The 69752-nt window shown below is 41.1% G+C and overlaps 1 protein-coding gene across 1 annotated transcript; it reads left to right on the top strand.

The window, feature by feature from the left end:
- Positions 1-30213: 30213 nt before the first annotated feature.
- On the top strand, positions 30214-59745 carry LOC149457433 (myeloperoxidase-like). Its single transcript, XM_089683797.1, has 13 exons — positions 30214-30307; positions 34204-34297; positions 38191-38366; positions 39672-39792; positions 41649-41778; positions 45170-45376; positions 48130-48445; positions 51894-52054; positions 54487-54739; positions 55650-55820; positions 57023-57260; positions 58277-58485; positions 59437-59745. The coding sequence occupies exons 1-13, from the start codon at positions 30241-30243 to the stop codon at positions 59448-59450; spliced, it is 2157 nt and encodes a 718-aa protein (XP_089539923.1). The 5' UTR covers positions 30214-30240; the 3' UTR covers positions 59451-59745.
- Positions 59746-69752: the final 10007 nt, after the last annotated feature.

The following is a 69752-nucleotide window of genomic DNA, read 5'->3' as shown; positions in this document are numbered from 1 at the left end:
TTCCACCCAACTCAATTGTGTATTTTTTTAGATGCAAATTTATTACAAACAGGAAAGTAATCAAAGCTAGAAGACCTAACTGGACCTTTCATCTGTACAACAGTACAGACAAGGAAGTGCAGAAGTTCAAAATCCCAAATAACTGTGCAAAAAGCAAAGCAGTATTTTGATGGAATGTTGAGTAAAAAAGAGGCATGACACCTCCAGCGGGTCACTTTGTGTTTGGCATTTTATAAGCTTCTCTAAGGCCTAAGCTATATTAGTAGCAATAGCTAACTGACAAAGTAAATGGCTCCCTATGGTGTAAACTATAAAAGTAACATGTAATAGTGATTAATCATGTATAATAGCACATGGCTGAAATTATGTGTGACTGCAACTATGATTCTGCATCTTAAAGCCCCATGTACAAGGGACACTTCTGAACGATGGAAACTGACTGCTGGAAAATGTAGGTTAAAAAACGTCTGTTTAGCCCAGTTTGCATAATCCGTTTATGCGCATTTATGTGCGTTTTGCGTTTAGAAGCATTTTTTAAAGATAAGCACAGGAGAACCTCCCAAATGCCGAGAATGCACTGAAAAGTGGTAAATGATTAACTATTTCAGACTGTTTCAGAGAAATACAGAGAGTAGAAGCAGAGACAGCAGTATGTGTTGAGATAATTAGGTGTGAGTTGCTCATTAACATTTCTTTTGTTTCCAAGGGTGGGAAGTTGTCTGGTGGAGTGAATCTTTAAGGTCACCTGGCAGGGGTTCTTCATGAGGAATTTGAGGTGTGAATGGGCATTAATATATCTTTTGTTTCCATGGGTGGGAGAACTCTGAGGTGTGAATTGGTCATTCCAATGTCTGACAAGCTTGGTAGGAACATCCTGTGTTCAGTGTTTTGTCCATCTGAGTACCTTGAAAATGCATTGCATGCATTTTTCATGATGAAAAAAGGATCTGAAAAGTATTTGGAACTAGAAGAGTTAAAAAAAATTTTCTAACGCAAACGCTTATAAACGCGATTTGCCACATTTACAAGCATTTTGGGTTTGAAACGCTGATAAAATCGACTGCTGAATGCAAATTTTCTGTGTTCAAAAAAACGACTGTAAACTCAAATGCCTGTAAATGACTGTAAACGAAGATGTGTACATTGACACAGGAAAACATTAGGGAGACTTCAGGGGCTGCTGAAAAAAACGCTGAACATCTCCTAAACGTGAGTTTATCAGCTGCAGTGTACATGAGCCCTAATTGTGTAGTTTACACCATAAATAACAATTATTTGTATCTGTTAGCAAGCAATTGCTACTCTTTAGCTGCAGGCAACTTACATTGCATAGCTAAAGTTGACTATACTCTAGCTGATTTTTAAACCAAAATTCATGCACAAAAATTTCAGTACATTTGACAGCTTGACAAATGTTATTTGAAAGTAGTTCAAAATTTGGTTTGCTTTTACCATTAGATTTTAGAATAAATGCACTTTACTGAAAGAAATTAATTCGTATGAGAAACATTTTTCCATCTTGCTCCTTCGAATTTTCTTTTCAATGCTGAAAACAAACATTAATTTGACCCATCAACGATTAGAAAATGAAACAAGTGTTATTAAAATGAAGCATTTTGAATAAAACTCTGCTAGTGTATAGCCAGCTTTACCTTTAGCTCTTTTGTTTATAGACCTTTAAGACTAACCTCTTTCAGCATAGCAGCCTTAGAAACAAATGTCTGCGTCAGTAATTGTTCAAGAAGGGAAACTGGGCCATGGATTCTTGAGTGTTTTTGATTGTTGAACAACAATTAGTATATTCCGAGACTTTTCAATGCTTTCCCAAGACTTCTGGTTGTGCTCCTCAGCCCTTAGCCTTGGTAAATAATAATGGTGACATCACCAACTCTGAGCCATTAAGTAATATTAAACAAGATAAAAACATTAGCCAAAGCCAACACTACCAGTTGGCACATTAATATGTATTTTAATGACAGATCTCACACCTGAATACTGTCTATGGACTAGAACAATTTTTACATTTCTGCTATGGGCCTATAGATTCGACAGTAACTGTTATAGACAAAAAACATGCCAAATCTAAACTAATGCACCATTTTTGTAATTTGTTTGTTGTGAGTTTAATAAACAATGTATAACACAGAAAAAAAATTACAAACACAAATTAAATTAATGACAACATAATGGATAGAAAAATAGGAATTACAAAAAGCAACAAAGTAATAGTTAATGTGAAAAGTGTAAGAGGGAGTTAATTAGAGCTGATTAGAGGAAACTAGTTAAAAAGGGGTTAAATAGGAACGCATTTTGTTTTAAAGACCCACAAATTTAAGAATTCGGAACCTCAGAACTGTAATCTGGAGATTGGAAGTCTAAACAGAACACTGCGCCTAAAACCAGAAGACCTGAACAGTGCACTGCAGAAATAACTTCAGGGTTGAACCTCAAATGATGTAAGTAAACAATATTTCCTTTTTAATAGAAAAAACGTTCTGTGCTGCTATAGGTATACATAGGACTATTGAAAAAGCTGCAAACACTTAGACCTAGACACCACCAGCACAAGGAAACAAAACAAATAAAATGGTGTTGCGCTAATATCAGTAGTACTAAGGACACAAAAACTCAAAGATTGGGGAGAAAAAATAACCCCAAAACAGAGGTTATAAGTATAAAGGCCTGAATGCAGACCTAAATAGGTGCAATATGAACTGTGACAAAGACAATGTGAGTAATAATCAGCAAGTGAACATAAATAATACATAAAAATGTAAAGGCCCGAACCCAGACCAAACTAAGTGCAATATAGATTGTGATGAAATACAACGTGAACAATTGTCACCAAGTGAACATAAATAATGTATTCAACATAATGGAACTAACATGTCCTAAATAAAAGTGCTACAAAACACCATGCAAAGAAAACTGTGCCAAAATCAAATGGCAAAAAATATGTGCAAAACTAATCATACAAGGTGCATGAAACTATAAATGCGTGAAACTATAAATGATTCATAAGTAATAAATAAAAATGTAAAGGCCTGAAACCAGACCAGACTAAGTGCAATATGGATTGTGATGAAAACAACGTGCACAATAATCAACAAGTGAACATAAATTATGTATTCAACATAATAGGACTAACACATCCTAAATAAAAATGGCACAAAAAGCGTTGTGCAACGAAAACTGTGCCAATCAAAAAGCAAAGAAATATATGTGTAAAACTAATCATACAAGGTGCATGAAACTAAAAATGCACCTTATAATCAGGATTGATGCCAGTGAAAAATGCACAGTGGAAATAAACGTGCGTCAACAAGCACAAAAAAATAATTAAAGCAACATGACATATAACAAATAAAGAGTGACCATCAAAATAAACATAAGTGATCATCAAATCGGCATAAAGTCCATGTAAGTAGACCGCCAACTCCAAACAAACAAAGCAGCTGGGTGAAATGAATGATAGATCTGTCACTGGCTAAAATGCCTCCTCACCTCCATGCCAAGACCCCAAGGGCTACACAGCTTTCAGGCCTCACACTCCAAGGGCCCTTAATAGATATCCAAGATGATAGATTCACACCGATCACAGGAATATGGCCTTCCTCACCGTATAACCGTAATGATTTCAGTAGTGTTGAAACTGGTAATCCTTTTCACAGGAACATCAGCCGGCTCAGACGCACCCCAAAGGAAAAAGAGAGAGCACTCCCATAGTGTAGTAATTTTAAAGCAAAAACTGTAATGGAGAAATGCCAAACAAACACTTACATCACATCAGTTGAAATCAGGCCTCAAACACATGTATTGATATGGGTTAATATATCCAGGGTGTACCAAAATGGCGGAGACCATCACCACACTCCGCTAACAGACCCACGCGTTATGTCACTGTCCCGTGACTTCATCAGGGTCATCAGTCACGGGACAGTGACGTAACGCATGGGTCTTGAAGAAGGCCATCTTGCTATGTCTGTTTTGCATGTGGAGGAGGAATGGAGTAGGCAGGGCCGGGACTGCAGCTGTGGAAGTCAGTAGAGCAGAGGCAGCGGCTGAAATGAACACAGCACCCAGGGCTGCGCTGTGCTGCCTGTCACACTGTGCAGAGCCAGAAAGCTGCAGCATGCAATGTCCGTGATAATTCTACATTTTCAGGACTTTGCCCAGAGCAATGACAGTCTGTGACAGCTGTCACAAATCTGTGAGTGTCCCAGGCATTTTGGGACTGTTGGCAACTATGAGGTCCATACTTAGTCTACTATCTTTTGTATCAAAAAGAATTATAATTCTTAGTTTAAAGCTTCATTTCCTGAGTATTTTTGAAGTTCCTCTTAGGAATGAAAACAGTCGTGTCTTCCCTAGTGTGGACTGGTTGTGAAAAATGATGTCCCACAGATGTGCAGAAATCATCTTCCCTCTGATCTTTAATGGCGTGTCTCTGTAAATTCATTCTTTTTTGTCATTCCTGTCCTGTTTTGCCAACATAAGATCCTTGGTTGAATATTTTGCATTGTATGAGGTACACAACATTATTGGAGGTACAGCTGTATGATCCTGTAATGCTGAAAGGCCCTTTTGCATGTGTGACACTTTTTAGTGGAATGCTTTGGCTGCACAGTTTGCAGCATTTTTTGTTGCAGGGCTTGGTTCCTTTACTTGCAATAGGGATGCACGGATACCATTTTCTTTATTGGTGAGTAGGAGTATCGATACTTTCGGTCAAGTACTCGCCGACACTGGATACCGATACTCTGCGGTGCGATTTGCATTAATGGATGCAAACTGCACTGAAAAGAATAGCATGCGATTTGAACTGGAATGCGATTCCTGTCCAAGTCACATGCAGCTTCCCCACTGCTCCTCTGTGAGCCCAGGCTTATCATAGCCCAAGTTCACACACAGGAGCAGTGTGGGATACATCCCTGCAGGCATCCCATGCTGAGTCTCAGTGGTAAGAGAGCAATCTCCGCCACTTTCTTTCCTCTCCTTGCAGCGATGACAGATAGGGCAAGAGGTCTTTTGTTGATCAGCAGCACCCTCGCATGGACATCCCATGCATCCATCCCATGCTGAGTCTCGCTGGCAAGAGAATCCCCACTGCTTTCTTTCCTCTCCTTGCGGAGATGACAGGTCAGGCTAGAGGGCTGTCCATGTCACGGTGCTGACCAATCAGATGCCGTCTAGCCTGATCTGTCATCGCTGCAAGGAGAGGAGAGAAAGCCACTTTGCAGGTTTGGAGATTTGAAATTCCCGAGGCTTTCTCTCCTCTCCTTGCAACAATGACAGTTTGGGGTAGACGGCATCTGATTGGTAAGCACTGTCCATGTCATGGTGCTGACCAAATCAACAGCCCTCTAGCCTGACCTGTCATCTCTGCAAGGAAAGGAAAGAAAGAGGTGGGGATTCTCTTACCAGCGAGACACAGCATGGGATGCCTGCAGCAAGGTTTCCTGCATCGCTCCTGTGTGAACTCAGGCTATGATAAGATGTAGGGAAACCGAGATTTGGACAGGAATCGCATTCCTGTTCAAAGCACATGCTAATCTTTGCAATGTAATTTGCATCTATTAACCTCCCTAATGGTATTCCCGAGTGTAGCTTGGGGTAAAATGTCTGTACCAAAAGCGGTAACCCCGAGCTACACTCGGGCTTACCATGCGGCGCTGCATAGGGAGTCCCTGCAGCACTTACCTTGTCCTTGGCCCCCCGATGTGTCCCCTGCAGCGTCCCCGGCCATCTCCTCCGGCTGATGCCGGAATCCGCCTCCTGTGTTCCGGTCCCTGTGACGACGGGACGTACGGGCGCCGCCGTCGCCGGCGGGAAATTTGAAAATTTAAAAAAAATGTCATTTTTATCAAAACCATTTTACATAGTAAAACATTGCTGTTTCAACCCATTTCACATACATTTTGTCCCTAGTGCTCTGTCCTGTCCCCTGTCTGCATTTTGATTGTTCTTTCTGCCTGGAAACTTAGAAAAGTCCATGGCGTCCAAAAAGTGTCCCTTTAGGTCAAAAGCGGGTTTAGATCAGCTAGAGAACAGTGATAGTAAATCAGAACCACTTGCAGAATTGAGTGATAATGATTCGTGGAGAAATTCGTCATCAGACACTGAAAACAATTTTGCGACTTTGCTCAGCGATGTGCGAACTTGGCGCTATATTTCAAATTTCAGTGATTTTGGTTTGATTATATTATTGAATTAAATGTATGATTTCGACTCTTGTTCAGACAGATTTCAGTGAGTTATTCCTAAAAATTACAGCCTACAGTAAAAAAACGACATATTTCTATGCAAAATAATGGTACCGCTTTCAGCACCAAAAATATGAAATAATCATATCGCTAGGGAGGTTAATGCAAATCACACTGCAAAGTATCGGTTAAGGTATCAGGAATATTTTCACAAGTAATGGTACTCATGAAAATACTCGGTATGAGCACAGATGCCCGTAATGGCGTATACCTAATTTGCAACTTTGCAATCAGGACTGAGTTTCCTTATCATTAATTTATGTCTGAGGTTGGGAGGTTGCCTGAAAGCCAGCATGGGGGATTGTTGGAATATTTCCTTCAGTGTTTCATCCTCTGTTATGATGGATTGCCGCTCTTTGGTTATCTTTCTTATCCATTTTAGTACTGTAATATATGTGGTTACTAGAGGTACACGTTTATTTTATTTTTTTTCTCTCTGTATTGTAGGAGATTTTCATTTTGGGTTTTCTAGGCTGTGTTGATGTCTTATAAAATCTAAGAATTCATTACCAGCTGCTCCTACTTTGACTACCACCATTTAAAACAATAATACTAACACAAGAGAAGTCTAAAACCAAAAGAACTGGATGCTTCTAAAAGGGATAGGAATGGCCAAGATGGAAACAAACTTTCTGTCAGGTTTTGATAGAACGATCAGTGCTACCAGATATAGCCGGCAACATTGATCATTGCATTTTGCTGATGGGAAGGCTCGCTGCTGGCAGAATACAATACCACAGCAGGAGTATTCCCCCATCCAAATCGGGTGTGTGGATGAGGGAATTGGTTAATCCTTTTGTTTTGTTCAATGGTTGAACACAAAAGAATTATGTATAACCTCTAATAGTCCTGCAGTTAAGCATGGAGGCTCAGTACATACAGGCATGATTTTAGAGTTTTGGATTGGTATATAAAAGAAAATATTTTATAGTTATCCCAAAGCCTCATGATTTAAATGACATATTGTTAAGAGCAGGTAATTTGTGGATGAAATAAAAAAAAGAAGAAGCACATGACCTGATTGGATTTTAGTAATGCTTCTTCCTTAATGTGGTTCTAAAGTCTACATTTTTTTTTACCTTAATGCATCTTGTGGATTAAGGTAAAAAAATGCCTCACTACTTGTCTTATCCACCCCCATCCCTAATTACGTACCTGACTTCTGTCTTGGCTGCAGCCCTGCTCTCCTTTTGTCCTGGTCACACAGGAGACACTAAAAACAGCGGGGCCATAAACCCCTACTGCTGTCAGTCAAACTCCTGTGAGTAGGGAGAGGGGGCATGGCTTACCAGGGCTGTGTGTGTCTATGGACACACACTGCCCAGTTTGGTTGAGCGTGTGCATGGGTGCCTCCTTAGCAAGTCGGAAACTAAGGAGGCAGCAGACTTCACCAGCGGGGGACTACAAAAGAGGATGTAAGGGATCTTTCTGTGCAATACTGTTGCACATAGCTGGTACAGCAAGCATCGCATTATTTTTTTTTTAATAAAAGAAAAATAGCCTTTATCACTTTAGAATGTCAGCACTGCTGTATGGATGCTGAAAAAGGCTGAGACCTGGCCATCTTCAGGTACAACGTACTTGCACTGCTTGCATTTTTTTTATATCTGCCTAGATTTAACCTGTCAATATTACCAACATAAATGTAAATATTCAGATAGACAGTAGGAAGTAGCAAATATTTGTTATGTTATGTATTGTTTCATAACTTTCATATTGTTTTATAAGTCGTCTTAATCTTTCAATAGCCATATTGATTTGTCTATGCAAATTCAATGGTATTGTGGAAGAGGAGGAAATTGTTAATAAAATTTTAGATACAGTATATTGCTGCCTCTGGAAAGTCTGTCAATACAGCATATATACAGTATGTATTACTGCAAAACAATGTTAAATTAGGGGCTAATTGCAATAAATGACTAGAATTGTTGGCCTTCAAACACTCCAATACATTAATCAGCTCTCCTCACATCTTTTAAAATATCAGTGGACTTTCAGGTAACAGAAAAAGGATGAGTTTACTATCAGCACATATTAATTTTTAGGAAAAAGCTATAAAATGCTAAAGGCTGGGAGGCCACTTTTTGGTCTGGGAAAACATAAATACCAAAAGGTAACTGGAAGTCAGTAAAAGGTGGGAAGCGTGTTCAGTCCTCTTGCATGTGGAGCCAACTGTTAACTGCAAGCTGGGAGTTAACTGTTAAGTGCCCCTTTAGACTTATTAACAAACCTGAGTCATAGTGAACTGATGGGATTTTCTATAAGTTTTGACCATGCTGAAATCTTCCCACAGAGAGGGGAAAATCTCACCTGTGGCAGTTGCCACTGGATTAGAAGTCTCTATTGAAAGATTTCCCTTCAAAGGTAAAAACAGCTAAAATAATCTAACAGAGGTTCTAATACGTCTCCATTCTCCCCAAAGCTAAGGAATATGTTTAGCAGATTTCAATTTAAAAAATGTTTTGTAGGCTATGATCACATAAGCTAATGCATGCATATTATTACTGGTCTGTTTCAACATTTACGTCCTGGGAACATAAAATTCACTTTAATTCTAAAAATGTTTGATTAGTACGTTTTTATCTGCCATTTGTGCATATGATAATCTGCTATGTTACTAGATAGGTATAAACAGATTGGGAATAACATCTGCAGATTTCAGTTTGTTGTTCAACTGAGTTGTACAGTTTACAGGTTACGTTAAAGGTGGAAAAAGTTCTGAAATGATTTATCTTTGTCTCATTTTTTTACATCATAAAATCCTGACAATTTAACAGAGGGGTGTAGACTTTTTATATCCACTGTATCTAAACACTGTGTGTGTGTATATATACAGTATATATATATATATATATATATATACACACACTGCTCAAAAAAATTAAAGGGACACTTTGAAAACATCAGATCTCAATGGGGAAAAACATAATGCTGGATATCTATACTGATATGGACTGGGTAATGTGTTAGGATGCCCCATCATTTGATGGAAATTAAAATGATCAACCTACAGAGGACTGAATTCAAAGACACCCCAACAATCAAAGTGAAATTTCATTGCAGCAACTCAAAATGGTACTCAGTAGTTTGTATGGCCAGCACGTACTTGTATGCATGTCTGACAACTATGGGGCATGCACCTAATGAGACGACGGATGGTGTCCTGGGGTATTTCTTCCCAGATCTGGACCGGGGCTTCACTGAGTCCTGGACAGTCTGAGGTGCAACCTGGCGGCGTTGGATGGACCAAAACATGATATCCCAGAGGTGTTCTATTGGATTTGGGTCAGGCCAGCGTGGGGGCCATTCAGTGGTATCAATTCCTTCATCCTCCAGGAACTGCCTGCATACTCTCGCCACGAGAGGCCGTGCATTGTCTTGTACCCGGAGGAACCCAGGACCCACTGCACCAACGTAGTGTCTGACAATGGGTCCAAGGATTTCATCCTCATACCTACTGGCAGTCAGGTTGCCGTTATCTAGCCTGTAGAGGTCTGTGCGTCCCTCCATGGATATGCTTCCCCAAACCTCCCCAAACCATCACTGATCACCACCAAAACGATCATGCTGAATGATGTTACAGGCATCATAACATTCTCCATGGCTTCTCCAGGCCCTTTCACGTCTGTCACATGTGCTCAGGGTGAACCTGCTCTCATCTGTGAAAAGCACAGGGCACCGGTGGCGGACCTGCCAATTCAATGGAAAATGCCAATTGAGCTCTATGGTGCTAGGCAGTGACCACAGGGCCCATTAGAGGACGTTGCGCCCTCAGGCCACCCTCATGAAGTCTGTTTCTGATTGTTTGGTCAGAGACATTCACACCATTGACCAGCTGGAGGTAATTTTGTAGGGCTCTGGCAGTGCTCATCATGTTCCTCCTTGCACAAAGGAGCAGATACCGACCCTGCTGATGGGTTAAGGACCTTCTACAGCCCTGTCCAGCTCTCCTAGAGTAAGTGCCTGTCTCCTGGAATCTCCTCCATGCTCTTGAGACTGTGCTGGGAGACACAGCAAACCTTCTGCCAATGACACCACAATGCACTGTACACTAATGCACTGGACACCGCAATGCACTGTACTCTGTAATGCACTTGACACCAAAATGCACTGTACACTAATACACTGGACACCGCAATACACTGTATTTGGTGCCTGGTGTGCTCTCCTCTTCTGTTGCTCCTCTGGCTGCAGCAAGTGGAATCAGGGGCTTCCAGGCTGCCGCTTGCTGTGTCCTTGCGGCCGAGGACCCAGCGAGCAGCCTAGCTATTTCCCTGCAGGCGCTGGGTTTTTTTTCCTTTTTTTTTTTTCCGGATGGCCCGGCGAGCCTGATAAACTTCTTTGGAGGGCCTTATCCGACCCGTGGGCCATAGTTTGAGGACCCCTGGTATAGAGTATATAGTGGGAGTTGGAAAATATCTTTATTATCTTTAAAACAAACATGCAGCTTGCTTCCAGAACCTACCATTGGGAACTTGTTCTAAATGTTATTGCAAGGAGGCTGGATGCACTTTTAATTTAAATTGTATAATTATTATCTCTTCTGCAGCCTTTGAGGTACCATCCAGCTCCCACCTGGGGAGAGGGACGTCCGAATGGAGATGATGTGATTTGAAATGTCATATTATTTGCAGTTCTGACTTCTGTAAGTGAAGATATATGGTCAGGAACACCACAAAGGCTTCTTGTCAGCAGATGAACTGATTGGCTCCTTGCACTGCTTCTTCCTCTCACACTCCAGCCCTACTGTACAGGGACTGCAAAGGCTGATACCAGGTCACATTTAGGTAAGCAAACTGCTTACATTTAGAATATACATTTAGGGCTCATGCACATGGACCATTTTAGGCACAAATATGTTGTAGCATAATTATCCTGGAGTTCCCACCCACATGCGTGTGCGTAAATTCTGATGCATGACAGCTTTGGTGTTTACCCTCATGCAGCCGCATACAGTTATACACTTCTGATGCATGGGATTTTTGCACTAGAGCATATATGTGTCTCTAACTATCCGCGTACTTAAGCCCTTATGATGTATTAATTATTACAGAGATGCATTAATTTGTGTCCTCCATACCTGCTTAGGATTCAGCTTTGACTTGATTGTATAAATGTATTTATTCATATAGTCAGTATAAAGTAGCAAGTATTTGATATGTTATGTGTAGTCCAGTCTCAGTTCCAAGAAAAGAGACTTTGGGGTTTATTTACTAAAGCTGGAGAGTGCAAATCAGGATCACTTCTGCATAGAAACCAATCAGCTTCTAACCTCAGCTTGTCCAATTAAGCTTTGGCAGCAAAACTTGGAAGCTTATTGGTTTCTGCAGATTGCAGAAGTGAGCCTAATTTTGCACTCTCCAACTTTAGTAAATCAACCCCTTGTGTCTATGTTGCCCAAGAGAGTCTTACATAAACACGGCTATTGTAGAGACTTGTAAAGAGCACAGAGCAGCTGGTGTTCAGCCACCCTCCATCCACTAGGGGGGAACTGAGGACACGCTACAATCTTTGAGAGGAAACGTGGAGGATTGTGAGGAATGTAGTTCACAAAAAGATTCAGCCATTATTAAAGGTTTGTTCTAAACAACAATTTCCAGAGAGACACTAAGGAGGAGGGGTTGAGGATTTTTTTTTCCCAGGCTGAAGGGCTCTCTTTGTGTAGGGAGTTGGAAATGATACAGACCTGCTGCATCTGGGGAGAAGAGAGAGGCAATTTCTAGCTGAGGTGTGGAGAGCAGTAGAGGCAGTAGAGGCAGATGCTATTCTGGAGTAGTGAAGTGAGAGCTGGACATTGGTGAGCCTGATGTTCAGTTAACGATCCAGAAGCCAAATCCCTGACACAGAGAGATCCTTTGCTTAATGGGTTAGGAGAATTCCTACTAACACAGAGCTAGTGAGCAGCTGGCCAATCCTATACTACAACTTTACAGTAGAGGGACAGAGTTGCCTGTTAGAAACATTATGTGATTGCATGCCTCAACTTTTAAAGAGACAATACACCGAGTGCTCCTACATAAAGTTTTGGACCCTAACAAGATGGCCAGCAGATGGACAGGTGTAATTTAGAATCATTGATGCAAAACAGGTTCAGAGTGACAAAGAGCATGCAAGAGTGCTGCCAGCAGTAGAGCCTGGCTGCTGTGATTTAAAAAACCCTGAAAAGTGGCACTGAAGCAGCCAAAACCACTGCTGCTCCTCCTTTAAGGCATCAGAAGGCATGTTGGTCATTAGAGATGATCATACCACCATCAAGAAATGAAACAAATAGGTTATCCTCAAAGTGCTCCTATAGTGGTACCTTTCTTTCATAACTCCAATACTGTGGTCCTTGTACATGTATTTCAACATAATAGACACCATTTGCCAAAAATTGGCTGCAGCAGAGGTCCTTGAGTCCTCTGTGTAGCTGAGGACAATATTGTCCTCTACAATCTCACCCCCTATGTTAGTCCTACACCTCTAGTTTGGACCTTGAAGCTTGTCTCATTTCCTTTTCCTCCTCTTTACCACCAACACCCGAACCCTTCTCCTCATATTTCCCCTCAGCCTCCTCCTGCCATTGCCTCACAGAGATGGAGGCAATAGGTAAACGATCTTACTGACTGAGACAGCAGCAAGTCCTCATTTTCTTCCTGATGCTGTGTTTCCATTGCCAGGTCTACCAGACTACAGTGTGTGTGCACCAGGAAGAGACAGCACAGAAAGTCCTCATTTGGTCATCTCTTCCAAAGGAGCCACAATGCTGCATACATCCACAACAATGAGCCATTGACATGGTGAGAAGCAGCCCAGCTCCTCAAGCCTGTCCTCATACCATAATCACACAATTGATGGCATGCTGCTGCTGTTGCAGTCTCTGCAGTTGGCAAATGTTGAGTTCTCACACATGTACATGTTACAGATGAAGTTGTTGACAGATGATACAGGGGCTGCATTTCTGACAGTAAGTAAGGCTTAAGTATGAACACTTAAAGTGACCACACACCCTTCTGGACCCTCTGGAAGCCAGGGTACTTCATGATGAATCCCTGCACTGAACACATGTGCCAGGCAAGGTATATGTGTATTTTTTTCCAGGCAAAGGCCAGTCACCAGCTTAGTGCCATTGTCAAACACACTCTAAACCAGGCTGAAGATTGAGTGGGGTTAGCTACCTCTTAACCTGGGACCAGAGGGCTTCCAGGAGCTCTGGCCCAGTGTGTCCCCTCCCAAGCATACAAACTGCAACACAACAAGAAAGTGTTTAGCCTGAGACATTGCGTGTGCTCTGGGCGCTCAGGGGAAAACTGCTGGTTCTGAGGACTCAGTGGATGGGGCTAGTGAGCAGTAGGGAGTACAGGTGATTCTGTTGTCACTATCAGACAAGACATATGACAGCCCCTGCAGCTCCAGCAGTGTGCCCCAATGTCAACATGGCGATGCCAAAGACTGGTGATGAACCAGCCCAAGTGAGGAAAGTGCTAGATCCCTAAACTGTTAAGTGTCTGTTTATTAAAAGTCAATAGCTACAGTATTTGTAGCAGCTATTTATTTTAAATGAGTTCATTGTTAGGGTTTACATATACTTTAGGAAACTTTATTAAAACTGTTTGCAGTAATTTCTATTTACAAAAAGCAGAAAGGAGGAAGTGTGGAAAGATAAATTGCGTCTTGTTTGCCCACATTTATTATAGTTTGAGGTTTTAGTTAAGTTTACATAGCTTATCATAGATATAAACTTGGGAATTTTTCAGTATTGTGCTTGAGGTAAACAATAGCACTGATAAAGTTACATTAATATTTACTTACATTATCAATCAGGTTGCAGGGCACAAGCCAGACCTTGAATAACTGCTAAATATAGCAGATGCTACAGTAAATACATAACATAAATTGTTACTCTAATGTTGACCAGACTGAGACTGCCAGTGTATAAATTCTCAGCTTAATATAAAATGCTATAAGACATACCACTAATCTACAGGGGGCTCTGATGCATACAACTGATGTAAGGGGGGTCCTGTGATGGGGACACCTGAAGTAAGGGGGCACTGTTATGTAAACACCTAATTCAAGTTGGCATTGTTATGGGGGTATCTGATGTAAGGGGCACTATAATCAGGTCACTTGATGTAAGGGGGCACTGCGGTGGGGACACTTGATGTTAGGGGCCATTGTGATGGGGATACCTGATGTAAGGGGGCACTGCAGTGGGGACAACCTGAGGCTAGGTCACAGTGATGGGGGTACGTTTATGGGGCACTGTGGTAGAGATATCTGATGTAAGGGGGCATTGTGATGAAGACACCTGATGATAGAGGGAACTGTGATGGACACACATGATATAAGGATAAGGGGCATTGTGTGCCTATTTTCATACAAGGACTAGATACGGTATATAATAGGATCTGAATTATAGCACAAAGACATGATTCTGTTCTCTCCTGGAAGAAACTTTCACTGACTGGACCTCCTTGAATTTTAATTCAATACCCCTGGCCTAAATGATGCCTGATGCCCTCCAGCCAGGAAATGAGGCAGTCCATTTCTGACTCTCCAGATTTTAATGTTCAGTTTTAAAACAACAACTCATCATCTTGTGTAGAACTGTACCTTCCATATTTGGGAAACATTCCAGAATCTTAAAGTAAACACTTTTCCTGACTAGAGCTAATTACTGCTAACTACAGTATGTCTCTGTGTATTCATGTAAACAGTTTATCTGGAATTTTATTTCTGTTGTAGTGCCACCTAAGCTTTTTACATGAAAATCATACATTATCATCTAGCACTGCAACCATCAACATCTCATAATTGATCACTTCATGTGACTTAACTGGCATTGTGGATCCAGTCACACCTTGACCATGTGGATCTCTACATTGCTCCCTTGATATCTCCTTTTAAGAATGTTCCCTAGATTATCACACTAATAGCATTCATTTCTGCTAAAAGAAAGAAAAGAAAAATAAAGCCTGTAATTACATTATGTGTGTAGCGCTTATCTCTGCAGGAGCCACTGGATATGATGAGTTCTGCCATGACTCTTTAAGCTGTTCGGTCCCCAATGACACACCTTTATAACTTAATCGTTGGTATGCTATCACTATGTAATAATGCACAGATAATAGGCCACAGGCAACTGGATGGTAGAATGAAATTATCTATTATGGCAATGCAGTTAAACAGTGCATGAATCAACAAACAGGAAATTCCATGGGTTTAAAGATGCTGTATTAGAGGATGTAAAGGCTGATCCATAAGGTGGTGGTCAGCTTAACTGTAAAGGTATAGACATTAACTATCCCAAAGAAATAAATGTCCTCCTGTGCACACTCTAGTGATACCCTAGTGTGAAATAGTAAGCTAGTTAACGTTGGGGCCCTTCTGCAATGTGGTGAACATGGAACTGTTCCTTTAAGCATGTGTAATGATGGGCTGATGGGCTGCTAAGTGAACAGCAGTCTCTATTGCTTTAACTGAGGATGGAAAGAGTTTGTGGTCAGTTTGTTCTGCTCACTAGTATTAGTGTGCAACAGGTCATGTCCTAAAGGTCTCAGTCCACCCAATCAGGTCCTCACTGGCAGTAGGCACACACAGCAATGGGTCTCCCCAGCTATTGTCCCATGACACAGTGACTCTCAGTGGCTCAGTCTCTCAGCTTCCTGGATGCTCACATCACAGAAGTTGATGTGCACACTCTGGTACATGTGCTGCTCTGTCTCCTCTGTAATGGTCTCTCTAGTTGGCACTTGCAGGTCTAACGGCAGGTCTGCGTGCTCTGCTCACCTCTGGCAAAAGACATTGTTCAGTCTCAGAATGCCTGGGAAAAGTCCTGTCTTCTCCTCCCGTGTGCAGGGAATCCTGGACATTGAAGCTCTCAGCATGGTACTCTGCAGCACTCCTTTGAGAACTACATTTCACAGTGTCCCATAGGGGATGGGCTGCTGCACTAAGGACTCTCCTTGCCTACGTGCATGGCGGTCTGGATAGTGAAGCCCACAGCCATATCCATTTGCATTGTATGGTGCTCCTTGGGGACTACATGTCTCATGATCCTCCTCCCTGCAGCAGTATCAAGTCTCAGTCTCAGTGCAGCAGCAGGCAAGTGGAGGGTACAAGGAACACAGCCTGCTGCATAACATAGAGAAGTCCCAGCTCTGTCTGCTCACAGTGGGGGGCTTAAGATAAGATAGAGCTGCATACAACTGGAAGATCACCTGGCTACATTTTTTTAAGAATAAAAAAACTTCAAGCAATTTTATAGAAAACATCAATAATTCTATTTTATATTCTTTTATTATCAAGTAAACCTTTTAACTGCTTGCATGGGTCATTGTAAATGTTTATTGACGTCACCAAAGTGTTTTCCCCATCTACTTCCTGCTGTCTCACTTAGTAATGATGTGTCGGCTACATAAATATGTTGTGAAAGCATTTTAAAAATGAGGTGAACATAAAGGTGACATTCTTAAGGTACTGAGAATATAGGTTACATACAGCGTCAAAGCGGCTAATTGACAGTTTCCTTATGAGATGTTTTCTATGTTTAAGATGGTACAAAGACAGTTTTCAAACAACTTGCACTTTAAATTGACATATCTTCCTGGTTAAAGTATATGTAAATTCACTGAAATCAAATCATATTATCTTATTCAAATAAGCTTTCTAAAGCAGTCTTTAAATTAAAAAAAAAAAAAAAAAAGATTTATGTACTTTCCATAATTCTGGGGTAAGAGACCATACAGCCTCCCTGCTGATCGTCCTTCCTCTCAAGTGCTGGGGGCATGTCTACATTGCCTGAGGGTGAGAAGCTTAAAGTGGAACTTTATTCAGGTATAGCCAGTGCTGGGAAAAGGGCATCTAGCACCCAGGGAGTATAAGCCAATTTCTGCCCCTCCTCAAGATGTATGAGCATTATACGCCAACAAAAACACCCCCCCCCCCCCAAAAAAAAAAAAGATAAAACACTATTATTATTATTATTATACAGGATTTATATAGCGCCAACAGTTTGCGCAGCACTTTACAAAATGATGGTAGACACAACAGTTACAATACAATTTGGTACAAGAGGAAACAGAGGGCCCTACTCGTTAGAGCTTACAATCTAGGAGGAAGGGTTGAGTGATACAAAAGGTAATAGCTGTGGGGGGATGAGCTGATGGAGGAAATAAATGGTGGTTTACTAGGTAGAAGAAGGATAGGCTTCTTTAAAGAGAGAGGTTTTCAGGGATCGTCTAAAGATAGATAGATTAGGAGACAGCCAGACAGATTGGGGTAGGGAGTTCCATAGGGTGGGAGAAGCTAGGGAGAAGTCCCGGAGGCAAGCATGGGAGGAGGTGACACAGGAATTAGAGAGCAGAAGGTCGTGGGAGGATCTAAGAGAGAGGTTTTGTTGATATTTTGAGACCAGGTTGGTGATGTAGGGTATAGTTGTGGATGGCTTTGTCAGTTGTTGTTAGTATTTTGAATTTTATTTGTTGGGTGAGTGGAAGCCAGTGGAGGGATAGGCAGAGAGGGGTAGCAGACACTGAACGGTTGGTAAGGTGGATAAGCCTGGCAATAGTATTCATGATGGACTGAAGGGGGGATAGCCTATGTAAAAGTAAGCCAATGAGGAGGGAGTTGCAGTAGTCGAGGCGAGAGATAACCAGGGAGTGAATTAGGAGCTTTGTGGCATCATTGGTTAAAAAGGGGCATGTTCTGGAGATGTTGCGGAGGTTGAGGCGGCATGATTTGGACAGGAATTGGATGTGGGCATGAAAGGATAGTTCAGAATCCAGGGTTACCGCTAGCACCCTGGCATGCAGGGATGGGTTCATAGTGGTGCTATTGATCCTGACCGAGAAATCAGGGGAAGTGGCACGTGGGGGAGGAAACATTATGAGCTCAGTTTTGGATAGACTGAGTTTTAGGAAGTGGTGTGACATCCAGTCTGATATGTCTGTTAGTAAATCAGTGATACGTGAGGAAACTGATCGGGTGAGTTGAGGAGTAGAGAGATAGATTTGTGTGACTGTCATCAGCATAGAAATAGTATTGGAAACCATGGGAAGCTATCAGCTGACCCAAGGAAGAAGTGTAGATCGAGAATAGGAGAGGTCCAAGGACAGAACCTTGGGGGACCCCGACAGTAAGAGGAGTAGGAGAGGAGGAAGTAGAGTTGTAAGTGACACTGAAGGTGCAGTGATATAGGTAAGATTCGAACCAACGGAGAATACAGTCATGGAGACCAAGTAAATAGGTTTTTTGAGAAGGAGGGGGTGGTCAACAGTGTCAAAGACAGCGGAGAGGTCCAAGAACAAAAGTATGGAATAATGACTATTGGTTTTAGCAGTTAGTAAGTCATTTGTGAGTTTTAGGAGAGTGGTTTCTGTGGAATGTTGTGGGCAAAATGCAGATTGAAGGGGATCAAGAAGGCTATTCACAATAAGGTGGCAGCTCAGCTGGTTGTAGACTAGACGTTCAAAGAGTTTGGAGGCAAAGTGAGTAAGGAGATGGGTCTTAGGTTGCTAAGATTAATGGGGTCCAGTGAGTATGGGGGTGACTAGTGCATGTTTTAGAGAGTTGGGGAAGATGCCAGTAGAAAGGGAGAGATTGAAGATATGAGTTAAAGAATGAAGTCTAGAGCCAGAGGGTAACCGTAGTATTTGTGAGGGAACAGGGTCCAGGAGGCAGGTGGTTAAGTGGGCTTTAGAAAAATGTTTACCAACCTCCTCTATAGTAAACAAAGGTTAAGCAAGGGAAGTATAGATTGTGCAGGTGGACAAGGAGTGTATGGTGAGGGAGATATCTGTACAGGGGAGATCTCGTCACAAATTGTATCAATCTTATACACTAATCTGCACGTTAACTCCATAAGCATATATTCCATTTGCAATCCAAAATTCTCCCCAAACAAAAATCCCCCCTCCTCTCAGTACAGATCCCCCTTGCTGAAATCCCCCTTCCTGCACAAATCTTTGATTCCCAGAGTTTTTTTATATGCCCCTATCACCTCTTTGCTGGAGATGGGGGCAGGTAAAGAGACTCTGCACAGTCCCAATCTGCCAGTCCAGATGCTGGTGCTCTGCAATGGAGCTGGTGGGGAGAGAGAGAAAAGCTTGGACCTCCTCCCATCTCTCTTCTGCTCCTCTGATTCCATTTGTCACTTCCTGCGCTAAGCTGACAGGAGTAGCGATGCTGCTGTCACTACTCCTGTCAGCTTGTAGCTGCAGGAACTCTCCATGCAAACCCCCACACACTGTACATGATACCACAGCTCCTGCAGCAGCCACCCTTTCTGTTCACTCCTTGTACCAGCCCTTGGTATAGCTATGTAAAACATTAAAAATAAGTGCCTATACTGTTTAAAATCCAGTAATACAATGTCTCACCCTGCCCTGCACTTGCTCAATTGCTCTCTATTCTCGACACTATGCCTAAAATCAGAGCCACAAGAGGCAATCAGCTGACATCTTCACAATATACTGTTACTGAAGGGGAAAGAAAGCAACATAACACAAATTGAACTGAGGGAGCGCAAATTAGGGAGGGAGAAGAGAAAAGCATGAGGGGTGACAGGACAAACTCTGCTGCCAGTGTGACACAAAAACGTTAACCTTACAAGGATAGTGCTTTTTCTTATCTCTCAGATATTCTCTCCTTTCTCGCTCATGTGCATCCTGTGTATTTCAGCAGTGTAAAACATCTGCCAGCCTTCCTTTCTAACTTCACCAAGACATACAATCAAAGCTGGAAATGTACAATTATGAATTGAAGAAAGTGAAATATTGTTTTTGAGACCAAGGAGATGGGGAGAGATTCCAATAAGGAAGTGACTTCCCTGGCTTCAACAAATTTGCAGCCAATAGCAAACAGAAAGAGGAGCAATGTTGGAGGTAATTTTCAGGAGGGGGGGGGGGGTAAATGCTCTGGAGGGCAAGTGGTTAAAGAACATTAATTGTTATCAAACTGTTATAGGTATAATTCTGCTTTACCCACTTGCCTGCTGCATACTTTTACTCCCTTCCTGCTGAGGCTAATTTTCAGCTTTCAACACTGTCGCACTTTGAATGACAATTGCGCATTCAACACTGTTCACAGAAATAGAGCATTATTTTGGTGGTATTTAATCACCACTGGGTTTTTTATTTTTTGCTGTATAAATGAAAAAAGAGAAAAATTTTTTAAAAAAGGTTTTCTTTGTTTTTATTATAACATTTGGGCAACACAGTGGCTAAATGGTTAGCACTTCCGCCTGGCAGTACTAGGGTCGCTGGTTCAAATCCCAACCACGGCACCACCTGCCTGGAGTTTGCATGTTCTCCTTGTGTCTGCGTGGGTTTCCTCCGGGTACTCTGGTTTCCTCCCACACTCCAAAGACATGCTGGTAGGTGAATTGGCTCCTGTCTAAATTGGCCCTAGTATGTGTATGTATGACTGAGTTAGGGACCTTAGATTGTACACCCCTTGAGGGTTAGGGACTGATGTGAATGTACAATATATACGTAAAGCGCTGCGTAAATTGACGGTATAAGTACCTGAAATAAATACATTTTGCAACAGGTTATTTTTCTCCTTCACTAATGTGCTCCGATGAGGCAGCACTGATGGGCACTGATGGGCACTACTGGGCTGCACTGATGAGGCAGGATTGGTGGGCATTGATGAGGAGGCACTGATGATGCTGCACTGATATGCGGCATTGATGGGCAGCATTGATGGGCACTAATAAGTAGAACTGAAGGGCACAGACTGGTGGCACTGACTGGCAGCATTAACTGGTGGCACTGACGGGAAAAGATTGGCAGCACTGTTGGGTACAGATGGGCAGCACTGTTGGGCACTGCTGGGCAGCACTGCTGGGCAGCAGTGTTGGGCACTGATAGGAAGCATTGTTGAGCACTTTTGGGGCTGCACTGACAGGGCACTGATTATCAGTGCATATGTCTCCTTTGACAGCTGCCAGTTATCGGCAGTACTTTCCTCATGCTGTGAAGAAAGTACTGCCGATAACCAGTAAGTGTATTTACATGGTGGTCAGTTGTGATTGGACACAGCTGATCATGTGGTAAAAGGCCACTGTGATTGGCCTTTTACCATGTTATGTAATCAGCTGTGTCCAAAAGACACAGCGATCAGATCACAACCAGTGCTGGGTTCGTGCCGCTGGGGGTACGCGGGGGGCACATTCTGGGAGGACATCATATAATGCCCTCCCAGAACTGGACAACAGCGCTGTAGCCATCATTCAGTTATAGCACAGTAAGGAAGTGGTTAACAACGTCAGCAGGGAAATGTGTTTAATGTCAAAGTATAATGTGGCCAGATCCTTTTTTCTCAGAGAATAGGTGCTGGAACTCCCCCCTTATGAGTCACTTCTTGTCTCTGCCTCTACCTACCTCTGAGCACCGTCCCTGGGTTCCACCCCCTACGCACCTCCCAGCACCGTCTAATTTGTTAATAATAACAAGAAAAGCAGTAAAATAGATCCCCACAGCCAACAGCAATATACCCCCCCCAACAACAATATATTCCTCCAGCAACAATAGACTTCTCCCAGCAACAATGGACCCCTGCAACAAAATATTACCAAGCAACAATCGACCCCCGGCAGCAACAACAGATCTCCTAGCAGCCAGCATCAACGTACTCTCCAGCAGCCAGAAACAATAGACCCCTCCCTCAACAGTATATCCCTTCCAGCAGCAATTGACCCTCCAGGCAACATAAGCCCCCACAGCATCAATAGATACCCACAAGCAACAATAGACCTCTCCAGCAACAATAGACCACCACAGAAAAATAAATTCCCTCCAGCAACAATGGATCCCCCAGCAGCCAGCATCAATGGACCCTCCAGCACACCCCAGCACCCCTTGCTCTTACATACATTCAGTGCTGAATGCGGTCCCCCACATTCCCCACTGAAAAAAAGCCCAGGATGTTCTTAGCAGAGCAGGCTGGGCAGAGGGTGTGGCGGTAACGTTTACTTTTTCTAACCACAGTCTCACACAGGGCATTGGCACAGTGTTCTGTACCTCTGATCAGCAGGCCAAGGTGAACAAACTGATCACATCATCACAGATCTGCTTTAGTACTTTTCATGGCCAGAATGCTACAGGAAGGGATGGGATCGGGCAGGATCACTAGGTATTTGCTAGTAAATAAAAGACTAGTGGGTAAAGAAGGAACATTTACCATTTACTTTAAACGGAATACGTTAGTTAATGATCAATTTTAAAGATTATATACACTTTAAGCTGTACATTGCAAAGTTCTCTAATAAACTATTAGATTTTTTGTTATGATATAGAGAAAAAACACCTACAAGCATTAGGTGATGATGGGCTGACCTGGTTAAATCAACATGCAGTGATAACTGGGATGTTTTTAGGGACCTCAAATGATGCCCTGGCTTAAAAAACTGCTGGCACTGGGTTGGATATTTTACTTTGATATGCTACTATTCTTAAGATAATATCTGATTTGTGACCCAGGTTCTTTTCCTTTTGTTTAGTGGGTGCTAGGCAAACAGCAACGTTCACTCCTTTCGGCTCAGTAAACAGTCTAAGGGTTGCCTTTTTAAAGTTTATTGCACATTAACTTGGATGGAACTTAGAGAAGCTGTGGGATACTCCAGAACACTGAACAAAAATGTAAGGATACTCTTCTCTTTGCAGTTACTTCTCACAACAGTCCCTTCAGCAGAAAGACATAAAGTGGACAGCATTGGTTAACCATAAAGGCCAGGCAAGCCTTAGCATTAGTGCACCAGGGGTTGACAGCAGCAACAGTTACTAGGATCCCTCTCTCAGGTCTGTACACACAGTGTCCCCAGGTACTTGGATGTCTCCCTCCAGACTCAGGCAGACAGTCTCCTCAAAGAAACCCCTCTTTTTAGATCCCAAAGAGTTTGTAGCAGAATAGGCCCCTACTATGTACAACTGGAACCTCGACAAAAGTAGCAGAATTTTCAGCTGGACTGTCTGGGAGGGCAGTAGACCCTCTGGCTGGGAACCTCTCCTTCTGGGGAAGAAGAACCTGACAGCTCCAGCCTTCAAACTATTTATGTTCACTCTTAGCCACCATCTGGGTACCTTTCCTAAGGGATTGACTGGGCCCACATAAATATTCAGACTGTAGATTTGACTTTCTCAGCCCACTACCTTCCAGAACCATCCAGAAGGCAGGGGGAAGCAGCCAAACCCACAGCCCATAAAACTCAAAGCAGACCAGAGCAATTACAAGCAGCACCAATGATTACAGGAGAGCTAAAGAACTAAATTTACCCAACCTAGTACCTATATAGCAGGCTGCTACACAATATACACCTATATTTTTATTTAGAAAAAAACTGAACTCTGTGACTACATTTCATACATATCAGCCTTTTATTTACTCCACTGTTTTATAAAAATTCTACTCGTTTTATTGTAGACTGCGAAATGTGCAAAAATATACGGTACTTTAAATTTTAGTTTTTTTTCTACTTTTACTTAATGTATTATTTTTTAAGTGACGTAATTGTATTACAGAGATTGCACAGGCCAGATCCCACCAGCCTAAAGAATATGACTGGTTACTGATTGCCATTGGAGACTTGTGCTGTCATTGAGGATTTGAGCCCCTCTTAAGAGGACAATATCTATTAGCACAAGGATCAAGGAAAGGCATAGGCATATAAAACATTAATAAGAAAGTTAAATTTAAGGCTGCATTAAGAAAAACAAACAAAAAAAGTACATCTTTTTCCCACCTCAATCCATTTTTTTTAGATATTTAAATATTACCCTTAGTCAATTACTATTGTATAAAACAAGGATTCTAAATGGGGGTATGGTAACCAAATGATATGGTGTGGATTGGATCTCTGAATTGAAAAAAAATTGAAACTGGATTCTGTACCTGGTTCAGGTCCCTATGCCATAGTATCCAGGACAATTTTGATTTCACTATTACCCCTAAAAAGCATCCATATTTTGGCATTTATTTAACCAGTTCTTATGACACTCTCTTTCAGGCTAATTCACTAGCTTTGATGCACCACTTGCGGGCTTTATTATTTTTTGGTTTGGAAGGATTACCACAGTTAAAATGACTATCCTGCCCAAGCTGTTGTACTACCTTAGAGTACTTCCAGTGCAGGTTCCTTCACATGTTTTCCATTCTTTCAAGACAAAAATTCTCGCCTTTATCTGGGGCAATACCAGGCTGAAGGTTGCCAAACATATTCTATTTAGACCAAAGCTACAAGAAGGTCTTGATGTCCATTCATATAGCTAGCTATTATCAAGCTGTATAAATATCTCAATTGGTTCTCCTTTGCACTCAAGTAAATATTTGATAATGGGTAAGCCTGGAAGTCTATGTAATATCTCTTTCCACATAAGCTCTTATTTGGCTCCTCCCCACCTGGTTGTAAGAATCCTCTTAGCCCCATTACCTCCTCCCTTAAGGTGTGGGATTCTGTCAAATATTCAGAAAAACATGTGTTCCCTCATCTCCCTCTATCCTTAATCCTAGGTAATGCACATTTTTTTCCTAGTTGGGACTCCCCCAGCAGTGTCTCTTGGTGGAAGTATTCTAATTTACTCTGAATATATGATTTCTTGCATCCCTCTGGATTTATGTGTTTTGATACTCTTAGAGAATCACGTCCTATACTACCTAGAGAAATCTTTTTGATATATATAAAAATTAAGCATTATGCATCTTCCCTTCTTGTGTGACACCCCAATGCAGCTTGTGGCTTATAAGCACATCTACAATATCAATCCCCACACCTTGGGCATTATTTTTACTATCTACTCATCAATATTGATGTCATGTTGTCAGGGGCGGATTGACCATTTGGAAAATCGGGAACTGCCCGAGGGCCCGGGTCAATAGGGGGTGCCATGAGATGCCCCTGGTACCTTTTTCATAGGCTCTTTTGAGTTTGGGCAAGGACACAGGGGCCCTGTGATCCCCTATTGCCCAGGGGCCCCATGAGTTGTCAGTCCACCCCTGCATGTTGTCCTTTGCCACCTAGATACACTACCAGCTGGGCATCAGACCACGAGATCACTATTTCCCTTGATGACTGGCAAGATATATGGTCTAATACAACAAACAGTTCAATTAATGTCCTAGATACTGAAATGAATTATAAAGTGTTAATGCGATAATATTTGGTACCCCCTTTCTAGTGTAATTAAGGGATATCCCAATGTCTGCTTTACGAGCTGTACTGTTGCTGGTACTTTTATACATATCTGGTGGGATTGTCCGAAAAATAGTTGCTTTTGGTTCTGTACCTATCAACTAACATACGTCATCTTAGATGGACGCCCTAAGGAAAAATCCAGTAGAGGCCCTTTTTTCGGTAGAAAGCCAGTTGATTGTTCCAATTCAGAATTCTGACTACTCTCTCTTTTTTTTTTTTTGCTGCAAAACAGACTATTCCTAGTGTGCAGAAAAAGCCGAATATCCCTTTTAGGGAGCTTAAATATCATAATAATTTGTACATGACATATACGAGAAGATGACAGCCGCATTAGACAATAAGATGTCCAAATTCCTAAAAACATGGGAGCCCTGGATTACACATTATATGAATTTGACCACGTTTCACTAGCTGTTTAGGTTACTGCTGATGTTCCTTCTGAAATCCGATTTCTTTGCCCTACCTTAGCTTTGGAAACCTATCTTTAAGAAAGAGAGGGGGAAAATGTGTGTGTGTGTATGTGGCGGTAGACTGATGCTAGGTTAGGTAGGGCAAAGAATTTGGACCTCAAAAGACCCATCAGCAAGAATCTAAACAGCTAGTCTCCTTGTCTCTCATGCCTTTCTTCAGATTATTTTTATGTTCACTCTGCTTCTTGGTTCATCTACCATAGAGGTTATGCTGTCTTCCTAATGTGAATACTTTACCCTTGCCCCTGAGATACAATATCTCTGGGCAGGTTACTCATAATTCTCATTTTAGATTTTATTATGGGCCTATATCTTGCTTCATTTGATAATTGGATAGTTTTACACACTTGGTTTACACTACACTGTTTTGGCTGTATTCCCTTATGTGTACACATTTTTAAACCTGCATTTTGTGAAATTTCAATAAAAATTATTGCAAAGACAAAAAATATAAGGAAGAAGTGAACAGTCTTTTTACACTTCAACTAACTGGCTTGGTCAAAAGGACCCATACCATCTATTTTTAAATTAAGAAATAAACCAAAAAGTGTATTTATTTTATTGAAAGAAGTCTGAAAATGTTGCAGTGAGTATGTGCACACACTTTAAAAACTTTTTCTAGGACACTTCATCAACAGGTCACACATCAGCATTTAATTTTAAAAAATATGCGTTATAGTGTTTTTATCTCACTGTAAAATGTCCCCAAAATATTATGGTGAGTAGGGGCACAGTCTTAAAATACTGAAAAAAGCCTCCAAACCTAACTGAAGAAAAAATATAGAAAAATGTGAAATTATAATAAAGCACCCCCCAAATAAATAAATAAAATAAAACAAAAGGCCAAACAGTAACAGAAGATATTGCTGACATTCAGAAAAATACATATCTTTCTGGTAAGGGACTCTGTGATGTCTCCCAAATTTGCTATAGGGGTGCACAAAATGCAGTGCGGGCAATTCAATATTGAGGGTATGACATTTTTGGTGGTGTTATTTTTATGGAAGTCTTTTACCAAACACATAAAGACAGTTTCCTGTTTGCCACCAATAAATGCAGTATAGCTAGTTCATTAATGTTGCAATGGCTACAGCAAATTCCATCATTTTGGAAATAGGGATACTGGATACAATTAAGACCATTTCTATGCTGGCGTATAGAGACAGCTTTCCTGAGCATGAGAATGCTGTGTGTATACCGTGTGTCTATACAGTTCTCACACACACAGCCTGAGTTTGTCAAGCAGAACGGAATCCGGAACTCAAGGAAAACATATTGCGTATATGGAGCCTATAGAGTCAAAATAAAAGTGAATAGTTATGAGGAATAAAACACGTAATTGGAGGAACTAAACCTGGCAAGAGATGTGATTCATTACAAGCAATAAAATTTGTTTTAACATGGAAAAGATAGTTGTGCAATCTGTACCATTCTTCATCCATTGAATCACTCTGGGGAGGAGAAATCTCCTGCTTGAAGATTGCTTTAAATCTTGCCTTCTCAGTGTGTGGAGTAGGGACTGCTGATCAGACTGCTCCAGTGGTGGCTGCGCATGGCTGATGCTGCCTGGCATGTTGTGTTATAGGAGAGGCCAGAGAGGGGTGTTTGACCTTCCTGTGCTGGACTATATTATTATTATTAATATTATACAGTATTTATAAAGCACCAATAGTTCGCTCAGTGCTGTACATTACAAAGGGGGACAGAACATGTGACAGAACAATACCAATACAATGCAAAACATGAGGGTATTGAGGGCCCTGCTCTTTCGAGCTTACAATCTAGGAGGGAGGGGGTGGTGGCACAGGAGGAGATAGCTGTGGGGGATGGAGTGGTAGGAAGAGTGGAGGAGGTCGGCAAGTTAGCAGGGGGTGGGGTAGGCTTCCCTGAAGAGATGGGTTTTCAGGGTGCACCTAAAGGAGAGGAGAGTAGGTGATAATCTGATGGGTTGGGGCAGGGAGTTCCAGAGGATGGGTGACACCCTGGAGAAGTCCTGGAGGCGGGCATGGGAGGAGGAGACCAGGGAACTAGAGAGAAGGAGGTCTTGTGAGGAGCGGAGTGTGCGTGCTGGGCGGTACTTGGATATTAGGTCAGTGATGTAGTTCGGGGCAGTATGGTGGACAGCTTTGTACGTCAGCGTTAGGATTTTGAATTTGATCCGTTGCGCAATCGGAAGCCAGTGGAGGGATTGGCAGCGGGGGGTGGCGGAGACAGAGCGGTACATATACAGTACATGACTTGGGAGAAGGGCTGTCTGTGTGCTAGCCTTGCCATGCTCGCTGCTTAACTTCTGCCATGCTGGCACTGCAGCTATGGAAGGCTTATTCTACTTTTGTCACTTTCTAGAAATTGATGTGTGGGGTAAAGGGTTGATTGTGTTCTGAGCACTGATTTATCTTACTGATAAGCCTAGTATCCCCCTTCCTACCTTCTATTGACCCCCTCTCCATCAACATAAGCATGTATGCTTGGCTAACCCAAAGTGTACATGTTTATGTAGCACTGCAGTTCTCTACAGAGTGATTTGCCTAAAAATAGCCAGATAGCACCTACATTTTCTAATATCCTCTGAAGTCTCTCTGTAGCTAGACTTTGCAACCATCTCCATATGTTTGGTAACCAACAAGGTATTGAATTCTACAATTTAAATTCCAATCCTTCCTTGCAGAATGAGAATTAGTTGATATTAGGGACAAATCTATATAAATTGGTTGGTGGCCACCAAAGACTACAACATGTCTGTGAAAGGCAAAAGTATTGTGCTGGCATTAGATGTTCATAAATTGCTGTAACTTGTTAGGTTAAATCTATTAACCACTTCCCCTCCAGAGGATTTACCCCCCTTCCTGACCAGGCCATTTTTTGCGATATGGAGCTGCGTTACTTTAACTGACAATTGTGCAGTCATGCAAACTAAATTTATGTCTTTTTCCCCCAAATAGAGCTTTCTTTTGGTGGTATTTGATCGCCTGTGCGGTTTTTTTTGTGCTATAAACAAAAAAAGGCCGACAACTTAAAAAAAAAACACAATATTTTTTACTATTTGCTATAAAACATATCCAGTAAAAAAATTTAAAAAATCAAATTTCGTCATAAAAGTAGGCCAAAATGTATTCTGCTATGTCTTTGCTAAAAAAAAAAAATCCCAATACGTGTAAATTAATTGGTTTACGTGAAAGTTATAGCGTCTGCAAATGGTGGTATATATACTGGAATTTATATTTATTTATTTATTTATACTAGTAATGGCAGTGATCAGCGTCTTAAAGAGGGACTGCGGGACTGCGACGGGCATTCTGACATGAGGGGGAACTGACTGTTACTGACATCCCCAGTGACACTAATACAGTGATCAGTGCTAATAAAAAGAACTGACACTGTACTAATGACACTGGACAGGAAAGGGTTAACATCTGGGGCAATCAAAGGGTTAACTGTGTGCTGTTTTACAATTTTGTATGTGTGTGCTTTACTGTGTAAGCACACTGCTTTGTATTGCTCTGCTATGCAGAGCAATACGAAGCTGTGTGATACAGCTGACAGGGGAGAGATCTGTATTATTTGCATACAGACCTCTGCCCATCAGTGATACTTGGCAATTGCTGGGTGCCAGCATGGAATCACCATCCGGAACCTGGTGATAGACAGCTGAAGCCGCCAATGGCGGCACGAGTAGGGCGCGCGCCCCCTACCCTGGAGTACAAAATCACGTATATATAAATGAGTTTGCGCAGCCCTGCTGCCGTGTAGCAGTAGTTCTCCTATAGGGCAGTCGGGAAGTGTTTAATAAACCCCAAGCCTAATCCCTGTTCAAAAGCAGTTATTATTTCTGTCAATGTTTGCTTGTTCTTGCTCAATTCTTGAAAAACATTGGACAATGCCATTTCTCAGGTAAATAATGCTTGCTATGAAATTTGCATTTGGAAATGTTGTTAGTAAACAGCCACCTGCAAGTCTACACTGGAGTAAGTCAACCACTTTTATATATTGTTGGATGATTGACAAGAATGTTTGATTGATCTGTATAAACCAAACATTTACTGTGTTACGGCCACCAGGAACCAGTCTGCAGGTGCTGCCCCATCATTGTTGGCAAAGACCAACCCATTGGGTGTCTCTCTAGAAAGCCAAAGGATATAAACTTATAAATCCACAGTGTGAAATGGTAAGTAACACTCAGGATCACACAGGTAGGTGATGCTTAGAATATGCTTCAGATATTACTTTGATTTGATAGCTTTTATTTTAGTCATTAGAACACTCTATTTTAATTGCATTAAAATTATGTAAATTCTAAATGCATTAACTTCTATTTTTTAGGCACACAAAAAAAATGAAGTTTCTAATAATATGCACCGTGATCATTTTGGCATCTAAAACAGAAGCATTTGACAATGAAGGTAGTTATTCTTTTTTGTTTATTACCTAAAGGCAATTAATATACTGAAAATATATAAAATGCTTTCTAATGAGCAAAAAGCTGAAAAACAACCATATTGAGAATTTGAATATAATTGTGTCTGGTGTTGATGCATTATTATATGTATCTTTATACATTTTAAATATTTCTACCTATAAACACAATCTTTTTCCCCAAAGACGAATGCTTGAGCATATAAGTAGGAATGGTGTAAAATGCCCCACACTGGCATTTTTTCAGAGTGTATTCCTTACAGAACAGAATTAGGCTGCCCATATGTGGCATGATAAATCCAAGCAATGTTCCTAATTTCAAGCATCTTTTTAAATTATTGTACTATTTTCCCTTATGTTGCAGGGAAATGGAATGCTATGGTTAGTGTTAGGTTTCTGAAGGATGTCATTCTTGGGGAATTATTTCAGCATCTGTGGCTAGTTTTGCATTTTAATAATGCTAAATTCACTGGGGCTCAGCCAACTCATATATACACTATATTGCCAAAAGTATTGGGACGCCTGCCTTTACACGCACATGAACTGCAATGGCATCCAAGTCTTAGTCTGTAGGGTTCAATATTGAGTTGGCCCACCCTTTGCAGTTATAACAGCTTCAACTCTTCTGGGAAGGCTGTCCAAAAGGTTTAGCAGTGTCTCTATGAGAATGTTTGACCATTCTTCCAGAAGTGCATTTGTGAGCTCAGGCACTGATGTCAGATGAGAAGGCCTGGCTCACAGTTTCCGCTCTAACTGATCCCAAAGGTGTTCTATCGGGTTGAGGTCAGGACTCTGTGCAGGCCAGTCAAGTTCCTCCACCCCAAACTCATTCATCTTGCTTTGTGCACTGATGTGTAGTCATGGTGGAACAGGAAGAGGCCATTTCCAAACTGTTCCCACAAAGTTGAGAGTATTAAATTGTCCAAAATGTCTTGGTATGCTGACGCCTTAAGAGTTCCCTTCACTGGAACTAAGGGGCCAAGCCCAACCCCTGAAAAACAACCCCACACCATAATCCCCCCTCCACCAAACTTTACACTTGGCACGATACAGTCAGGCAAGTACCGTTCTCCTTGCAAGCCAAACCCAGACACGTCCATTGGATTGCCAGACAGAGAAGTGTGATTCGTCACTCCAGAGAACATGTCTCCACTGCTCTAGATGGTGATCTAAGGCTTGGATGCAGCTGCTCGGCCATGGAAACCCATTCCATGAAGTTCTCTATGCACTGTGGTTGTGCTAACCTGAAGGCCACCCGAAGTTTGGAGGTCTTTAGCTATTGACTCTGTAGACAGTTGGCGACTTCTGCACACTATGAGCTTCAGCCAGCATGTGCTGACCCGCACTGTCATTTTACGTGGCCTACCACTTTATTGCTGAGTTGCTGTTGTTCCCAGTTGCTTCCATTTTGTTATAATACCACTAATGATTGACCGTGGAATATTTGGTAGCAAGGAAATGGACTTATTGCACAGGTGGCAACCTATCACGGTACCACGCTTGAATTCACTGAGCTCCTGAGAACAACCCATTCTTTCACAAATGTTTGTAGAAGCAGTCTGCATGCCTAGGTGCTTGATTTTATACACCTGTGGCCATGGAGGTGATTGGAACACCTGAATCCAATGATTTGGAGGGGTGTCCCAATACTTTTGGCAATATATGGTATATATGTAGTTTTTAGACACACAACAGTTTTGAGCTTCTGGCTGCAATCCTCATGGAAAATCAGAGAAGCACAATAAATATTGGCTGCCATAACTGATTGTTGATCAATTAAAAATGACCTTAAAAAGTAGAATGTATTTCTGTATGGTTTCAGATATCTGAGCAAATTACATATATCAATCTATATATTTTTTTTTAGATATGACATCTTAGATTATTTATAGATATTTCTGTATTTGACAGATGCTGAAGCGTTAAATCACTTGGAAATATCTTAAATCTCTTGAAATCTAGACACATACAGTCATGGCCGAAATTGTTGGCACCCTTGATATTTCTCCAGGAAATCATGTATTTCTCACGAAACGTATTGCATTAACACATGTTTTGCTATACACATGTTTATTCCCTTTGTGTGTATTGGGACAAAACAAAAAAAGGGAGGAAAGAAAGCAAATTCGACATAATGTCACACAAACCTCCAAAAATGGGCTGGACAAAAGTATTGGCACCCTTTCACAACTGCGGATAAATAAGAATGTTACAAGCATGTGATGCTCCTGTAAACTCACCTGGGGCAAGTAACAGGTGTGGGCAATATAGAAATCACACCTGAAAGCAGATAAAAAGGAGAGACGTTCACTTAACCTTTGCATTGTGTGTCTGTCTGTGCCACACTAAGCATGGACAACAGAAAGAGGAGACGAGAACTGTCTGAGGACCTGAGAACCAAAATTGTGGCAAAATATCAACAATCTCAAGGTTACAAGTCCATCTCCAGAGAACTAGATTTGCCTTTGTCCACAGTGCGCAACATTATCAAGAAGTTTGCAACCCATGGCACTGTAGCTAATCTCCCTGGTCGTGGACGGATGAGGAAAATTGATGAAAGATTGCAACGCAGAATAGTCCGGATGGTGGATAAGCAGCCCCAAACATGTTCCAAAGACATTCAAGCTGTCCTGCAGGCTCAGGGAGCATCAGTGTCAGCGCGAACTATCCGTCGACATTTAAATGAAATGAAACGCTATGGCAGGAGACCCAGGAGGACCCCACTGCTGACACAGAGACATAAAAAAGCAAGACTACAGTTTGCCAAAATGTACTTGAGTAAGCCAAAAGCCTTCTGGGAAAACGTCTTGTGGACAGATGAGACCAAGATAGAGCTTTTCGGTAAAGCACATCATTCTACTGTTTACCGAAAACGGAATGAGGCCTACAAAGAACAAAACACAGTACCTACGGTAAAATATGGTGGAGGTTCAATGATGTTTTGGGGTTGTTTTGCTGCCTCTGGCACTGGGTGCCTTGACTGTGTGCAAGGCATCATGAAATCTGAGGATTACCAAAGGATTTTGGGTCGCACTGTAGGGCCCAGTGTCAGAAAGCTGGGTTTGCGTCCAAGATCCTGGGTCTTCCAGCAGGACAATGACCCCAAACATACGTCAAAAAGCACTCAGAAATGGATGGCAAAGAAGCGCTGGAGAGTTCTGAAGTGGCCAGCAATGAGCCCAGATCTAAATCCCATTGAACACCTGTGGAGAGATCTTAAAATTGCTGTTGGGAAAAGGTGTCCTTCCAATAAGAGAGACCTGGAGCTGTTTGCAAAGGAAGAGTGGTCCAAAATTCCGGGTGAGAGGTGTCAGAAGCTTATTGATGGTTATAGGAAGCGACTGATTTCAGTTATGTTTTCCAAAGGGTGTGCAACCAAATATTAAGTTAAGGGTGCCAATACTTTTGTCCAGCCCATTTTTGGGGTTTTGTGTGACATTATGTCATATTTGCTTTTCTGCCTCTGTTTTATATTTGTTCCAATACATACAAAGGGAATAAACATGTGTATAGCAAAACATGTGTTAATGCAATACCTTTTTTGTGTGAAATACTTGATTTTCAGGAAAAATATCAAGGGTGCCAACAATTTCGGCCATGACTGTATCTCCAAATAGCCATTCTTGATAAACTATGGTCTAGATCAGGGGTGGGCAACTGTGGCCCTCCAGCTGTTGTAGAACTACAAGTCCCATGAGGCATTGCAAAACTGACAGTTACAAGCATAACTCCCAAAGGCAAAGGCATGATGGGACTTGTAGTTCACCAACAGCTGGAGGGCCACAGTTGCCCACCCTGGTCTAGATAATGATAATAAAACATCCTTGATGATCTTGCCATCTTTTACACTTACCCATTGTTATTCAATGTATTCTTTTTTCAGGTGAGCTGAAAGACCTTGATGACAATTTACTTCATGAAAGTGTGACACAAGCAAAACGTTTGGTGGATAAGGCGTATACTGAAACTCGTAAAAAGTAAGATAAGCTAGGGATGTTGAAATGTAACTTATGTCTTGTTCATTTGCATGTAAAGGCAAATATCCAGCCTAGTAAACATCACAACAGCAAATGACGTTTATGTATGAATTATTTTGATGTTTTGTGATAAACCCCAGATGGTTAGTTTCATACTTTTGCAGGACCAATAGAGACCTGTCTTCTACATGGGAGGACAAATATTTATTCCTGCCTGAATCAAATTAACATATAACATGAACTCAAAGTAAAAAAGTCAACACTTTTTTTTAAGTGATCCATTTTCGTAGATTTTATAGACAGCCTGATAGCCTACATTTTTACATTTCTGGATGGGTGGTGACCCTGGTTTATACCAATCAACTACAATTTGTGCTGAAGAAAGATAGACTGTAATTGGTTACTGTGTATTGAACTCCATCACTGCAAAATGTTGTAAATACATTTTCACTTAAGATTTCGATGGAATAGCTCAGACAGGAGCAGACATGCTATCAATACATTCTATACAGCTGCCCAAAGACTGTGGGTTGGGCCATCTTGCCCAATATGGGGACCCTCTGTGAATGCACTCGCTAATGCCTAGGAAACAGGCACAGAGCCGCATTCTTGTGAAAATCAGCATTAAGGCGGCAACCCTACTTAGCAGCGAGCTGTTCACCTTGCACAGATACATTTTACACATGAAGCACTTTACTGTGAAGCACTCTTCTCATGAAACTGTACACCTTTCTTCCTGAATGTAGGATTTTGAGGGGACATCGTGGAGCCTGTGCCCCGCTCCACCAGCTCAGACATGACTTGTCACCTCACTCCCAGTGACAATGTAGAGAGCAATAACTCTTTGTGGATTCACCTCTCTTTCTCCCAGCACCTCCAGCTAGGCCCATAGGTTCCCTGTGCTGCGAATTTCCTAGTCCCAGATACAAAGGGGCACTGTTTAATAGGGAGAGGGTCTGACCACCAACCCCCTCACTACCAGGGAACATCGTCACCCATGCCCAGTACTACTTTCCCGCTGGCTGGCATAGCATTCTCACCAGTCCTGATTGGCATGTTAGAGATAACTTCTGCCAACTCCACTGCACGATTAACCCCTTCATGATGGCTCTCTTTCTTCTCCTCTTCATCTTTCTTTCTGTTACACTCTGTTCTTTTGGATGCGTCATGTACCATAATGCACCCCTTTAGATCTTCAGACCAGGCATTTAACAACTTCTGGAACATTTACTGAGGCTTTCTTGCAAGTACAGAGTTAATACGACAGAGTCTCCCAAAGTAAATTACAGACACGGTTCCAGTTCATCCTAAGTAGGCTGCCCATATCATACCTCTAAGCAAGGAAGAGTCCCTTATGAAAGGTCCATGTTCTGACTCCGGTACCCCGACTGGGTACCCCAAAAGGGAAGCTGCGTTCTTGGTGGAGTTACATCCTGCCATACCCCTTCCTGTTAGATCCCACGTGGAAGGCCTAACCCCCACATAGGCTGCCTCCCCTTGTATTTATAGTCTCGCCACAAGGGGGCAAAGCCATGAACACAGAGAAGCTGGCAGACTTAACCCTTCTCTAACACCTGGGCAGACTGCTAACTCACTAACATAATACTGGCATAACAGATGTACCAGTACATATTTTGCATCCCACTTGAACAATACAGTAAAAATTAAGTGAAATTTATTTTGAACCATACAACTGTAAGCACCAAGTGTGTATCTACTGACATACATAAGGGATGAGTTAGATTACTGAGGAGTAAGTGGGCTATTTCTTCTAGAGCTTCTTTATTACATGGTTAGTGACCTGCAAAAGCAAACTTTCAGAGAAGCAAAATCATTTTTGACTTACATAGTTACATAGTAAGTCTGGCTAAAAAAAGACAAAAGTCCATCCAGTTCAACCATAGAAAAAAAAAAGTTATAATCCTATACCCACAGTTGATCCAGAGGAAGGCAAAAAAAAATCCAGCAAAGCATGATCCAATTTGCTCCTGCTGGGAAAAAACTTCCTTTCTGATCCCCCGAGAGGCAATCCGATATTCCCTGGATCAACTTTACCTATAAATGTTAGTATCCAGTTAGATTCTGTGTATCTAAGAAAGAATCCAGGCCTTTTTTGAAGCAATCCACTGAGCTTGCCAGAACCAACTCTTGAGGAAGTCTATTCCACATTTTCACAGCTCTCACTGTGAAGAAACCTTTCCGTGTTTGGAGATTAAATTTCTTTTCCTCCAGACATAAAGAGTGCCCTCTTGTCCTCTGCAATGCCCTCAGGGTGAATAGCTCTACACCGAGTTCACTATATGAACCACTGATGTATTTATACATGTTGATCAAATCCCCCTTAATCTCCTTTTCTCAAGAGAGAATAAATTCAGTTCCTCTAATCTTTCCTCATAGCTGAGCCCCTCCATGCCTCTTATCAGTCTGGTTGCCCTTCTCTGTACTTTCTCCAGTACCCCAATGTTCTTTTTGTGAATTGGTGCCCAAAACTGAACTGCATATTCCAGATGAGGTTTTACTAATGATTTGTACAGGGGTAAAATGATATCTCTCTCTGGAGTCTATACCTCTTTTAATACAAGAGAGGATTTTGCTCGCTTTAGAAACCGCAGCTTGGCATTGCATGCCGTTATTAAGCTTGTGATCTACCAGAACTCCCACTTGTGTATGAACATACCAATGAGCATAAAATAAAGGGAAAGTCTGGCTGTAATGCAAGTTACGCTTCACCTATATGTCACCTATACTTTGCTAATAGGTCATTTTCAGTGTTATGTAGAGGCCTGGTGGTGTGTATTAACAACATGCCTACCCTTTACCTTCTAATAAGTACATTGGCTGATTTAAACCAGACACCCAAAATAATAATTTGAGCTTGTCCTCTCTGAAACCCACACTATTTTTCTATACCCCTGAACTCCCCAGTAAAAAAAAGTCTAAAACCTGCCATAAAAATTGATCTTTCTTGTTCAGCCTGTGGGCTGGCTGGCTGAACAAGACAAAACTGACAGATTCCTGACAGATGCCTTCATCCATATAAATGAGCTGCCTGCATTACAATACACTCAGAGAAGAATTTGGTATACTGGGAGTGGGCCCCAGAAGTAGGGCAGAGAAACTGGATGTGCTGCATACGCTCTGTGTACAATGATAAAATTTATTTTGGGCATGTGTAGCACACCCAAGGTCTGCAACTATATAAGATAAATGTAAACTAAAAGAAAAAATCAATATATAAGTTTTAACCTTTTAATGTAATTTCAATAGACCATTTAAATCTGGGGCTTTAAAAAAAAAATAAAGCCTGGTGATCCTGCCACAAAAGACCCTTGTTTAGGCACTTCCTGTTTTAGGATGGCGATGCTCAGTCTCTCTCTACCAATTGTGATCTTTCATTGTCATCATGAGGCAATTTAACACATATTATGCAGACATATTCCACTGCAATCACTATCCAAAAACTCACTGTGAGAAATGACATGCAGCCATCATTGAAGCATATGCATATAGAGAGAAAGTGGCTGCAGAAGATGAACAGCATGTAGATATAATAAAATATATATAAAAAAAAAAAGATTAATAAAGAAGAAATAAATTGCATTTGCTTACAATACACAGTGTGTTAGCAAAATAAATGTCATTCAGCTAGGGGTAACTCTACTTTAAGGCCTGTAAGTGGTTTGGTACAGGTAAAAGGGCAAGGGATAGAGACAGTGGCACTGGTGGGAGCTCAGCAGGAGTTGTTGGCTGGCAGCCAAATGGCACCATGACAATGGGAACATAAATGCATAACACAAACAGGAACACCAGCCCCCTGTATTTTATTGTAGATTATTGCCTCTGCCAGACTATTTAGTGCAACTTGGTGAATAACATGTTTTTTGTTGTCTTAGCCTGAAGCTACGAGCAAAGAGAGAGGCTGCAAGTCCTTCTGATATTATGGCCTTTTTCAAACAACCCGTATCCCTAAGCAGAAACGCCATAAGAGCCGCTGATTACATGGATGTCACCCTCCAGCTTGTTGCTGCAAAACTAAAATCCATCTATCCGGTTCCCTTCAATGTTTCAGGTATCACATTAAAATAAATAGATCAGAACTGCCCTCTAGTGGCAGAACATCAGAAATAATATACTTTTAGAATAAGCACAAACTGTATTTTTGTATCTGTAATAAATGTAATACTGTATTATTCCACTTTAGAGAATATATTTTGAATGTGGCTACAATTTCCACTTTCCATTAATTGTTAATTGTGTGTTAATTTGATTTCTTTTAAATAGCATTGTCAGCAAATCACAAGGAGTGCATTCAGATTCTCAATAAATAAATACTCCCTCTTTTCTCCCCCCAGTCAAAGAGGGATATTCAGACAAGTGTAAATGGAATCAATTGATGCCAGTTAAAGAGTTACTAAACCCAGTACCCTGCATTCACTATATCTTGTCTTCCACAGTACACAGAACATGGACATGAAATTATTTTAGTAAATATAAACTGCTAAATAACTTTTCTCATCAGCAGTATATAACAGTTTTATGACTTCTATCAGTGTCTGGCTGAGCACTGGATAAAGCTTGTAGGAGGAGTTTTCATTCTTCTCTAACTGTCCTATGAAGCTGCATACCCCCTGACCTTCTGTATGGACAGTGCTGATACTGTGGCATTCTGACACTGGAGGGGAACTAACTAACTGCCACTGACATCCCCAGTGACACTAATACAATGATCAATGCTAATAAAAAGCACTGTCACTGTACTAATGACACTAAGCAGGAAGGGGTTAACATTTGGGGCAATCAAAGGGTCAACTGTGTGCTGGTTCACTATTTTGTCTGTGTGTGCTTTACTGTGTAAGCATGTGGCTTTGTATTGCTCTGCTATGCAGAGCAAAACAAAGCAGCATGCTAATGCTGACAGGGAAGAGATCTGTATACAGACCTATCCCATCAGTGTTCCTTGGAAATCGCCGGGTGTTGTCGGGGAATCTCTGGCCGGGACCCAGTGATCAACAGCTGTAGCAGCCAATAGCGGCGCGGGTAGTGCGGCACAGGCACTACCGACTTGGAAATGAAAATCACGTTTATATATGTGTTTTTGCTCAGCCCTGCCGCCCTGTAGCAGTAATTCTGCGATAGGGCGGTCGGGAAGCGGTCAATTAATGTAAAAAATGGAGTACACATGTAGTCCAGTGACAACCTTCCCAGGCATACAATAGACAGCTAAAAGCCCATCTTTATATAAATGAAACCAAAGAAATTTTTTTTACGCAGTTTTACTTTAAATTGATTTATGTCTTTATTGGAGCTTTCCTCCAACTTTCAGTATTACACTATGGGAATACATGCCAAATAATGCGTTTCTGTTGATTTCTAGATGTGCTGACTGCTGAGCAGAAGACAATCCTTAATGAACTGACAGGATGTGCATACCAGTTCCTACCTAAGGTTTGCTCCCTCTCTCCCTACCGCACTATCAATGGGGAGTGTAATAACAGGTAAGAACCTCAGGCCCCCTACATTATTTGCTGCACTCACTCCCAGGGCATTCTCAATCTGTTTTACAAAGGCATCATCTCAAAGCAAAACTTTCCATTACTGGTCTAGGATCAAGCCTCTAAATGCTAGAAGCTCTGCCAGCTTTTATTACTTCTCTTCATCTCTGTCATGTGATGGGTGGTAGACAGAACAAGAAATTAGTGAAAAGACACAGGCAGCACTATTTGCATGTTTTTTTCTACTAGTAGATTGAAGAATGGGTGAAAGCTCTTGTAGGGTTTTTATTGCTGTCTTGGTCCCTTTTGGAAAAGGGAAAGCACATAAGGAGAAATCTTAATAGCATTTAAACCTCAAACCTACCTTAAAGAGAACCAAAAGGGTCTCTAAATTAGGCTGTCTACAGATAGCTAAATGGCTTGTTTTGGATGTGTGTGTGTATTATTTATTACAGGCAGGGGCGGAATGACAACTCATGGGCCCCCCGGGCAATTTGTCCTTGCCCAAACTCAAAAAAGCCTATGAAAAAGGTACCAGGGGCATCTTATGGGGCCCCCTACAGACCCCGGGCCCTTGGGCAGTGCCCGAGTTTCCAAATGGTCAGTCCGCCCCTGATTACAGGTACTTATATAGCGCCGTCAATTTACACAACGCTTTACATATATGTATATTGTACATTCACATCAGTCCCTAACCCTCATACACATACTAGGGCCAATTTAGACAAGATCCAACTAACCTACCAGCATGTCTTTGGAGTGTGGGAGGAAACCCATGCAGGCACAGTGTACAGTCAGTGGAATCCATGGAGTGCAGTAAAGCTCAGGGGGACTCTGTTAGGGTCCCCGCACCATAATATCTGTACACGTAAGCTCTAATGAGCAGGACCCTCCGATTGCTATTTATTTATTTATTTCAGGTACTTATATAGTGCCGTCAATTTTACGCAGCGCTTTACATATATATTGTACATTCACATCAGTCCCTAACCCTCAAGGGGCGTACAGTCTAAGGTCCCTAATTCACATTCATACATACACATACTAGAGACAATTTAGACAGGATCCAATTAACCTACCAGCATGTCTTTGGAGGGTGGGAGGACTACCCGGAGGAAACCCACGCAGGCACAGAGAGAACAGGCAAACTCCAGACATGTGGTGCCATGGTTGGGATTTGAACCAACGACCCTAGTAGTGCCAGGTGGAAGCGCTAACCAATTAGCCACTGTGCTGCCCTTGTATATGTTTGTATGTAATTGTAAAGATGATTAACTAGAATGCCTAAATGAAATGCTCCATCAATTAATGTCTAAAGCAGGCCTTAGGTGAGTTGAAAAATGAACAAAATTTGTGTCGATCATGAATTAGTTAGTTTTTTGACACATGATTTTTGTGCAACAATAGAACGTGTCTGATCCAACATGCTGTTTTTTGGGTTTTTTTAGAAAATCACAACAATTGATGGCACAATCATATGAGCTATTTTCATTTTTTGATCAACAGAACTTTCCTTTTTTCGACTCGTCTATGGCCTGCTTAATTGTGTAAATGTCCTCTTTTGTACCTTATGTACAATAATTATTAAAAATAAAAGGAAATTCTCCAATAATTCTTTTGAGTGAAGTGGTCCATTACAATTTGTAATTGTATTAAATGTATAGTTTTCTGTTATCTGATGATAGATTAAAGTTTAATACACACTTCAGAAAATTTAAGTCCTGCACAAGTTTGATCATTGTACAAGAAACTTGATGTACAGTCTTTTTAAATTTGCGAGTTGATATTTGCTGTCTTTATTATCAAAGTGTCCATTGTTTTTACCAAATGCTGATTTGGTTCTCTTGTACATTCTGTAGGAAGAGCCCAATCCTTGGTGCCTCAAACACGGGCTACAAACGTCTCCTTTCACCAGAGTATGAAGATGGTATTTCCCTTCCCAAAGGCTGGACAGAAAGTCGTATTATCAATGGATTCTCTCTACCCAAGGTGATATTAGCTTTCCAAAGCAAAATAAAAATGCTTTGTGTGTATGTGTGCAGTCATCTTGGTCAGCTGGTCAGAGTCTGTAATTTAAGGTATGTAATTTACTAAGAGACTGTCTTTGGGTCCTTAGGTATATAGGCCGGACCCCAGATAAAATATTTGACCCAAACCACTGCTTTAGTCAGCAGGATTCTGTTATGCCACAGATAAATTTGGTCATTAGTGAAGCTGGCAAATCCTTCATTACTACAGCCTACAAGTATATAAAAAAGATACATTATCATGGAAGGTCTGGTCATGAAACCATGGATGAGGAGGATCCTGATGAGATCTCTGCATCCCCTACAAGAATGAGGAAGCTGGGACTACATATCCTGGTAGCCCGGTGAGCTGGCAGTAAAAGTGACAGAGATGTGGGAATGTATTAAATACTTTAGACCACTCTTCACCTAGCCATGTGCAAATCAATCTTGACAGGTCGGAGTGGTGAAGTTACTAGGTAGGTTCAGCTGACGTTTCCAACATTGCTAAACTTACCATATCCCACAGTGCACAATATTACACAAGGACAAGGAGACATTCTTAGGAAAGTTTGGTGCTTTTGAAAGTTTTATGTTTATTACACAATCCTCTATCTGGCATGCTTACATTTTAAGTATATACTGTATACAAAGGTATAGATCAGGGTTTCTCAACCAGGATTCCTCCAGAGGTTGCTAAGGGTTCTTTGAGCAATAAGCAATTTCTGCCTCTCAGATAGGTTCCCACTGACACAATTGATCTTTTTAGCTATCTGTAAGGGGGTACTTCTTCAGAATGACCACAAATTTAAGAAGCATTCTTCCCACTGACCATCACACTAATGTATCATGAGTGGTAGATATAGTAATTATTAGTAGGGGTCCCCTGAGACTGGAAAGTTATTTCACGGGTCCCTCTGTATTGAAAGGGTTGAGAAAGGTTGGTATATACAGCGAGGAACAGAAGTATTTGAACACCCTGCGATTTGCAAGTTCTCCCACTTAAAAATCATGGAGGGGTCTGAAATTCACATTGTAGGTGAATTCCCACTCTAAAAGACAGAATTAAAAAAAAAATTCAGGAAATCACATTGTATGATTTGTAAAGAATTTATTTGTCTTGCACTACTGAACATAAGTATTTGAACACCTAAGAAACAGCAAGAATTCTGGCTCTCAAAGACCTGTTACTGTGCCTTTAAAAAGTCCACCTCTACTCCACTCATTAATCTAACTTAGTAGCACCTGTCTGAGCTCTTTAAAGACACCTGTCCACCCCACAGTCAGTCAAACGCCAGCTACTACCATGGGCAAGACCAAAGAGCTGTCAAAAGACACCAGAGACAAAATTGTGGACCTCCACAAGGCTGGAAAGGGCTACGGGGCAATTGCCAAGCAGCTTGGTGAAAATAGATCAACTGTTGGAGCAATTGTTAGAAAATGGGAGAGGCTAAAGATGACTGTCAGTCTCCCTTGGACTGGGGCTCCATGCAAGAACTCACCTCGTGGGGTATCACTGATGATAAGAAAGGTGAGGAATCAGCCCAGAACTACAAGGAAGGAGCTGGTCAATGACACGAAGAGAGATGGGACCACAGTTTCAAAGGTCACTGTCGGTAGAACACTACGCCATCATGGTTTCAAATCATGCATTGCACGGAAGGTTCCCCTGCTCAAGTCATCACATGTCCAGGCCCGTCTGAAGTTTGTCAATGACCATCTAGATGATCCAGAGGAGGCATGGGAGAAAGTCATGTGGTCAGATGAGACCAAAGGAGAACTTTTTGGTCTAAACTTCACTCGTCGTGTTTGGAGGAAAAAGAAGGATGAGTTGCATCCCAAGAACACCATCCCTACTGTGAAGCATGGGGGCGATAACATCATGCTTTGGGGGTGCTTTTCTGCAAAGGGGACAGGATGACTGCACTGTATTAAGGAGAGGATGAATGGGGCTATTTATTGTGAGATTTTGAGCAACAATCTCCATCCCTCAGTCAGAGCATTGAAGATGGGTCGTGGCTGGGTCTTCCAACATGACAACGACCTGAAGCACACAGCCAGGATAACCAAGGAGTGGCACCGTAAGAAGCATATCAAGGTTCTGGAGTGGCCTAGCCAGTCTTCAGACCTAAATCCAATAGAACATCTTTGGAGGGAGCTGAAACTCCGTGTTGCTCAGCGACAGCCCCAAAACCTGACAGATCTAGAGGAGATTTGTGTGGAGAAGTGGGCCAAAATCCCTGTTGCAGTGTGTGCAAACCTGATCAAGAACTACAGGAAATGTTTGGCCTCTGTAATTGCAAAGAAAGGCTTCTATGCCAAATATGAACACTGATTTTCTCAGGTGTTCAAATACTTATGTTCAGCAGTGCAAGACAAATAAATTCTTTAAAAATCATACAATGTGATTTCCTGAATTTTTTTTTTAAATTCTGTCTCTCAGAGTGGGAATGCACCTACAATGTGAATTTCAGACCCCTCCATGATTTCTAAGTGGGAGAACTTGCAAAATCGCAGGGTGTTCAAATACTTCTGTTCCTCACTGTATAATACTATTTTAATTTCCCAAAATTCTACTTGAAGGACACCTAACATGAACAGCCACCCGGCACTAAAAACAAACATTTTGAAAAGTAATAACTTTTATAGTTAATATGCACTCACTTGCCACTTTATTAGGTACCCCCGTTCAATGGCTTGGTAGCACAAATTGTTAATCAGCCAATCACATGGCAGCAACTCAATGCATTTAGGCATCTAGACGTGGTGAAGACGACTTGCTGAAGTTCAAACCGAGCATCAAATTGGGGAGGAAAGGAAATTTAAGTGACTTTGAACATGGCATGGTTGTTGGTGCCAGACAGGCTGGTCTGAGTATTTCACAAACTGCTGATCTACTGGGAATTTCACACAGAGCTATCTTTAGGGTTTACAGAGAATGCTTCGAAAAATAGAATATACCCAGTGAGTGGCAGTTGTGTGGACAAAAATACCTTGTTGATGTCAGACGTCAGAGGAGAATGGGCAGACTGGTTTGAGATGATAGAAAGGCAACAGTAACTCATGTCAATATGGACCAAAATCTCTGAGGAATGTTTCCAACACCTTGTTGAATTTATGCCATGAAGACTTGAGGCAGTTCTGAAGGCAAAAGGGGGTCCAACCCAGTACTAGCAAGGTATACCTAATAAAGTGACCGGTGAGTGTAAATGCATGCAATAAATGGGAAGGGGAGATGAATTCTTAAATGGGGTGAGTGGAGTTGATCTGTGCTTAGCAAGGCACAACATCTCCAGATATTGTTTGCTGTCTTTGCTATTACTGTTACAAAGCTTGTGGACTCAATCTCAAAATTCTACCCACACTTTCCCCAGGCACGTGCCGTATCAAATGAGATTGTCAGTTACAACAACAGCTTACCGACTGTGGATACAGACAGATCTCTCATGTTCATGCAGTGGGGGCAGTTCTTAGATCATGACACTGATCTCTCGCCTGATACCCCAGCAAGATCAACATTCTTTGATGGAGTGGACTGCGAAACCAGCTGTGCCCGGGCACATCCCTGTTTTCCTCTGACGGTAAGGGTAGTGGTCAAAAGCTGTGATTGGAATGAAGTTTTCTGAGATATTTAGATATTGACAAATACTAATTTATTTAGCTAATAATGTTCACATATTATCCTAAATGCAACCACCACTCTGAACATGACTTCCTCTTCTCCACTCTCACTTTCTCATTCTTTGGCATCCTGGACTTCTCATGAGTCTCTTCTTTTCTCTGGAGGTTCCTTAGTACATACCATTTAGCACTCTCCAGTCCCTGAAAGTTTCAACCACTTTAGGCAAGCATACAATCTTGAGTGAAGTTATTTTTTTAGTCACTGACCCATTATGGCATCCTCATCTAACAAAGCACATAGTGGGGAAGATTTACTAAAACTGGAGTACTGAGAATCTGATGCAGCTATGCATGGTAGCCAGTCAGTTTCTAACTTCAATATAAAATAGTGCAGCGCTAAATAAATGATTAATATCGTCTACCAAACGCATGTATATGATAGATGCGTTTTGTGTCACAAATAGTACTGAGGAATATTACTCAGAAAATGAGCATATAGAATAAAGTAAAATGCAAATATCTATAGGAAACATATAATCATGACGAGTATGTTGATATAAAATGTCCAAAATTATTTAAAATTCTTAAAACTGATGCAATCTTCAAAAAACTTCTATATAGTCCCAGAATACTGATTCCACTTGAATGAGTGTGTAGATAAACATATAGAATGCGCACTCACCAAAAGCGCTAATGAAAAGCGTGTTGAATCATAAGCTCCTGAACATGCCCTGGTCCTTCGGGTGTAATCAGGTGTGTAGCCGGGGATTGGATGATCTTCCCAATGGTACTGGGAGTTGATAGACAGTGACAATAATCAAGCCAATTGACGTCAAGCCGTCGGATCACGGGGATCCGACGGCCACCACATTGTTCCAGTGAGGCAAAGCAAAGCACCACCCCTCAGTTCCACTAAACACTGACAACAGACCACATGCTAAAAAAAAACATTGTTTTAGCACACATTTTGGTGTGAACAAGCCCTAAGTCTAGGTTCACACCTATGCGTTTTTCATTGCATTTAGCTGTTTTCAGAAATGCACAGCAGTCAATTTAACATAATTTCCTATGGGACAGATTCACATCTCCATGTTTTCACCCGGTGCGTTTTTTGGAAAGGGTCAGGGACTTTTTTAAATGCAAAATATTGCGTTTTTAGTGCAATAGACTTCAATGGAGACACTGCAGAAATGCATGTAGTGCATTTTTGATGAGTTTTTGACACATTTTTGATGCGTGTTGAGTGGTAATCTGCCCAGCAACAAGTTGAAAAAACGCAAAACGCACCAAAAACGTAAAAAAGGCATGTGCAAAAATGCACCGCAAAAAGCACTATATTTTATTTATTATATTTTTTACTGTCTTTTTTCTTTCTGAGAAAAAGTAAATACTAAGGCTCGCGAAGGACAATTTTGTGGAATAACAATTGGTCAAGGGTAGTTGAAAAGCACTTCTCTAACCCTCAGTAGAATTTTAAATGCAATTGCACTGTAAAACTCAACACAATTAATTTCACCTTATCTTTGACTCCCATGCATTTTGCCAAGATTCTCTGTTTTGCTCATCCCTTACGTCAATTACTTTGTACAATTCCATCAGATGACACTTGTGATAATTCAGTAAAGCCCTAAGACCAGTTTTCTGGGGCCATGGCTCTTTAAAATGGCCTGCACTAGATTGAAAAAATCCCTAACTATTTTGAAAGCCTTACCGACACACGTGACACATTCAGATAGTTAATAGTGCCACCTTTACAAAGTGGCACTATTACTGCACCAAATTAAAAAATAATTACGCTCATAATAAAACTGGAGGTAACTAAAGTGATTGTAAACCTTCACCTTGTAAAACAACCCATTCGGCTTAAAATAGAAAAAAAAGACAAAACATTTATGTATACATATAAAAAAATGATAGATACATTTTTCTCTGTTTTTATAAACAATCTGTTCTCAGCTGCATAAGAGCTGGGGGAGGAGAAATAGCATTACAATGATTTTCGCAGTGAAAGACTGTGTGTGTGGAGGAAAGGTGTCAGGACAAGTCAGGTTGAGTTCCCTGCATAGCTAGAAAACTGACCACACTGTGCTCGTGTGCCTAGTGTAGTCAGTTTTGAAAAGTAAAGCAAAGGGACTGGCAGGAACACCAGGGATTTCACACAAATGAAGCAATGCAAAGAGAATAAGGTACTTTTTCATACAAGTACATGGTACAGCAGGCACATATTAGGAATATGAAATGTTGGGTTTACATATTCTTTAAGACCAACTCTAAGTTGGTATACAGAGACAGGAAGAGTGCCTGTTTCTGTGCGATGTATAGCAGGTGGTATATTTGCTGCTGCTACCCCTTCCCCTCTCTACCTGTCATTGATTGTTAGGGAGGCAGCTGGCTTCGCAGCCAAATGGAGATCTTATATGTATAGAGTTGGTAATTAAACGATGCATGCTGGCACTGCAAAATGTGGCCTGGGCATCTAGGCATCAATGACTTTTGGTCACATAAGTGTTAATATACTGGAACACTAGCATAAAATTGCAGTTCAAAGAATGGACACTATTTTAAACGTATGGCATAGTATAGTCCTGTAAGTTGCTCAAGAGAAAAACAAAGTCTGCGGTTGTAATTGTAAAGACAAATAATACTGAGTGTTTTTGTAGATACTGTACATTTGCTTGTTTTATTACAAATTAACACTGTATTCTGTTTGCAGATACCAGCAAATGACCCTAGGATAAAAAACCAGAGTGACTGTATTCCTCTTTTCCGCTCAGCACCTGTGTGCAATCTGGTTACTCCTTTACGAGAGCAAATCAATGTCCTGACATCGTTTGTTGATGCAAGCCAAGTGTATGGCAGTGACTTAACTCTTGCGACTAAGCTTCGTAACACTACCAACAATCTGGGGCTATTGGCTATTAACCAGAATTACACAGACAATGGCCGGTCATTTCTGCCATTTAGTGGAAATAACGGAGATATATGTACCATCACAAACAAGTCAGCTGGAATTCCTTGCTTCTTGGCAGGTGGGTTTACAGTGGTCTCTTAATGCCACTCAATATTTTTGTTGCCACAGTGCCATTATTTTTAGCTGGTAACAGTTTACTGCCATTACGTCCATTTCCAAAAAGACTACATAAAAATCAATGGGAATATGTGCACATGAAAATCAAGCATATTTTATTATTATTATTATTATTATCATCATTATTATTATACTACAGGATTTATATAGTGCCAACAGTTTGTGCAGTGCTTTACAACATAAAGGGGTCTGTAAAACGACAATACAGTTCAACACAGAAGGAATAGGAGGGCCCTGCTCATGAACCTTACAATCTGTAGGAAGGGAGAGGTGGTACAAAAGGTAAGAGCTGCCGGGATGATCTGATGGAGGAGACTTAAGTATAGATTTTTAGGTGGTGGTGGGGTAGGTTTCCCTGAGTAAACTGAATTTCAAAGATTGACTAAAGGCAAACAGGGAGGAGCTGACTGGACATATTGTGATAGGGAGTTCCAGAGGATGGAAGAGGTTCTGGAAAAGAACGGGAGGTGAGCATGGAAGGAGGTAACAAGCAAGCAAGAGAACAGGATGTCTTGGGAAGAGCGAAGAGGACGATTTGGGCAACATCTGTGGATGAGGTTGGTGATATAGCTGGGGGAAGTGTTGTGGATGGCTTTGTACATTGTGGTTAGTATTTTGAATTTTATACGTTGGTGTAGTGGAAGCCAGTGAAGGAATTGGCAGAGAGGGGCAGCAATCATAGACCGGTTTATAAGGTGTATTATTCCAGCAGCAGCATTCAGAATACTGTAGATTGAAGGGGGATTAGCCTGTGTAAAGGTAGGCCAGTGAGGGAGTTGCAGTAGCCAGGAGTGAATAGGTTGTTTTGTGGTGTCACTAGTCAGGAAAGGACAAATTCTGGAAATATTGCAAAGGTGAAGGTGGCAAGATTAAAGGATATATGTAACATGTTCCAGCAGTTTAATTTCCTCCACCTCTCCCCTCCCTCCCAGTGACAATGAGCGGGGATCTTCTCCGGGATCTTCTCCGGGCGCTTGCTGTCACTATTTGAAACTAATGTAGCTGTGCGGGGCTCCGCCTACACAGCCACGTCATTCATTCTTAGTCTCCAGTTAATTACTTGAACTTAACTACAAGTTCCGTCAGCCTTTGCAGCCGAAGGCTTGTATTTCTGAATAAACTGCAGGGTCACTGATGAACACCCTTGTAGTTCATTCACAAGCTCTGCAGCTTGTAAACAGTCAGTCTGTATGAAGGTATGGGCTGAAAATTACAGGGCTTGTCTAACCCTAGGTTCACACCTAAGCATTTTCTGCAGCATTTTGCAGAAACGCTGTACAGTTCATGTAACATGATTTCCCATGGGACATGTTCACATATCTGTGTTTTCACCCAGTGCATTTTTTTGGAAAGGTCAGGGACTTTTTTTAACGCAAAAGGTTGCGTTTTTGGTTCAATAGACTTCAATGGAAATGCTGCAGAAAAGCATGTATTGCGTTTTTACCACATTTTTTATGCATTCTTGATGTGTTTTGCATTTTGCGTTTTAAATCTGCCTAGCAACAAGAAAAATTAAGAAAATAAGAAAAACGCAACACAAAACGGGTGTTGAAATGGGTCAAACACAACCTGCATAGGTGTGAACCTAGCCTAAAGGAGGAGAAAAAGGGAAAAGGTTGACTGAATTTGCAAGCATTGATAAAAGGAAGGTTAAAATTCTAATAATTAACGGCTTGCCCGTCACCCTATAGTACAATTACTCCTACAGGGCTGCGCAAAATCATGTATATGTTATTGGCATATCCAGGTAGGGGGCACATGCGCGCACCACCCTACACACGCCGCCATTGGCTGCTAGGCATGTCAATCACCGGGTCCCCGCCAGATTTCCTGCCAGCACTCGGCGATCGCCGTGCAAAGCTGACGGGAGAGACCTGTGTATAAACAACACAGATCTCTCTCCTGCCAGCAAGTACATGCTGCTTTGTATTTCTCTGCACAGCGGAGAAATACAAAACAGCATGCCTCCCTAGTAAAACAGCACACACAGTAAAACACACACAGCACACAGTTAACCCTTTGATTGCCGAAACGTTAACCCCTTCCTGCCTAGTGTCATTAGTACAGTGTCGGTGCTTTCTATTAGCACTGATCACTGTATTAGTGTCACTCGGGATGTCAGTGGCAGTTAGTCAGTTCCCAGCCAGTGTCAGAATGCCCGCTGCAGTCCCGCTAAGTCACCAATTGCTGCCATTGCTAGTATAAAAAAAGTAAAAATTCCAGTATATATACCGCCATTTGTAGATGCTATAACTTTCATGTAAACCAATTAATTTACACGTATTGGGATTTTTTTTTTAGCAAAGACATGTAGTAGAATACATTTTGGCCAAAATTTATGAGGAAGTTTGATTTTTAACATTTTTTTTATTGGATATGTTTTATAGCCAAAAAAAAAAAAATATATATATATATATATATATATATATATATATAATTTATTTATTTTTTTTAATTTGTTGGTCTTTTTTTTTTATAGCGCAAAAAAAAACAAAAACGCAGAGGTGATCAAATACCACTGAAAGAAAGCGCTATTTGTGGGAAAAAAGGACATAAATTTAATTTATGTACAGCGTTGCATGACTGCGCAATTGTCAATTAAAGTAACGCAGTGCAGTATTGCAAAAAGTGGCCTGGTCAGGAAGGGGGGTAAATCCTCTGGAGGGCAAGTGGTTTTAGAAATTCACAGTATAATAACAATATATACAAGCAATGATTTTATGTGTTACACAAAGGCAGATCTTTTACAGTTCTTCATTGATTACTCCAGATCCTCTCTGTTACTGTACTTTTCTGTTTACAATATCCTGAGCATAGGGGGACTTCTGCCTTCACAAGTACATCATGTTGTAGAGCCTACAATGATCAGTGTGATTGGCATCACACTGTAGAGGGCAGATCAGTGTTTTTCAATGCTGGCATCTTGGCGGTGTGGTTTGAGTGTGGAGTTGGTAGCATTTGGTGCTGCTGTTTCAGGAGCGGAATATGCTACAAAAGACAGGCCACACAGCAAAGATCTCGGTGGAGCCTGGGAGTAGGTAAGTATATGCCTTGATAGAGCTACTGTGAGGGATATTGGGACCTATTAAAGGTAAGTAATTTGTTAGTGCATGTACACTTTATTGAGAACGTTGTCCATACATTTTTAGAAAGTTGGTTACGCTATCAGTGACTGAAATTCAAACCCATAGATACTGTACTGTATGTGTATGCCAGAGGCATAAAGAAATCTCAGCAGTACAGTTTCCATAACATATTTTTATTGTTATTTTAAATCATGAGGACCCATTTGGGATTATATGCCATTTTTAATACAGTTTGTTGTCTTTATCTTTTAAATTCACTTAGCTTGTGTCAGCCTGTGTCTTAATTAATGTTACCTTCTACAGGAGATTCTCGTGTGAGTGAACAGCTTGGACTTACAACGTTCCACACACTCTTTCTTCGGGAACATAACCGCATTGCCATTCAGCTTAATAAATTAAACCCTCATTGGTCTGGAGAGAGACTGTACCAAGAGACCCGCAAGATCATTGGGAGCATGATGCAGGTGTGTTACTTTAATAATAGTATATCACAAATGAACAAAGCATTTGTCCCATAGGCAGATAATGTTTGAGCTCAACTGAGTCTTTAGTTTAACTCAGCTAAATACATTTGGGTGCTTCAAACCAAAAGGGCTTGCAAGGTCTTCCAGTTTGTTTAGTTTAGAAAGCAGCCACAGTGTGAGCAGAAAAGCCAGTCTCCTGCCAGCAAGCTGCAGAATAAGACCCTTGCCCTCTGTGTGGTAGCAATGGACTAGCATGTGCTCTGCTGAGTCAGAGGTAGAGCTCTCCTATCAGTAGGGAGTATGAGCTTTACTGATTGCAGACCTTTGGAGAGCTATAGGGATCACTGCCTTGTTCAACAGTATCATGCCCAAAATGTGTTTTATTTTCTAAATAAAATTAAGTCTGGGATCTATATGTTCTGCTTTTTGAGTTTTTCCTCCTGTATACCTAATCTCTACTTGAGCTGACCTTCAGCACCTCTTCTGGGAGAGCTGCCTAAAAGTAATTAGTCTCTATACCCTGCTTAAGAACTGCTTGAAAATACCCACTGTTATAAGAAAGCCAGCACCCCACAACTTCCTTCTGCTGTCAGATGTTAACTTCTGACAGGGTTTCTACTACGTCCAAAATTAAACAAAAATTTTAGCCAGAGAAAAGCGTTCAACAGTTACTTGATTTAAGTTGCAATGTTTTACCTAAATAGAATTATCATTACACTGATGACAGCCACACTACTGCACAAAATATATTGCTTCTTTTTAAAGGATAAGTTCACCTTTTGTTACACCAGCCTCCACTTCCCCTGATCCCCTGTTTTGACAGCTAGCAGGGGATCTCCTCCCTCCACTGGCTGTCACAATCTGAAAAAAATGGGAGTGTGCGGAGCTCAGCCTGTCCAGCCGCACCATTCATTAACATGATTCTGTGAATGGGAAAACTCCAAGTTCCGACAGCATTTGCAGCTGTCAGCTTGTAGTTCTCAATGCACTACTAGAATGCTGCTGAGCTCTCTAGGTAGCACATTGAGATTCCTGTCAGTGTGTAACTGCCTGCCCATATCGGAGGTACAGACAGATATAAAGACAGTCTGCAGGTGGCAACACACCTGCAATCTGCTGATCATGGGTGCAATGCTTTACATGCTCCTAGCAAAAAAAAAAATTAATACATATTTTTTTCCCTGCAAAGACCTCACATTCTCATTAATTATACTTTGATATCATGCATCAGGCATAGTTGACTTGATGACTGAAAGCTGCCTTGGCTAACCATAACATTTCCAGCACTATGCTGTTGGTATGAATTTCTCCTGAAATGTTGTATTGGGTTTTCACCAAACGTATTTACTAATACTGTGGCCAAATAACTCTATCTTTGATTCATCAGTCCTCAACACATTGCTCCAGAAGGCCTGGTCTTTGCCTATATGTTCAATAGCAAACATTAATCGTGTTGTAATGTTTCGTTTGGATAGCAATGGCTTTCATCTGGCGCACTTTCCATGGAGGAACACTGGTGGATTCTCTTTTTGATTCATGCACTTTGATGCCAACTGTAGTAAGAGTTACTTGAAGATCCCCAATGAAATTTTGGGGTTCTTGGAGACTTGTTTTAGCATCGCAATGACAGCTCTTGGTCAGATCCTGGGCTAATTGTGCTGGGCCTGCTAGTCCTGGACAAATTAGCAGGCATTTGAAATTTTCACCATTTGTGGATTATTTCCTTCCAGTGGAATGATTGATTTCAAATAATTTGCTAAATCCTTTGCCAGATTCATAGACCCCCAGAACCTTCTTTCTTAGGTCTTTAGAGAGCTCTTTTGATCTCAACATGATGACACTATACCCTAGATATCTGAGTTTTAAATAAAACTGGGTCCAACTGCATATTCCCTATGAAGTTTCTAATCACTGTTACCTAATCCTGAACTCCTGATCCTAATTTTTATGGATTTGAAATACAGGTAAATGAAGAGGTGTTCTTGCTTTTTACACGTGACATACCTGTATTTTCTTATTTTTACATTATATGAATGAATGTCCTTTATCAGTAGGTGCTGTTCAAATGAAAAAGTTGACAATCTCCAAGGAAGGGTACTTACTTTTCCACATGACTGCAAATTATATATATATATATATATATATATATATATATTGTAATATACTTATTTCCCTCATGAACATGCAAATCAGTGCATAATTTGTTAGATATGCATTTCTTTTAAATTTTTTGTTGCTATTCTTCCTCTCAGTGTTACAATACACCTACCATTCGATTTTTAGAATGATCATTTCTTTGTGAGTGGGCAAACATTCAAAATCAGCAGGGGATCAAAAACGTATTTCCTTCACTGTATCTCTTGCTGTCTGAATGTCCATTTGTTTATGTACAGTATGAGACTTATTTTATCTATATATTTTCTCATTACCAGAAAATAACATATAAAGATTGGCTTCCTCTACTGCTGGGCAGTGAGATGTCCCATGTTCTGCCTACACATACAGGTTATAATGATAATGAAGATCCAAGAGTCTCAAATGCATTCACTCTTGCTTTTCGTATGGGGCACACTCTGGTTCATCCACTAGTGTACCGTCTAGGAGATGGATATCGGCCATATCAAACAGACCCTGCTGTCCCTCTTCATAAGACTTTCTTTACCACATGGAGGATGGCAAAAGAAGGTAAACTGGCCAATTATAATCATGTTGTTTGTCAGTTTATTAAATAATCTCTCATCTGCGCTAGCTTTTTTCAGTTTATTAGAATGGCCATTGCACTAAAAAGCAAGGTCTCCCTAAAGCATTAAGCCCTCCTCCACTACAAATTTTAGGACCATTAAAGTTGAAAAAAGAAACCTGCAGGGCAAAAAGTTATTCTTTAATACTGCTTCCACTCCTGGTCTCCAGGCGAGGATGACATCTCCATCTTTACAACAGGTTCTGGGAAATGCTGAGTAACCCAAATCTAATAAAAAATACACTCTTGCATTGTGCTGGAGTGTCTTCTCTAGAGATTAGGGATAATCAGCATTTCCCAGGATCTGCAGTGTGAAACCTGTGGGTAAGGTAAGTATATCTACTAAGTTTTTTTTTTTAACTTTAATGATTTATTGAGCAGACTTAGCTTGTTTGTGCAATTCCTGCATTAGTGTATTTACCCCTTTATAGAAACCAGTGTTAACTATCTACTTCCAAGTGGCTCACCTAATCTGTAGCATACCTTGAAAATGTAGACTAAATATTAGTGCCTCTAACTGCATGTAAATGTTTTCCAAACAATCCAAAATGTTTTAAAATGCCTGATATCTATTTTATACATGATTAATTATTTGCTATAATTGTTATGTTAAACTTAACCAAAGAAAAAGTTGTCTTCTCTTGAATCCATCAAAGTGTCCTTGGGGGCAAATATCCCATTGGTTGAGAAGCAATAGGTAGAGAGCTATACGCAATTAATGAAATTAGAGTAACACTTTGTAGAAAATTGATACAGAATATATTTCAAGCAAAGCAACATTTTAAGCACTTCATCTCTGTGATTAATATATCGTACTTTAATCTTTACATTACTACCAGTGTTTCCTACTTGCAGGTGGAATCGACCCTTTCCTTAGGGGTATGTTGGCCAATTCTGCCAAACTGAACCGGCAAAATCAGATGGTGGATGATGAGTTGAGGGAGCGCCTGTTTAAGTTTGTGAAGCGTATTGGTTTTGATCTAGCAGCACTCAATATACAGAGAGGGCGTGAACATGGCCTGCCAGGTAACATGAAACCAATATGAATGTCAACTTTTTGTTCTAAAACAGTATGATCAAAACATCTCTTTAATAAGGGACACAAATTTTGTGTTTTTTGTATCGAATAAAAATGTAATAAATATTCCTGTTGACAACACCATTACTCTCTCACAACCTGTGAAACAAACAAATATGATTGACAGCACAGACATGCATGGATATGCAAGGTAGGAGCAGATGGCATTTATATAGAGAAAGCTTTGAGGCGTAGGAACCCTGATGCTAGTTAAAAATGTAAAAAAAGAAAAAAAGAATGAAAGAATTTATAACCTCTGTAAAACAAATAATTTTAAGAAAAATTCTCTTTGGGTCTCTTTGCCTCCCGGTATGGTAAAATTTAAGAACCTCTGCCCTTAACTAAGTTCTAACAATATTTAACCCCTTTTCATGCTCCCCCTATCCTTTACCAGGAGTCTATGTGCTATTGCAATGCCAATAGCAGGTTCTGCATCAAAAGCATGCAGTGCCAAAATTCTGATACCAGGATAACCTTTTGGTTCCTGCTTGTTAGTATTTTTTTCCATTGAGATCAATCTTGTAAAAATTGACAATTGCCTTGAGGTGAATATGGGAAGCAAGCCTACCTGTGGAAAATGTCACTTTTCCATTCAGACATTGCAGTAGTGTGCCAGCCCACCCCACTCACCTGGTGAACTAAGAGCTTTTGTAAAAGAACTATTCCCAGGCAAGCACACAGCAAGTTCACTGCTGCCTCTTAGGCTGGGTACACATGGTCCAAATACTGGCTGGTTTAATGGGAACTGGCCAACATTTGGTTAGTGCATGCCTGCTGGGTTGAAAGAAAAAAAAACTTTTCGTGTGTACCAGGCTTTTCTTTCAGTATGAAAATGTTTCTCACAGCCACCTATTAGATATGTAATTGGTTGTATATGAGGCAGAGAGAGGAAGTCACATTTTGGGAAGTTTATGTCCAGTGATCCTTTGAGGAGCAACATAAAGGCTGGTTGCAGTGATCACAGAGCGTTCAGAAGGTCACATCTAGTGACCCTGTGTGGAGCTACATAAGGACTTCTTGCAGGGATCACAGAGAAGTCAGTTTAAGAAAAATTAAGTAAAGTTTTTGATTTTAGCACAGTTGCAGTGTGTTGGAATGCATCAGGAACTGACTGATCAATATCACTTACATATTTTTCCTTTCTACCTAGGATACAATTCTTGGAGGAGATTTTGTGGCCTTTCTGCCCCCAAAAATCTAGATGAGTTGGCCATTGTTCTAAATAATAAGCAACTGGCCAAAAAATTATTAGATCTGTATGGAACACCTGAAAACATAGATCTCTGGATTGGAGGAGTCTCTGAACCCTTGGTTCCAGGTGGAAGAACTGGAAAGCTACTGTCTTGTCTTATTGGAGACCAGTTCCGCAGGGCTCGAGATGGAGATCGGTATGCTTCATTTAATAGTATACAGGGAAGGCTCACAGGCAAAATATATTTCACTTATTAGTAAGTCCCACAAGAAGTATTCGCACAATCTGATCCCAGTAAAGGTAATGAATGCTAAAATTCAAAAGTTACAACATATAATGGAGGTGCGAAATAAGTACATTCAATATCACATAGGTTAAAATATACGTTGCTGTGCAGCATGCTGTTCTAACACCTACGTTGTCAGGCAAAAAAGCAGCATAAATCTTTGGCATGTCATGTGGTATCACCAGATAGGATATCATCTGTATGCTTGAGAATATGGCTCCCCAATCTACCAGCTTCATTTTAACTTCCGATAATGTCTGAAATGTTTACATATTTAAACAAGAAAATTATTTTTAAAATTGTTTTGTATAAAGAGACAAGCTCAAAAGTATATTTAGTGGCAAATCAGATACCTTTGATTTGGGGGTCAAAATGGGTGTTCTAAGAGTCCATAAAGTGCAAATAAAATTTTCGGTTAAGTTTGTTTGTTCATTCCTACCTTCTTTGTGAGCTCAGCTGTGAGAAAAAAAAAGTGCATCTGGGAAATGGAAATCAGGTCCTTTTCTGGTCAGGATAATTAGATTTATATAGGACAAGAATCCAATTATCAGTATGTAAGAACACATTTGTAGCCAGCACAAAATGAGTATGCTCACAGTGCTCATTATAAATTCCATGTATACTACATACAAGGTGGTATCAAAAAGACTTGCTGTCCATGATGAAATAGCAGACGTGGTAATGCACGTGGTCAGAATGGCACCAGTTGCACGGCTCCACAAGACGATGTCTTTTGGCACACTGACTTATGGAGGACGGTGCTCCATTTGACTGTGTGTGCAGCCTTGTTCTGCCATCTGTTGGCGTGTTACAAAACTAATGTGTTGACACCACCTCCTATATGCAAAATAACTGTACTATGCTTTGGATAGAGTTTATACTAGTTTGTGCAAAAGGGTAATTTATCAATAATTTCTTTTGTCTAGGTTTTATTATGAGAATGATTTAGTTCTCAGCAAAGCTCAGAAAAGTTCCATAGAGAAATCAACTATGTCCCAAATTATCTGTTCCAATACAAACATCACAGAGATCCCTCTAAATGTCTTTTTTGGAAATCGGTACCCTGTGGATTTTGTTCCATGTTCCAGCATCCCAGCACTGGACCTGGGCCCATGGAAGGAGCTCCCTGAATTTGGTAAGTACAGAGATGGTTGCCTTTACTTGTCTTGCATTTGGCAACTGTCTAGGATAATGAAGGGTCACAGGGACTAATATATGGTGATAGATTAATGTTGATAAAAAAACATACCTGATTTATGCATGAGCAAGAATTAATGTGGACTGTCACAAAACTCAAACTGAAGCCTTACATGTCCTTGTGTAAGGGATGAACTGCTAATGCCCAGATCAAAAAGGTCCACCTATTACCAGGTACTCAGTGTCCAAATTGTTCAGGTGGCAAAAGTAGCAATGATGTGAGAGCCGTTTACAAAAAAATGTGGTATTGCACAACATTATTTTCCATAGTGTACATAGTATGTTTAAGCCTGGGTTCACACTGATACAGTGCAGAATTCACAGCGTTTTCTGTGCGATTTCCACACCGCATCACAATCACACTCCGGTCATGCGAACCGCTGCGGGTGTGTATGTTAAGTTAACAACACCCCGAAATTGGCCCACAAAATGCGGTGCGATGTACACAATCGGATCGCATGAGTGTGAATACCCATGCAATCTGATTCTAGTGCGGACCAAGAAAATGGTCCTTGCACCTTTTTGGTGCGGATGCAGTGCGATTTGAGCCATACAAAATGTATGCACCGCTCAAAATTCGCAAGTGATTTGCACAGGAATTCTGTGCAGTTCTTGTGCGAATCACATGCGATATGCCGCACCACACAAGTGTGAACCCAGGCGAAGGCTTATGCTAAGTTTTCAATATGTAATTAAGGTGTATCAAAATCCATTGGTTCTTGCTCAGATAATGTCATTTACATTTCCACAGTGCATATATGAAGTTTCTATTGTGACTGTGTTTGTTTGTTATTTTTGCTTTGCATACTGGCAACAATTTGTAGAACTATGCTGATAAATTTGACGATAATCAGTTTCAATGTGTGCTTATTTCTTTTTCTAATTGCAGGTGAACTCAGCTGAAAGCTTCGCTAATGGAACCCACTCCAATAGACTTCCTCTTTGTGGGAGCTCTACGCAGACTATATTTTTGTTTTTTCAATTTTTTTCCCAATTTTGTGGAAACCAAACATTGTTTTTAATAATAGCAGCTACTAACGTGACCTATTCTCACTTTAATAATGCTGCATTATGCTGCTTTCACATTTCATATCCATAAGCCGTATTTATTACCTGGTGATGTAAAGTTCAAGTACAAGTAGAAGTATTCAAACAGATCAAAGACAGAAATAAATGTTTTAAAAAATTGTTTAACTCACATCTGTCCTTTGTCTGTATTCATTTCCTTTGATGTGGGGATAATCTGAAAGGTTAAGTTCACCTTTTTTTCCCCTAAATTTCAGCTTCTCTATGTACCAATATACCAATAATGCATCTCTTTTGCAGAAAAGAAAAAGCTTTCTTTATGTCCTAGACCAGGCATTACCTCAGCTTCAGTGTCCTGTTGAAACCTCCTCCACTAGCCATCCTGAATTTGGTACTTAGGAAGGGAAAGGCAGTAGAAGGAAGCACTTCAGCAGTTGACCTCATTAATACAACCGGCAACCGTCCTCCCCCCCTCCTCCAGGAGATAGCTCCCACCTCTGCAGATTCATCATTTTCCAATGCAATCTTCAATCCTCTTTCTCACTAAATACACATCCATCGATTTTTTTTCTAGCTTACCTTCATCTTGAATAGATTGTTTATTTGCCAGAGTGTGCAGGAGCTGAGCGATCTAATAATGTGGAGCAGTAGTATTGAAAACAGGAGAAGTGTGTCCCTGGAAGTCTGTAAAACTCACTATACACTGTACAATCTTATTTTACAATCTGCTTTAGATCTATCATCAACTATGTAGTGCAAGGGCCTGCCTGATTGGATACAAAGTGATTGGATAGATAGGTATGTCCTCCTATTATATAGTTTTGGTAAATGTAAAGGAGATTGTACAGAGCTTGTAAAATCAGATTTTATAGTGTGTGAACACCTTTAAACACCTAAAATTAACTAGTTGTGCTTTCAGTGCCATTATTTTGTAACAGTACCATTATTTTGCCATTATTTTGTAACGGTACCCCAAACGCAGAAGTAAAGGCACATTTTGCCATGTGAAGAAGCAAGAGACAAATGCAGCAAAACATACAGTAAAGAATGTGCAAACTGCAAAACACCAAAATGTCCCATGAGCTACTTTGCCATGTGTATGGCAGGCCATTCAAATCAATGGGCTACCCTATGCGTGTTGTGGAAAAACATGCCAAAAAACGTGCACTCCTACTATGCTAAGTGTGAATAGGGCCTGAAAGTGAAATTGGTGTATTTACACAAGAACAATAAGGCTTCAGTCATATCTGTGCATTTCTGAACGCATGGCAAACCGCACAAAACGCAATGCTTTGCCATGTGTTTCAGAAACACGCTGAAAATGTGCATCATGATTGCATTGTCATTAAATGTTAAAGGCACCCCAAGCATGGGTAGCAGGCATGCATTTTCTGTGTGACAAACGCACCAAGAAGCTCGGAAAAAAATTATCCACTCTAAAAAAGTTTTGAAGCTTCTTTGGGGTGTTTGTCACCCATAGGGCAGCAAATTCAAGTGAATGGGCTATCCTATGCATGATGAACAGAAATGGTCCAAAACGCCACCCCCCCAAAAAAAAAGAATGAGTGTTGAATGTGAGTTTCTGCTTCGTGGAGATGAGAACGGGGCTTGACAACTGAGTGTCTCTGTCCACTCCCTTCTATGTACTTGTATAAAGATGGCCATACGCTGTGAAATCTTATTGTACAATCTGTCCAATTCCCTTTAGATTTATCAGAACTATGGAATAGGAGAACCAGCCTGAACAATCTATTCAATTTGTATTAAATCAGACAGACCTTTGCACTACATCACTGATGGGAGATCTTACGTATTGTACAATCAGATTGTACAGAAAGTAGGTGGAAATAAAACAAGAGGTGGTATAGTAATGAGGGAGGTATGGTCCATACTGGTAATACACGCCCTATCACGCCCTGTTCTGTGATGGAGCAAGGAAGTGCATGATGGGATTCAGAGCTTCCTGGATGTCACATGATCTACAGAAAATCTGGAATCAGAAAGCATTTTTTAAAAAATCGAACAGGCAGATAAAAATGTAAAGCTTCCATAGATGAGGTAAGTGACAGATACACACATTGGGAAGGCTTGGCCAGAAATGACATTAGAAAACACTTCTGTTTGTTATGAAAAGTAAAATTCTGCCTGAAAAAGTGAACTTAGCCTTTAACCACTTCCCGACCGGCCTTTGCATATAAACGGCCGGACGGTGGCACTGTTTATAAACGGCCTCCCCGCACCCTGCTTGTGCGCACTTCCGACACAGATCGTCGGATGGGATCTCTGTACGAGGTCCCGATCATGTGATCACTGATTGGCCAATCAGTGATCACATGCAAAGTAGTAAGCAAGATGTCACTTGTGACATCATTGCTTACTACAAGTGAAATCTGTGAATGATCACAGAGGTCACATGGTACAAGGCACAACAGCCTTGTACCATGTGACAAGCTGTGACCAATCACAGCTCACACAGTAGTTCTCAATGAGTGCAAGAATGAAGACAGAGAAAGAAAAAAAATCTTCATCACCCCCCACAAGTAGTACAGTGTCACCATGGTGACACTGTACTGCTAGGGTGACAGTATGTAAAAAAAAATAAAAAATAATAATATAAAAAATAAAATAAAAATGTAAAAAAAATGTTTAAAAATTATAATGTTTGGTTATAAACTAATTTGGATTTTTTTTTTTTTTTACTAAAAAGATAACTGAATACATTTGGGCCAAGATTTATGATGAAATATTATTTATTTGCAAAATTTCATTAAAAAATAAACACTTTTTTTCAAAATGTTTGGACTTTTTCATTTACATAGCAAAAAAAATAAAAATTCCAGCGGTGAATAAATACCACCAAAATAAAACTTTATCTGTCTCAAAAAAATGATAAAAAAATTCATTTGGGTACAGTGTTGCATGACCGCGCAATTGTCATTCAAAGTGTGATAGCGCTGAAAATTGCCCTGGTCAGGAAGGGGGTAAAAGTGTCCGGTCTGGAAGTGATTAAGGAAGAAAGGTAAAACTGCCCATAGTGGATAGAGCATTTAGATGAGCCAAGCCAGGGTGAACATTGCACTTCTCCTCTAACTATTTGGTTGGGGTACACTGACATATTCTCGGTTCATCCTACTCTGGGGCTATGGCCGGGGGGCAGATGGCCATGAATCGAGAGGGGTTGGGGCAGCTCAGTATTCCCCCCCCCCCCCACACACACACACTTTTTCCCTTTTTTTTCTTTCCCATTCCCATCCCACTGCCTTTTGGGTTTCGGCCCATTTTATTGTGTTTGGTTGGCCACCAGCCCGAGTTGGCCGGGCATGCCTAGTCTCTCTGGAGAGATAAGTACTCTTACTGGTCATGCACTTCTTTTATGCTGTGTATTTCTCCTTTGTCCTGGGGTTATCGATTGGCAACTCTGTGTTGTCTTATTATTGTTTTGTGAATCCTTTTTACTGTTTTGTATGTAACATTTTTCAATAAAATTCTTGGAATAAATGTAATAAAACAAAAACTGCCTGTGGTCCACTCAATGACCTTGAGAGCTACAGTATAAGCAAAAAGATAGAAATCCTATGAAGTATAAGGAGCATAGAGAGCTAATATCTGCCCAAATTTTTGCAAAAAAGTAACAATCTAACAGGTGTAAATATGTAAACACAAAAGGAAATGTATCATCCTCAAAAATAAAAATAATTGGAAGCATAGTGGCAATGAAATAAAATCAATAACTATGATGTCTAAACGCTAAGTAGCTGACATAAACTAATGGTCTTGCTGCAGCCTTTTGTAGTGGCCTGGGGGACCTGAGTCTAGGGAAAAAAAGGAGAAAGAGGGACGCAAATCAGCCACATACTGCAGTAAGCTTTATTTAGTGTAGCCAGAGTAAAAACAAATTATGCATTCAGTTACAGTTACATGATGTTTAAAAAAAAAAGCAAAAAAAATCAAAACAGTATGCAATTGTGGAGCTTCAGGTTATCTGGCTGGAGCTGTTGTGAGGGTAACACATGCAAATGCACACTGCCAAAACTGTAGCCAGGATGAGGACCTCCATACCTTGTAAATGCCCAGATCTCCTACTGCTTGTGTCTGATTCGCAATCATGAAAATGCGTTTCGTTTCACCGTGCCTCTGGAAGAAGCTTCCAGAACATAAGGAAGGAGATCCAAATGATCTACTCAATATTTACAATGCCCTGGCCAATCCCTGGAGAGGAGTGTCTGGAAGGTGGCTGGGGAGATGCTAAATAGTCAGAAGTCCTGGAGAAATTGTTCTTTCTCCCCAGGAGGGTTCCAAGTTTTGGAGGGGGCTTTCACCCCTTTGAGTCAGTGTGTGGACTGTATAGCTGTTCTTTGAGACCTCAGCTTTGGCAGAGCTGAGAGCCTGAAATTATCTTTCTGAAGAGCTTGCTGTTGGACTTCACCAAAAGGGATTGGATCTGGAAAAGGATTGTCTTCTTCACTGGACAATGTTAGGAGGAAGTTAGAAGGTGTGCAGTTGTCCTGGAGACTTGTGAGTACTGACCCTTAATTGTGATTCCTGGTGACTGTTCTAGGAATGTAAGTGTCAGAGCTATAGACTGAAAAGGCTCTCATAGGGTCTCAGGGTGCCGGCCATTCCCCTGTGCCCTCAATCCAAGTACGTCAGCCTAGAGAAGAGTGTCTTCCTGTCACTCTGCAAGCATTTTGGAGTATTTCATGCTCTAACCCCTCTTCTGTTTAAAGTTCAAGCAATAAATATCAAAAAGACATCCCCTAGACTGAGTCATTGGAGCTCGGTGTGTATGGACTGGTGCTTGCGGTGAGAGGCAGCCTCTGTAATGTTTGGGAAGAACCCGCAATTACCAGCAGCCCCTATGGGGGTAGTGCTACATGATGAATGTATAGCTTCCCCCGCTTAGAAACATAAAACCGCAATAAAAGGTGTTATCACTTCCTGTGTTAGTATCACTCCATTATGGGATTCAATTACTGTAAACCACCCACAGCACATAATTTCAGTTTCTATGCAGGCCTCCAAGTCTCCCTTTGCCACTTTGGTCATGGGACAGTGCTCGGCCCTAGCAATTAGCATCTAGGCCCAGATCAGGGGTGGACTGACCATTTGGAAACTTGGGCACTGCCCGAGGGCCCGGGGTCAGTAGGGGGCCCTATGAGATGCCCCTGGTACCTTTTTCATAGGGTTTTTTGAGTTTGGGCAAGCACACAGGGGCCCCATGATCTCCTATTACCTGGGGGCCCCATGAGTTGTCAGTCCGCCCCTGGCCCAGACACTGTAACAGGGAAGTAGTTTACATGCTCCCCCACACCCAGAAATACTGATTTTTGCTGGCTGCTGAGGAGCAAGCAGCTGCAAGAAGAGTGGGTTAGGTAGGTATAAAACAGTTGGGAATGTCCTTTGCATAGACACTGGGGCTGATTTACTAAAGACAAATAGGCTGTTCACCTTGCAAAGTTAGTTGCACTTTGTAAGGGAAGTTTCACCAGAGATTAGTAAATGAGGTAAAATGTTGTTGAATTCTATCATCCAATCATGTGCAAAAATGTGTTTTTTTATTTTTCTTGCACATGATTGGGTACTCTTTTCAAAGTGAAATTTCACCACATTCATTAAGCTCTGGGGAAACTTCCCTTGCAAAGTAAAAACTTCCCCCAAAAATGAACAGCCTATTTGGCCTTTAGTAAATCAACCCCACTGGCACTTGTGACAAAGTATTACTGGTTAAGCATGTTAATGTTGTATTACGCCATCAGTGGACTAACGTCGCAAATATTGCCCATTCACACTTAATAGTTGCAGTGAAACACAAAGCCAGCAAATATAATCCATTCCTAGATACATTGAATGAAACCCAATTTTGAATCAAAGCTCCATTAAACCAGATTGGTTTCTTTGCATACAATTCCATTTTTATTTTTTTTTACCCCACTGTCTTACATATTTGTATTGTAAAAATGGAGTTAATATAGCCTAATAAATTAATGATTAAAAACAATGAACTGGGTGTGCAAGTTATTTTCGGTATAATAATATTTATTTTAGAATAATATGTTTGTAGGAGTTTGTGTTCTGGAACGTAATGTGGAGTCCTTTTTATGGCAGGTTGAGTTCATGAGATTTCTTTGATGTTATAATTCATACAGATTAGCCATAACATTATAACCACCAAGCTAATATTGAGTAGGTCCTCTTTTTTCTGCTAAAACATCCCTGCGCTATTCAGAAATGGACTCTAAAGTAACATCCACATGAATGGCAGGACCCAAGGTTTGCCAGCAGAACATTGCCCAAAGCATCGTGCACAGGGGGGTGTTATTTACTAAAGCTGAAGAGTGCAAAATCTGGTTCAACTCTGCATAGAAACCAATCAGCTTCCAGGTTTTATTGTCAAAGCTTAGCCTCCCTAGCGGTCTGATTATGTCAGTATTTCTGTGCTCAAAGCGGTAAATGTTTTTGCATGGAAATATGTATTTTTTTTATTGTAGGCCTGTAATTTTTAGGAATAACTCACTGAAATTTGTCCAAAAAAGAGTCTAGTAAACACTCCTGGTATGTTAAAACTTGAAACACGAAATCATAAATTATAATTTAGTAAATAATCATAAAAAATAATAATATAATAATAATAAATTTAATTCAATAATATAATCAATCCAAAAACACTGAAATTTGAAATAGAGCGCCAAGTTCGCACATCATAGATCTTAGTCGCAAAAACGTTTTCAGTGTCTGATGACAAATTTCCCCACAAATCATTATCACTCAATTCTGCAAGTAGTTCTGATTTACTATCGCTGTTCCCTAGCTGGTCTAAAACCGCTTTTGACCTAAAGGGACGCTTTTTGGACGCCATGGACATTTCTCAGTTTCCAGACAGAAAGAACAGTAAAAATGCAGGCAGGGCACAGGACAAAGCACTCGGGACAAAATGTATGTGAAATGGTTTGATACAGTAATGTTTTACTATGTAATTTTAGTGTATTTAGTGTTGCAGGGAACGGAACCCAGAAGACAGATGCCGGCATTGGCCGGAGGACATTGTCGGGGACACTGCAGGAGGGACATCGCGGGAGCGCAGGGCAAGGTAAGTGAAGAAGAGATCCAGGAGCAGCGCTGCATGGTATTCCCGAGTGTAGCTTGGGGTTACCGCTTGTGGTGCTGAAACTTTACCCCGAGCTACACTCGGGAATACCGCCAAGGAGGTTAACTGGACAAGCTGAAGTTAGAATTAGAAGCTGATTGGCTACTATGCACAGCTGCAACAGATTCTGAGTGCACCAGTTTTAGTAAATTAACTCCACTGACTAGCTTTCTTCCTATAGTTCACCCTGATGTCACCTCTTCCCCAGGTACATGCACCCGGACATACACACGATGTAAAAAAAAAACACGATTCATCAGACCAGGACACCTTCTTCCATTGCTCTGTGGTTCAGTTCTGATGCTCACATGCCCACTGTAACGTCCTTAGTCAGCATGAGCACCCTGACCGATCTGCGGCTATGCAGCCCTATTAACAACACACTGAGATGCCAATTGTTTCTGCTTTCAACACATCAGCTTCAGGGATAACATGTTTACATGCTGCCTAATATATCCCATCAACTTTTAGATGCTACTGTAACATGATAATCAATGTTATTCACTTAATCTGTCAGTGATCATAAAATAGGGATCCTTGGTTTGCATATATTGCAAATCATATTCAAGCTGGCCAGCTTGGTCAGTTATCCCTTTCTGGCCAGTTCCCATACTACTGTGAAAAATGCCATATACTTACTTGATCATAGCATCTTTGAATGGATATATAGCGCCAATATTGGGCAACGTGATATAGAGTTAGCAAAACTGCCAACCGATAACAGTTATGATTTCCTAAAATACATACCCCAATGTCTGAGTAATGTAAACTGACCAATCTTCCAGGGGCGCTTGGGCAACTCTTCTGTTTTTTTCTATTTTATTCTATGTGACTATCAGGGTTATTGCACGCAGACAGCTGAGCCATCGCAGTGTAAATTCCAGCATCCCCCCCCATATGGTTGTTATGTATTTTCATTTTCCATATCATATCTAAAAATAATATGTTTCTGTGGAGAAGAATTATACATAGGAGTCCATAGGTAGCTTGTGTTGTCTATTATAGCTTGCAATGTGCAATTAAAAATACATCAACAACTGTACTGTATATAAACCCAACATTTCATATTCCTGATATGTGCCTGCTGTACCATGTACTTGTATGAAAAAGTATCCTGTTCTCTTTGTATTGCTTCCTTTGTGTAAAATCCCTGATGTTCCTGCCAGTCTCTCTGCTTTCCTATTAAACACTGACCACACTAGGCAGGAGAACACAGCATGGTCAGTTCTCTAGCTGTGCAGGGAACTCAGTGTGCTTTCCTTCAATGATCAGGCTTCTGCTCACATGACCAATCCCAAGAAAATATCCCCCACATCATTATACCACCACCAGCCTGAACCATTAATACAAGGCAGGACGGATCCATGCTTTTATGTTGTTTATACCAAATTCTGACTCTACTATCTGAATGTCACAGCAACCAGTCTGCCCATTCTCCTCTGACCTCTGTCATCAACAAGGCATTTTCGTCCACACAACTGTCGCTCACTGGATATTTTCTCTTTTTCGGACCATTCTCTGTAAACCCTAGAGATGGCTGTGTGTGAAAATCCCAGTAGATCAGCAGTTTTTGAAATACTCAGACCAGCCCGTCTGGCACCAACAGCCACGCCACATTCAAAGTCAATTATATCCCCTTTCTTCCCCATTCTGATGCTCGGTTTGAACTTCAGCTAGTTGTCTTCACCATGTCTAGATGCCATGAATTGATTAGCTGCCATGTGGTTGGCAGATTAGCAATTTGTATTACCAAGCAATTAAACAGGTGTACCTAATAAAGGGGCCATTGAGTGTATCATAAATCTTGATTTCTGGAGATGATGAAAGTCAACTGGCTGCTTGAATCACTATAGATCTAACTAGTGGAGTTCACCTTTTGGCTCTGTCCCACGTCTTTCAGTGGTCATTATGGCACCAAAAAGTGTGCTGTACCACCATCTTAATTTCTCATAAAGTAAGTAAAAATTCATCATGAATCCGGTTGATATAATGTGACATTATACTGGCTGAAGCCTGGATTGTTAAAATGAAAAGCAATTCTTTCTGAAGAGTCAGGTATATATCACCTCCTCACCGCCTGATTGAACTTAGTGGGTGAGTTTGACAAAGGATTCAGCTTGTCAAACGCTGTGATGCATGATAAAACATGGCTCAGCTGTCCATTTTTACTGCCTTCAAACCACCCATCTGAAGGAGACCTCAAAGCAGAGCTCCACCCAAAAGGCCTCCTCCCCTGCTCTTGTTTGTGAAATTGAACTTTTGAGGGGGGAGCAGGTACCTGATTTTGACAAGTACCCGCTCCCACTTCTGCTCCAACCGCCTAGGTGATCAGAAGCAGAGGTTGTCCACCCCTTTTCCTCTCTGCAGTCTTCTGGGACACATGACACATGACAGGTCCCAGAAGACTGCAGGACCATTCTCAATGTGCAGTGTGGCTTGTGCAGTGGGCACCCAGCTTTGAAGCCACATGCTGTGCCCACAGTTAAGATGCCATCACTGGGGACAGACAACAGGAGGTGAAAACGACTGGGGTGAGCACATCGCTCATGGGACAGGTGAGTGGCTGCTTATTAAAAGTCACCAGCTACAGTTTTTTAGTGCACATAAAGTGTTTGTCAGTTTTTCAAGCGGACCCAACCGCACCATTCGTAGACCTCTATGGACCTTCCGGCATCCAATCCTGTAAGTCAAAAACAGACGAATGGGGATCTGTTCTCCATTTGTCTAGTGGATCGGATGGGATGGCAGTTGGGTGGAAACAGACAGGTGGTCCGTTTCCATCCAACCACCCCATAGAAGACAGCGGTCTGTGTCTGTATCCATTCTGCAGCAGACACAGACATGTCACCTGCCTGCTCAGCGGGGATTAGTGGAGAGATCCCCCGCTGAGCAGGCAGATCCGCTCACAGATCCACCCCGTGTGAAAGAGGCCTTAGAGATGAGGTAATAATCGACTTGAGTAAATAACTGACCAGTTATAAAAATAGCTTTATTAGATAAATGAAAGAATGAAGAACAGGAGGTTGTACAATCTT

The sequence above is a fragment of the Staurois parvus genome, unplaced genomic scaffold (genome assembly GCF_062004578.1).
Source record: "Staurois parvus isolate SC_StPar_1 unplaced genomic scaffold, SC_StPar_1.0 ptg000321l, whole genome shotgun sequence".
NCBI lineage: Eukaryota > Metazoa > Chordata > Amphibia > Anura > Ranidae > Staurois > Staurois parvus.
Note: the sequence above shows the minus strand (reverse complement) of the source record. Positions and strands in the feature narration are given on the sequence as shown.

What these genes read in the sequence shown, in the direction of transcription:
- LOC149457433 (XM_089683797.1), top strand. Translation starts at nt 30,241, where the DNA reads ATGAAGTTTCTAATAATATGCACCGTGATCATTTTGGCATCTAAAACA. An exon ending in AGAAGCATTTGACAATGAAG is followed by an intron (nt 30,308 to 34,203) that starts GTAGTTATTCTT and finishes TTCTTTTTTCAG; the next exon opens with GTGAGCTGAAAGACCTTGAT. An exon ending in GGTTCCCTTCAATGTTTCAG is followed by an intron (nt 38,367 to 39,671) that starts GTATCACATTAA and finishes GTTGATTTCTAG; the next exon opens with ATGTGCTGACTGCTGAGCAG.